The following is a 71,427-nucleotide window of genomic DNA, read 5'->3' as shown; positions in this document are numbered from 1 at the left end:
AACGCAAAAAACGACCATGTATAGTAAGGCTTTTTTAACGCAAAAAACGACCATGTATAGTAAGGCTTTTTTAGCGCAAAAAACGACCATGTATAGTAAGGTGTTTTTTATGAAAAAAAACGACCATGTAAAGTAAGGCTTTTTTAACGCAAAAAACGACCATGTATAGTAAGGCTTTTTAACGCAAAAAACGACAATGTATAGTAAGGCTTTTTTAGCGCAAAAAACGACCATGTATAGTAAGGGTTTTTTAACGCAAAAAACGACCATGTATAGTAAGGTGTTTTTAACGCAAAAAACGACCATGTATAGTAAGGCTTTTTAACGCAAAAAACGACAATGTATAGTAAGGCTTTTTAGCGCAAAAAACGACCATGTTTAGTAAGGCGTTTTTAGCGCAAAAAACGACCATGTATTGTAAGGCTTTTTTAGGGCAAAAAACGACCATGTATAGTAAGGCTTTTTAACGCAAAAAACGACCATGTATAGTAAGGCTTTTTAGCGCAAAAAACGACCATGTATAGTAACGCTTTTTTAACGCTAAAAACGACCATGTATAGTAAGGCTTTTTTAGCGCAAAAAACGACCATGTTTAGTAAGGCGTTTTTAGCGCAAAAAACGACCATGTTTAGTAAGGCGTTTTTAGCGCAAAAAACGACCATGTATAGTAAGGTGTTTTTAGCGCAAAAAACGACCATGTATAGTAAGGCTTTTTTAACGCAAAAAACGACCATGTATAGTAAGGCTTTTTAACGCAAAAAACGACAATGTATAGTAAGGCTTTTTTAGCGCAAAAAAACGACCATGTATAGTAAGGGTTTTTTAACGCAAAAAACGACCATGTATAGTAAGGTGTTTTTAACGCAAAAAACGACCATGTATAGTAAGGCTTTTTAACGCAAAAAACGACCATGTATAGTAAGGCTTTTTTATCGCAAAAAACGACCATGTATAGTAAGGCTTTTTAACGCAAAAAACGACCATGTATAGTAAGGCTTTTTTAGCGCAAAAAACGACCATGTATAGTAAGGCTTTTTTAACGCAAAAAACGACCATGTATAGTAAGGTGTTTTTAACGCAAAAAACGACCATGTATAGTAAGGCTTTTTAACGCAAAAAACGACCATGTATAGTAAGGCTTTTTTAGTGCAAAAAACGACCATGTATAGTAAGGTGTTTTTGGCGCAAAAAACGACCATGTATTGTAAGGCTTTTTTAGCGCAAAAAACGACCATGTATAGTAAGGTGTTTTTAGCGCAAAAAAACGACCATATATAGTAAGGCTTTTTAACGCAAAAAACGACCATGTATAGTAAGGCTTTTTAGCGCAAAAAACGACCATGTATAGTAAGGCTTTTTTAACGCAAAAAACGACCATGTATAGTAAGGCTTTTTAACGCAAAAAACGACCATGTATAGTAAGGCTTTTTTAGCGCAAAAAACGACCATGTTTAGTAAGGCGTTTTTAGCGCAAAAAACGACCATGTTTAGTAAGGCTTTTTTAACGCAAAAAACGACCATGTATAGTAAGGCTTTTTAACGCAAAAAACGACCATGTATAGTAAGGCTTTTTTAGCGCAAAAAACGACCATGTATAGTAAGGGTTTTTTAACGCAAAAAACGACCATGTATAGTAAGGTGTTTTTAACGCAAAAAACGACCATGTATAGTAAGGCTTTTTAACGCAAAAAAACGACCATGTATAGTAAGGCTTTTTTAGCGCAAAAAACGACCATGTATAGTAAGGGTTTTTTAACGCAAAAAACGACCATGTATAGTAAGGTGTTTTTAACGCAAAAAACGACCATGTATAGTAAGGCTTTTTAACGCAAAAAAACGACCATGTATAGTAAGGCTTTTTTAGTGCAAAAAACGACCATGTATAGTAAGGTGTTTTTGGCGCAAAAAACGACCATGTATAGTAAGGCTTTTTAACGCAAAAAACGACAATGTATAGTAAGGCTTTTTTAGCGCAAAAAACGACCATGTATAGTAAGGCTTTTTAGTGCAAAAAACGACCATGTATAGTAAGGTGTTTTTAACGCAAAAAACGACCATGTATAGTAAGGCTTTTTTAGCGCAAAAAACGACCATGTATAGTAAGGTGTTTTTGGCGCAAAAAACGACCATGTATAGTAAGGCTTTTTTATCGCAAAAAACGACCATGTATAGTAAGGCTTTTTTAACGCAAAAAACGACCATGTATAGTAAGGCTTTTTTAGCGCAAAAAACGACCATGTATAGTAAGGTGTTTTTTATGAAAAAAACGACCATGTAAAGTAAGGCTTTTTTAACGCAAAAAACGACCATGTATAGTAAGGTGTTTTTAACGCAAAAAACGACCATGTATAGTGAGGTGTTTTTAACGCAAAAAAACGACCATGTATAGTAAGGCTTTTTTAGCGCAAAAAACGACCATGTATAGTGAGGTGTTTTTAGCGCAAAAAACGACCATGTATAGTAAGGTGTTTTTAGCGCAAAAAACGACCATGTATAGTAAGGTGTTCTTAGCGCAAAAAACGACCATGTATAGTAAGGCTTTTTAACGCAAAAAACGACCATGTATAGTAAGACTTTTTTTAGCGCAAAAAACGACCATGTTTAGTAAGGTGTTTTTAACGCAAAAAACGACCATGTATAGTAAGGCTTTTTTAGCGCAAAAAACGACCATGTATAGTAAGGTGTTTTTAGCACAAAAAAACGACCATGTATAGGAAGGCGTTTTTAGTGCAAAAAACGACCATGTATTGTGAGGCATTTTTAGCGCAAAAAACGACCATTTATAGTAAGGCTTTTTTAGCGCAAAAAACGACCATGTTTAGTAAGGCGTTTTTAGCGCAAAAAACGACCATGTATAGTAAGGTGTTTTTAGCGCAAAAAACGACCATGTATAGTAAGGCTTTTTTAGCGCAAAAAACGACCATGTATAGTAAGGTGTTTTTAACGCAAAAAACGACCATGTATAGTCAGGCTTTTTAACGCAAAAAACGACCATGTATAGTAAGGCTTTTTTAGCGCAAAAAACGACCATGTATAGTAAGGCTTTTTAACGCAAAAAACGACCATGTATAGTAAGGCTTTTTTAGCGCAAAAAACGACCATGTATAGTAAGGGTTTTTTAACGCAAAAAACGACCATGTATAGTAAGGCTTTTTTAGCGCAAAAAACGACCATGTATAGTAAGGTGTTTTTTATGAAAAAAAAACGACCATGTATAGTAAGGCTTTTTTAACGCAAAAAACGACCATGTATAGTAAGGCTTTTTTAGCGCAAAAAACGACCATGTATAGTAAGGCTTTTTTAACGCAAAAAACGACCATGTATAGTAAGGCTTTTTTGGCGCAAAAAACGACCATGTATAGTAAGGCTTTTTTATCGCAAAAAACGACCATGTATAGTAAGGCTTTTTTAACGCAAAAAACGACCATGTATAGTAAGGCTTTTTTAGCGCAAAAAACGACCATGTATAGTAAGGTGTTTTTGGCGCAAAAAACGACCATGTATAGTAAGGCTTTTTTATCGCAAAAAACGACCATGTATAGTAAGGCTTTTTTAACGCAAAAAACGACCATGTATAGTAAGGCTTTTTAGCGCAAAAAACGACCATGTATAGTAAGGCTTTTTTAACGCAAAAAACGACCATGTATAGTAAGGTGTTTTTAACGCAAAAAACGACCATGTATAGTAAGGCTTTTTAAGGCAAAAAACGACCATGTATAGTAAGGCTTTTTTAGCGCAAAAAACGACCATGTATAGTAAGGGTTTTTTAACGCAAAAAACGACCATGTATAGTAAGGGTTTTTTAACGCAAAAAACGACCATGTATAGTAAGGTGTTTTTAACGCAAAAAAACGACCATGTATAGTAAGGCTTTTTAACGCAAAAAACGACAATGTATAGTAAGGCTTTTTTAGCGCAAAAAAACGACCATGTATAGTAAGGCTTTTTTAACGCAAAAAACGACCATGTATAGTAAGGTGTTTTTTATGAAAAAAACGACCATGTATAGTAAGGCTTTTTTAACGCAAAAAACGACCATGTATAGTAAGGCTTTTTAGCGCAAAAAACGACCATGTATAGTAAGGCTTTTTTAACGCAAAAAACGACCATGTATAGTAAGGCTTTTTAACGCAAAAAACGACCATGTATAGTAAGGCTTTTTTAGCGCAAAAAACGACCATGTATAGTAAGGCTTTTTAACGCAAAAAACGACCATGTATAGTAAGGCTTTTTTAGCGCAAAAAACGACCATGTATAGTAAGGGTTTTTTAACGCAAAAAACGACCATGTATAGTAAGGTGTTTTTAACGCAAAAAAACGACCATGTATAGTAAGGCTTTTTAACGCAAAAAACGACCATGTATAGTAAGGCTTTTTTAGCGCAAAAAACGACCATGTATAGTAAGGCTTTTTTAACGCAAAAAACGACCATGTATAGTAAGGTGTTTTTTATGAAAAAAACGACCATGTATAGTAAGGCTTTTTTAACGCAAAAAACGACCATGTATAGTAAGGCTTTTTAGCGCAAAAAACGACCATGTATAGTAAGGTGTTTTTAACGCAAAAAACGACCATGTATAGTAAGGCTTTTTAACGCAAAAAAACGACCATGTATAGTAAGGCTTTTTTAGTGCAAAAAACGACCATGTATAGTAAGGCTTTTTTAGCGCAAAAAACGACCATGTATAGTAAGGCTTTTTTAACGCAAAAAACGACCATGTATAGTAAGGTGTTTTTTATGAAAAAAACGACCATGTATAGTAAGGCTTTTTTAACGCAAAAAACGACCATGTATAGTAAGGCTTTTTAGCGCAAAAAACGACCATGTATAGTAAGGTGTTTTTAACGCAAAAAACGACCATGTATAGTAAGGCTTTTTAACGCAAAAAAACGACCATGTATAGTAAGGCTTTTTAACGCAAAAAAACGACCATGTATAGTAAGGCTTTTTTAGTGCAAAAAACGACCATGTATAGTAAGGCTTTTTAGTGCAAAAAACGACCATGTATAGTAAGGTGTTTTTAACGCAAAAAACGACCATGTATAGTAAGGCTTTTTTAACGCAAAAAACGACCATGTATAGTAAGGCTTTTTTAGCGCAAAAAACGACCATGTATAGTAAGGTGTTTTTTATGAAAAAAACGACCATGTAAAGTAAGGCTTTTTTAACGCAAAAAACGACCATGTATAGTAAGGCTTTTTAACGCAAAAAACGACAATGTATAGTAAGGCTTTTTTAGCGCAAAAAACGACCATGTATAGTAAGCTTTTTTAGCGCAAAAAACGACCATGTATAGTAAGGGTTTTTTGTATGTAAGGCTTTTTTTAGCGCAAAAAACGACCATGTATAGTAAGGTTTTAACGCAAAAAACGACCATGTATAGTAAGGAACGCAAAAAACGACAATGTATAGTAAGGCTTTTTTAGCGCAAAAAAACGACCATGTATAGTAAGGGTTTTTTAACGCAAAAAACGACCATGTATAGTAAGGTGTTTTTAACGCAAAAAACGACCATGTATAGTAAGGCTTTTTAACGCAAAAAACGACAATGTATAGTAAGGCTTTTTAGCGCAAAAAACGACCATGTTTAGTACGGCGTTTTTAGCGCAAAAAACGACCATGTATTGTAAGGCTTTTTTAGCGCAAAAAACGACCATGTATAGTAAGGCTTTTTAACGCAAAAAACGACCATGTATAGTAAGGCTTTTTAGCGCAAAAAACGACCATGTATAGTAACGCTTTTTTAACGCTAAAAACGACCATGTATAGTAAGGCTTTTTTAGCGCAAAAAACGACCATGTTTAGTAAGGCGTTTTTAGCGCAAAAAACGACCATGTTTAGTAAGGCGTTTTTAGCGCAAAAAACGACCATGTATAGTAAGGTGTTTTTAGCGCAAAAAACGACCATGTATAGTAAGGCTTTTTTAACGCAAAAAACGACCATGTATAGTAAGGCTTTTTAACGCAAAAAACGACAATGTATAGTAAGGCTTTTTTAGCGCAAAAAAACGACCATGTATAGTAAGGGTTTTTTAACGCAAAAAACGACCATGTATAGTAAGGTGTTTTTAACGCAAAAAACCACCATGTATAGTAAGGCTTTTTAACGCAAAAAACGACCATGTATAGTAAGGCTTTTTTATCGCAAAAAACGACCATGTATAGTAAGGCTTTTTAACGCAAAAAACGACCATGTATAGTAAGGCTTTTTTAGCGCAAAAAACGACCATGTATAGTAAGGCTTTTTTAACGCAAAAAACGACCATGTATAGTAAGGTGTTTTTAACGCAAAAAACGACCATGTATAGTAAGGCTTTTTAACGCAAAAAACGACCATGTATAGTAAGGCTTTTTTAGTGCAAAAAACGACCATGTATAGTAAGGTGTTTTTGGCGCAAAAAACGACCATGTATTGTAAGGCTTTTTTAGCGCAAAAAACGACCATGTATAGTAAGGTGTTTTTAGCGCAAAAAAACGACCATATATAGTAAGGCTTTTTAACGCAAAAAACGACCATGTATAGTAAGGCTTTTTAGCGCAAAAAACGACCATGTATAGTAAGGCTTTTTTAACGCAAAAAACGACCATGTATAGTAAGGCTTTTTAACGCAAAAAACGACCATGTATAGTAAGGCTTTTTTAGCGCAAAAAACGACCATGTTTAGTAAGGCGTTTTTAGCGCAAAAAACGACCATGTTTAGTAAGGCTTTTTTAACGCAAAAAACGACCATGTATAGTAAGGCTTTTTAACGCAAAAAACGACCATGTATAGTAAGGCTTTTTTACTAGCGCAAAAAACGACCATGTATAGTAAGGGTTTTTTAACGCAAAAAACGACCATGTATAGTAAGGTGTTTTTAACGCAAAAAACGACCATGTATAGTAAGGCTTTTTAACGCAAAAAAACGACCATGTATAGTAAGGCTTTTTTAGCGCAAAAAACGACCATGTATAGTAAGGGTTTTTTAACGCAAAAAACGACCATGTATAGTAAGGTGTTTTTAACGCAAAAAACGACCATGTATAGTAAGGCTTTTTAACGCAAAAAAACGACCATGTATAGTAAGGCTTTTTTAGTGCAAAAAACGACCATGTATAGTAAGGTGTTTTTGGCGCAAAAAACGACCATGTATAGTAAGGCTTTTTAACGCAAAAAACGACAATGTATAGTAAGGCTTTTTTAGCGCAAAAAAACGACCATGTATAGTAAGGCTTTTTAGTGCAAAAAACGACCATGTATAGTAAGGTGTTTTTAACGCAAAAAACGACCATGTATAGTAAGGCTTTTTTAGCGCAAAAAACGACCATGTATAGTAAGGTGTTTTTGGCGCAAAAAACGACCATGTATAGTAAGGCTTTTTTATCGCAAAAAACGACCATGTATAGTAAGGCTTTTTTAACGCAAAAAACGACCATGTATAGTAAGGCTTTTTTAGCGCAAAAAACGACCATGTATAGTAAGGTGTTTTTTATGAAAAAAACGACCATGTAAAGTAAGGCTTTTTTAACGCAAAAAACGACCATGTATAGTAAGGCTTTTTAGCGCAAAAAACGACCATGTATAGTAAGGCTTTTTTAACGCAAAAAACGACCATGTATAGTAAGGCTTTTTAACGCAAAAAACGACAATGTATAGTAAGGCTTTTTTAGCGCAAAAAACGACCATGTTTAGTAAGGCGTTTTTAGCGCAAAAAACGACCATGTATTGTAAGGCTTTTTTAGCGCAAAAAACGACCATGTATAGTAAGGTGTTTTTAGCGCAAAAAAACGACCATGTATAGTAAGGCTTTTTAACGCAAAAAAACGACCATGTATAGTAAGGCTTTTTAGCGCAAAAAACGACCATGTATAGTAAGGCTTTTTTAACGCAAAAAACGACCATGTATAGTAAGGCTTTTTTAGCGCAAAAAACGACCATGTTTAGTAAGGCTTTTTTAACGCAAAAAACGACCATGTATAGTAAGGCTTTTTTAGCGCAAAAAACGACCATGTATAGTAAGGCTTTTTTAACGCAAAAAACGACCATGTATAGTAAGGCTTTTTTAGCGCAAAAAACGACCATGTATAGTAAGGTGTTTTTAACGCAAAAAAACGACCATGTATAGTAAGGCTTTTTAACGCAAAAAAAAGACCATGTATAGTAAGGCTTTTTTAGCGCAAAAAACGACCATGTATAGTAAGGTGTTTTTAACGCAAAAAACGACCATGTATAGTAAGGCTTTTTAACGCAAAAAACGACCATGTATAGTAAGGCTTTTTAACGCAAAAAACGACCATGTATAGTAAGGCTTTTTTAGCGCAAAAAACGACCATGTATAGTAAGGTGTTTTTAACGCAAAAAAACGACCATGTATAGTAAGGCTTTTTTAGCGCAAAAAACGACCATGTATAGTAAGGCTTTTTAACGCAAAAAACGACAATGTATAGTAAGGCTTTTTTAGCGCAAAAAACGACCATGTATAGTAAGGGTTTTTTAACGCAAAAAACGACCATGTATAGTAAGGTGTTTTTAACGCAAAAAACGACCATGTATAGTAAGGCTTTTTAACGCAAAAAACGACCATGTATAGTAAGGCTTTTTTAGCGCAAAAAACGACCATGTATAGTAAGGTGTTTTTAACGCAAAAAACGACCATGTATAGTAAGGCTTTTTTAACGCAAAAAACGACCATGTATAATAAGGCTTTTTTAACGCAAAAAACGACCATGTATAGTAAGGCTTTTTTAACGCAAAAAACGACCATGTATAGTAAGGCTTTTTTAGCGCAAAAAACGACCATGTATAGTAAGGTGTTTTTAACGCAAAAAACGACCATGTATAGTAAGGCTTTTTTAGCGCAAAAAACGACCATGTATAGTAAGGTGTTTTTAACGCAAAAAACGACCATGTATAGTAAGGCTTTTTAACGCAAAAAAACGACCATGTATAGTAAGGTTTTTAGCGCAAAAAACGACCATGTATAGTAAGGGGTTTTTAGCGCAAAAAGCGACCATGTATAGTAAGGCTTTTTAACGCAAAAAACGACAATGTATAGTAAGGCTTTTTTAGCGCAAAAAACGACCATGTATAGTAAGGGTTTTTTAACGCAAAAAACGACCATGTATAGTAAGGTGTTTTTAACGCAAAAAAACGACCATGTATAGTAAGGCTTTTTAACGCAAAAAACGACCATGTATAGTAAGGCTTTTTTAGCGCAAAAAAACGACCATGTATAGTAAGGTGTTTTTAACGCAAAAAACGACCATGTATAGTAAGGCTTTTTTAACGCAAAAAACGACCATGTATAATAAGGCTTTTTTAACGCAAAAAACGACCATGTATAGTGAGGCTTTTTTAACGCAAAAAACGACCATGTATAGTAAGGCTTTTTTAGCGCAAAAAAACGACCATGTATAGTAAGGCTTTTTTAGCGCAAAAAACGACCATGTATAGTAAGGCTTTTTTAACGCAAAAAACGACCATGTATAGTAAGGCTTTTTTAGCGCAAAAAACGACCATGTATAGTAAGGTGTTTTTAACGCAAAAAACGACCATGTATAGTAAGGCTTTTTTAGCGCAAAAAACGACCATGTATAGTAAGGTGTTTTTAACGCAAAAAACGACCATGTATAGTAAGGCTTTTTAACGCAAAAAAACGACCATGTATAGTAAGGTTTTTAGCGCAAAAAACGACCATGTATAGTAAGGGGTTTTTAGCGCAAAAAGCGACCATGTATAGTAAGGCTTTTTAACGCAAAAAACGACAATGTATAGTAAGGCTTTTTTAGCGCAAAAAACGACCATGTATAGTAAGGGTTTTTTAACGCAAAAAACGACCATGTATAGTAAGGTGTTTTTAACGCAAAAAACGACCATGTATAGTAAGGCTTTTTAACGCAAAAAACGACCATGTATAGTAAGGCTTTTTTAGCGCAAAAAACGACCATGTATAGTAAGGTGTTTTTAACGCAAAAAACGACCATGTATAGTAAGGCTTTTTTAACGCAAAAAACGACCATGTATAATAAGGCTTTTTTAACGCAAAAAACGACCATGTATAGTAAGGCTTTTTTAACGCAAAAAACGACCATGTATAGTAAGGCTTTTTTAGCGCAAAAAACGACCATGTATAGTAAGGCTTTTTTAGCGCAAAAAACGACCATGTATAGTAAGGCTTTTTTAACGCAAAAAACGACCATGTATAGTAAGGTGTTTTTAACGCAAAAAAACGACCATGTATAGTAAGGCTTTTTAACGCAAAAAACGACCATGTATAGTAAGGCTTTTTTAGCGCAAAAAAACGACCATGTATAGTAAGGTGTTTTTAACGCAAAAAACGACCATGTATAGTAAGGCTTTTTTAACGCAAAAAACGACCATGTATAATAAGGCTTTTTTAACGCAAAAAACGACCATGTATAGTAAGGCTTTTTTAACGCAAAAAACGACCATGTATAGTAAGGCTTTTTTAGCGCAAAAAACGACCATGTATAGTAAGGCTTTTTTAGCGCAAAAAACGACCATGTATAGTAAGGCTTTTTTAACGCAAAAAACGACCATGTATAGTAAGGCTTTTTTAGCGCAAAAAACGACCATGTATAGTAAGGTGTTTTTAACGCAAAAAACGACCATGTATAGTAAGGCTTTTTTAGCGCAAAAAACGACCATGTATAGTAAGGTGTTTTTAACGCAAAAAACGACCATGTATAGTAAGGCTTTTTAACGCAAAAAAACGACCATGTATAGTAAGGTTTTTAGCGCAAAAAACGACCATGTATAGTAAGGGGTTTTTAGCGCAAAAAGCGACCATGTATAGTAAGGCTTTTTTAGCGCAAAAAACGGCCATGTATAGTAAGGATTTTTTAGCGCAAAAAAACCACCATGTATAGTAAGGATTTTTAGCGCAAAAAACGACCATGTATAGTAACGCTTTTTTAACGCAAAAAACGACCATGTATAGTAAAGCTTTTTCAGCGCAAAAAACGACCATGTATAGATAGTAAGGTGTTTTTAGTGCAAAAAACGACCATGTATAGTAAGGCTTTTTTAACGCAAAAAACGACCATGTATAGTAAGGCATTTTTAGCGCAAAAAACGACCATGTATAGTAAGGCTTTTTTAACGCAAAAAACGACCATGTATAGTAAGGCGTTTTTAGCGCAAAAAACGACCATGTATAGTAAGTCTTTTTTAGCGCAAAACACGACCATGTATAGTAAGGCTTTTTTAGCGCAAAAACGCCCATGTATAGTAAGGTGTTTTTAGCGCAAAAGACGACCATGTATAGTAAGGCGTTTTTAGCGCAAAAAACGACCATGTATAGTAAGGCTTTTTTAGCGCAAAACACGACCATGTATAGTAAGGCTTTTTTAGCGCAAAAACGCCCATGTATAGTAAGGTGTTTTTAGCGCAAAAGACGACCATGTATAGTAAGGCGTTTTTAGCGCAAAAAACGACCATGTATAGTAAGGCTTTTTTAGCGCAAAAAAACGACCATGTATAGTAGGGCTTTTTAACGCAAAAAACGACCATGTATAGTAAGGCTTTTTTAACGCAAAAAAAACGACCATGTATAGTAAGGCTTTTTTAACGCAAAAAACAACCATGTATAGTAAGGCTTTTTAACGCAAAAAACGACCATGTATAGTAAGGCTTTTTAACGCAAAAAACGACCATGTATAGTAAGGCTTTTTAACGCAAAAAACGACCATGTATAGTAAGGCTTTTTTAACGCAAAAACGACCATGTATAGTAAGGCTTTTTTAACGCAAAAAAACGACCATGTATAGTAAGGCTTTTTTAGCGCAAAAAAGCGACCATGTATAGTAAGGCTTTTTTAGCGCAAAAAACGACCATGTATAGTAACGCTTTTTTAGCGCAAAAAACGACCATGTATAGTAACGCTTTTTTAGTGCTAAAACGACCATGTATAGTAAGGCTTTTTTAACGCAAAAAACGACCATGTATCGTAAGGTGTTTTTAGCGCACAAAACGACCTTGTATAGTAAGGTGTTTTTAGCGCAAAAAACGACCATGTATAGTAAGGCTTTTTTAGCGCAGAAAACGACCATGTATAGTAAGGCGTTTTTAGCGCAAAAAACGACCATGTATAGTAAAGCTTTTTCAGCGCAAAAAAACGACCATGTATAGTAAGGTGTTTTTAGCGCACAAAACGACCATGTATAGTAAGGTGTTTTAGCACAAAAAAAACCACCATGTATTGTAAGGTGTTTTTAGCGCAAAAAACGACCATGTATAGTAAGGCTTTTTAGAGCAAAAAACGACCATGTATAGTAAGGCTTTTTTAGCGCAAAAAACGACCATGTATAGTAAGGTGTTTTTAGCGCAAAAAACGACCATGTATTGTAAGGCTTTTTTAGCGCAAAAAAAACACCATGTATAGTAAGGCTTTTTAGCGCAAAAAACGACCATGTATAGTAAGGTGTTTTTAGCGCAAAAAACGACCATGTATAGTAAGGCTTTTTTAACGCAAAAAACAACCATGTATAGTAAGGCTTTTTAACGCAAAAAACGACCATGTATAGTAAGGTGTTTTTAACGCAAAAAACGACAATGTATAGTAAGGCTTTTTTAGCGCAAAAAACGACCATGTATAGTAAGGGTTTTTTAACGCAAAAAACGACCATGTATAGTAAGGTGTTTTTAACGCAAAAAACGACCATGTATAGTAAGGCTTTTTAACGCAAAAAACGACCATGTATAGTAAGGCTTTTTTAGCGCAAAAAACGACCATGTATAGTAAGGTGTTTTTAACGCAAAAAACGACCATGTATAGTAAGGCTTTTTTAACGCAAAAAACGACCATGTATAATAAGGCTTTTTTAACGCAAAAAACGACCATGTATAGTAAGGCTTTTTTAACGCAAAAAACGACCATGTATAGTAAGGCTTTTTTAGCGCAAAAAACGACCATGTATAGTAAGGCTTTTTTAGCGCAAAAAACGACCATGTATAGTAAGGCTTTTTTAACGCAAAAAACGACCATGTATAGTAAGGTGTTTTTAACGCAAAAAAACGACCATGTATAGTAAGGCTTTTTAACGCAAAAAACGACCATGTATAGTAAGGCTTTTTTAGCGCAAAAAAACGACCATGTATAGTAAGGTGTTTTTAACGCAAAAAACGACCATGTATAGTAAGGCTTTTTTAACGCAAAAAACGACCATGTATAATAAGGCTTTTTTAACGCAAAAAACGACCATGTATAGTAAGGCTTTTTTAACGCAAAAAACGACCATGTATAGTAAGGCTTTTTTAGCGCAAAAAACGACCATGTATAGTAAGGCTTTTTTAGCGCAAAAAACGACCATGTATAGTAAGGCTTTTTTAACGCAAAAAACGACCATGTATAGTAAGGCTTTTTTAGCGCAAAAAACGACCATGTATAGTAAGGTGTTTTTAACGCAAAAAACGACCATGTATAGTAAGGCTTTTTTAGCGCAAAAAACGACCATGTATAGTAAGGTGTTTTTAACGCAAAAAACGACCATGTATAGTAAGGCTTTTTAACGCAAAAAAACGACCATGTATAGTAAGGTTTTTAGCGCAAAAAACGACCATGTATAGTAAGGGGTTTTTAGCGCAAAAAGCGACCATGTATAGTAAGGCTTTTTTAGCGCAAAAAACGGCCATGTATAGTAAGGATTTTTTAGCGCAAAAAAACCACCATGTATAGTAAGGATTTTTAGCGCAAAAAACGACCATGTATAGTAACGCTTTTTTAACGCAAAAAAACGACCATGTATAGTAAAGCTTTTTCAGCGCAAAAAACGACCATGTATAGATAGTAAGGTGTTTTTAGTGCAAAAAACGACCATGTATAGTAAGGCTTTTTTAACGCAAAAAACGACCATGTATAGTAAGGCATTTTTAGCGCAAAAAACGACCATGTATAGTAAGGCTTTTTTAACGCAAAAAACGACCATGTATAGTAAGGCGTTTTTAGCGCAAAAAACGACCATGTATAGTAAGTCTTTTTTAGCGCAAAACACGACCATGTATAGTAAGGCTTTTTTAGCGCAAAAACGCCCATGTATAGTAAGGTGTTTTTAGCGCAAAAGACGACCATGTATAGTAAGGCGTTTTTAGCGCAAAAAACGACCATGTATAGTAAGGCTTTTTTAGCGCAAAACACGACCATGTATAGTAAGGCTTTTTTAGCGCAAAAACGCCCATGTATAGTAAGGTGTTTTTAGCGCAAAAGACGACCATGTATAGTAAGGCGTTTTTAGCGCAAAAAACGACCATGTATAGTAAGGCTTTTTTAGCGCAAAAAAAACGACCATGTATAGTAGGGCTTTTTAACGCAAAAAACGACCATGTATAGTAAGGCTTTTTTAACGCAAAAAAACGACCATGTATAGTAAGGCTTTTTTAACGCAAAAAACAACCATGTATAGTAAGGCTTTTTAACGCAAAAAACGACCATGTATAGTAAGGCTTTTTAACGCAAAAAACGACCATGTATAGTAAGGCTTTTTAACGCAAAAAAACGACCATGTATAGTAAGGCTTTTTTAACGCAAAAACGACCATGTATAGTAAGGCTTTTTTAACGCAAAAAAACGACCATGTATAGTAAGGCTTTTTTAGCGCAAAAAAGCGACCATGTATAGTAAGGCTTTTTTAGCGCAAAAAACGACCATGTATAGTAACGCTTTTTTAGCGCAAAAAACGACCATGTATAGTAACGCTTTTTTAGTGCTAAAACGACCATGTATAGTAAGGCTTTTTTAACGCAAAAAACGACCATGTATCGTAAGGTGTTTTTAGCGCACAAAACGACCTTGTATAGTAAGGTGTTTTTAGCGCAAAAAACGACCATGTATAGTAAGGCTTTTTTAGCGCAGAAAACGACCATGTATAGTAAGGCGTTTTTAGCGCAAAAAACGACCATGTATAGTAAAGCTTTTTCAGCGCAAAAAAACGACCATGTATAGTAAGGTGTTTTTAGCGCACAAAACGACCATGTATAGTAAGGTGTTTTAGCACAAAAAAACCACCATGTATTGTAAGGTGTTTTTAGCGCAAAAAACGACCATGTATAGTAAGGCTTTTTTAGCGCAAAAAACGACCATGTATAGTAAGGCTTTTTTAGCGCAAAAAACGACCATGTATAGTAAGGTGTTTTTAGCGCAAAAAACGACCATGTATTGTAAGGCTTTTTTAGCGCAAAAAAAACACCATGTATAGTAAGGCTTTTTAGCGCAAAAAACGACCATGTATAGTAAGGTGTTTTTAGCGCAAAAAACGACCATGTATAGTAAGGCTTTTTTAACGCAAAAAACAACCATGTATAGTAAGGCTTTTTAACGCAAAAAACGACCATGTATAGTAAGGCTTTTTAACGCAAAAAACGACCATGTATAGTAAGGCTTTTTAACGCAAAAAACGACCATGTATAGTAAGGCTTTTTTAGCGCAAAAAAGCGACCATGTATAGTAAGGCTTTTTTAGCGCAAAAAACGACCATGTATAGTAACGCTTTTTTAGCGCAAAAAACGACCATGTATAGTAACGCTTTTTTAGTGCTAAAACGACCATGTATAGTAAGGCTTTTTTAACGCAAAAAACGACCATGTATCGTAAGGTGTTTTTAGCGCACAAAACGACCTTGTATAGTAAGGTGTTTTTAGCGCAAAAAACGACCATGTATAGTAAGGCTTTTTTAGCGCAGAAAACGACCATGTATAGTAAGGCGTTTTTAGCGCAAAAAACGACCATGTATAGTAAAGCTTTTTCAGCGCAAAAAAAACGACCATGTATAGTAAGGTGTTTTTAGCGCACAAAACGACCATGTATAGTAAGGTGTTTTAGCGCAAAAAAACCACCATGTATTGTAAGGTGTTTTTAGCGCAAAAAACGACCATGTATAGTAAGGCTTTTTAGAGCAAAAAACGACCATGTATAGTAAGGCTTTTTTAGCGCAAAAAAACGACCATGTATAGTAAGGTGTTTTTAGCGCAAAAAACGACCATGTATTGTAAGGCTTTTTTAGCGCAAAAAAAACACCATGTATAGTAAGGCTTTTTAGCGCAAAAAACGACCATGTATAGTAAGGTGTTTTTAGCGCAAAAAACGACCATGTATAGTAAGACTTTTTAACGCAAAAAACGACCATGTATAGTCAGGCGTTTTTAGCCGGAAAAAAACCACCTTGTATAGTAAGGCTTTTTAGCGGAAAAAAAAGACCATATATAGTAAGGTGTTGTTATTAGCCTAAAAAAAAGACCACGTATCGTAAGGCATTTTTGACCCGAAAAAAACAACCATGTATAGTAAAGCATTTTTAGCTGTTTCAACATGACAGCCACTATCATCCAATCAAAATGGCGCTTTCGGCCCTTCTAGGTCAGTGTTATCCAATCAAAATTGCGCTTTCCGCCAACTGCAGCCCCAACGGGAAATGAACGGCGAAAAAAACTACAATATGTATTTAGTTTTATCGGCGAGCCATATGCAATCATCAAAAGAGCCGTATATGGCTCGCGAGCCATAGGTTCCCGACCCCTGACATACAGTAACACGTTTTTAGCCCAAAAAAACGACCATGTATCGTAAGCTGTTTTTAACCGGAAAAAAAACCACCATGCACTTAGGCGTTTTTACATAGCCAATCTAAAATACTAAAAGCAAGAATGGTTTTAATGATATCCCGGGGTACCGAAAGTTCACAAAATGCTGACTATCTTTTAAATACAACCAGGATGTTGATGACCTCATTTTAATGCAAATGAGGTTTCTTACTCGCCGACCAAAAGTATTGAGACAAAATCAAGTACCACTTCAGTCTTCCTCAAGTGGGCGGGGGTCCGTTCGTGTAGTGTAACATGGGATGAAAAGAGCGGGCAAAGTTGTTGGCAATGATACAACTCGAGTCTCTTTCCGAATGGGGGAAGAAACACGGCAGGAGCAGCAGAAACAGCAGGAGGAGGTAAAAGGGGACAGCAGCCCGCAGGACACGACAGAAAAAGGAACGCGGTGGCGATGAGTCTTTCCTCCCTCTGCGTGACATAAACACACACAAAAGATACCCAAACATGATTTTTTTTCAATTCAAAAAAGCAGATCTGCATTTATGTTTTTGGGGTGAAGTTCTGAGACCACGAGTCGAGGTACCTTTGAGTAGCAGGCAACTTGTGGATTTGGCTTATGTGCTGAGATGAATCAAACGAGACATTTTGACCTCCATCAGTATTGCACTCCTGAAAAGATCAATAAAAATTGTGGATTACGGAAATAACCATTCCAAAAAAAAAACAAAAACAATAAAATGGCGGCATTTACTAGACGTTGTTGCAGGATGTTGAGGTCCTCGCTCACGTCCTTCAGGAGTAATTTCAATTTGGTGGCCGTCACGTGGAGCTTCTCCTGGACCTCGTCGTCACCCTCCGGCTGAAGTTGAGACCAAAGGGTGTGCACTGAAGCCTGCTGCCTGCGCCTCTCCAGGAGCTCCTCCAGCAGGACCTGAAGATATGCAAGCGTCCAACCACAGCGGAGCAAAATTGAGGACACCTGACACCTGACGCTGCTATACATGGTGGTTTTTTTCCGGCTAAAAGTGTCTTTTTTAGGGGCTAAAAACGCCTTACTATTCATGGTCGTTTTTTTTCAGCTAAAAACGCCTTACCATTCATGGTCGTTTTTTTTTTTTTTGCTAAAAATGCCTGACTAGACATGGTCATTTTGTTGGGCTAAAACGCCTTACTATACATGGTGGTTTTTTTTCGGCTAAAAACGCCTTACTATACATGGTTGTTTTTTTCGGGTCAAAAATGCCTTACGATACGTGGTCTTTTTTTAGGCTAATAACAACACCTTACTATATATGGTCTTTTTTTTCGGCTAAAAAGCCTTACTATACAAGGTGGTTTTTTTCCGGCTAAAAACGCCTTACTATACGTGGTGTTTTTTTTCCGGCTAAAAATGTCTTTTTGGGGGGCTAAAAACGCCTTATACATGGTCGGTTTTTTTCGGCAAAAAACATCTTTTTTTTGGCTTAAAAACGCCTTACTATACATGGTCATTTTGGGGGGGGGGGGATAAAAACGCCTTACTATACATGGTCATTTGGGGGGGGGGGGGTAAAAATGCCTTACTATACATGGTCAGTTTTTTTTTGACTAAAAACGCCGTACTATACACGGTCGTTTTTTGCGCTAAAAACGCCGTATTATACATGGTCGTTTTTTGCGCTAAAAAAGCCTTACTATACATGGTCTGTTTTTTCAGCCTTACTAAACATAAAATGATTTGAAAATTCGGCAATGACTTGTCATATATACTCGTGCTTACAATAAGGCAGTGATGCTGCTCTTTCAGAATTTCAAGAGGCGTATCCGGATCCCTGATGTCCACCGCGTGACGTTTCTTCTCGGCGTGCGCGAGCCACAGCACCAGGCAATGGAGGCTCTCATCCAACTCCTAACCGACAGATGGCTTGAAGTTAGCCTTTCCAATGAGGGTATGTTGCATTTCTATCTGCTCTGTTAGATTTTTTTCTCACCTGGCATTGCATCAGAGTCCTTCTCAAATTGCTTTCCCACCGGTGAAGAAGTGTCGAAGCTCGGCTCCAGGCTTGGTTCAGATCAACCAGCTTCTCCTGCTGCTTCGGGTCTTGCACAACGTGCAGGTTGACGGACAGCATGACGGGCTTGTAGCGTGTAAAAATATCCTTCATCTCCTGAAAAGCGGTCCCATTTTTCATCATGCTGATTATTTTCTTGAGGGCATCTACGTTACCTTCATCTCTTTGGCTCTGGTTGCCATGTCAACAATCCTGTTGCCTGGATGTGACTGCTGCAGGGGGTTGAACCAGGAAATGACCTCATCATGGTCAGATGTGACGTTCGACGGCGGATCTTGGGGGTCGGCGTCTCGCTCGTTCCTGGACTGAGCCTGGAGCAGTTCCCAGCGTTCAATCACCCCTGGTAGAGGAAACGTATCAGCCGAGGAGGACCTCTGCTAACATCTTGATTTTTGTAGGCGCTGCTCACCTGCTTGGTTGCCGTCCGAGTTTGTCAACCCAATCTCTGGTTGCTCAGCATCTCCGTCGTCGTCGTCGTCATCCAGGATCAGATGAGCTCTTTTCATGTCACCAATGTTGTCACTGCACTGGGAGATTTGATGCGACTGGAAATAAAATGAGTGAAATTGGGGGTTGACGGTGGTCCTGAGATCTCCATCCAGGACCTCATCCTTCAGTGTTCAACCATTCGCTTCCGTTAACTCATTAGTTTTAATCTTCTGGGACGGTATTTGTGCAACGTACATGGACTTGCTTGACTGGTGTGCTGGTGAGAGCGGGTTGAGCTTCAACGTTGTGGTCGCCAACGTCAGGTTCTTCATTTGTTTGTGAGGACCAGATTGGAGACTCGTAGGCGGCCATTAAGCCATCTGACACTGAATCACGATCACTCATAAGTCATCACCCACACACAAAATCCTAAACTTAAAAATCCAGACCGTGCTTTCTACCTGACAGCGCACTGAAGTCAATTCCCTCTTCTTCGTGTCTTTGGTCCTCCTCTTCATCCTCGTGGGATGACGAACCGCCAAAATCGCCGGTGTGGTCCCACTCTAACGGCAATGAGTCGACGCTCACCGGCGTCTCCCGTCCAGACTGCTCCAGAGGAAATGCCAGCAAATGGGAGGGTGTGGCCGGTAGGCTTCCTTGACTCCGCCCCAACCAGGGCCGTCCAATGAGCTCCAAGCTTGACTCCAAAGGAAAGCTGACGGCGGGGAAATTCCGCTCTTCTGCGATCACCTGCTGTACAAAATCAATTTTGATATTTCCATTGATTAAGCTCCTTTTGTCATTTTTCCAATTATAACATATTACATCAATGATTTAAAAAAATGGAGCTCACCGGGGGCTGACTGAGGCGTTGGTGGAAGCGAACCAGTCGGCTGAAAACCTCCTGACAGTAGGAATGAAGCTCCTCCAGTTCTTCTTCGATCAACGCCGCATCTTGCGGTGAACTTTTCTGGATGAGACTTTCTCCGAACACGATCAGCCCGTCGATTCGTTCCGTGTTGAGGATAATCTCCTTCTGGAAACTCTGCCCAAACAAAGACGAGTCAAAAACGATTCTTTTGGATTTCTTTACTCCCAAAATGGAATTCGGCAAGCTGGTCCAACTCACACTGAGCCGTTGTATCTTTTGATGAACGTCGCTCTCGGAAAAGTGCTCTACGTTGGTCAGCTGAAGATCCAGTTCCGTCAGCCACGCCAACATGCTTTCCCGAGTGCCTTCAAATTCTTCTCGCTGGCTAGTAAAATGCTACAAGAGCAAAAGAAGCAGAATCGCGTCCAGAATCACTTCCCGTCACACTCTCGCCATCGGCTCCGGTCCGGTCCAGATGGTACCTTCAATCTGCGGAGAACGGCAGCCACTCGGCGGTGCAGAAGGTACCAGCGGCGGTTACCCTCGTGGACCAGGGTCTTCTGCTGGCCCGCATGGTCTGTACGGTTCTCGCGGGCCAGGCGGCGGTACTGGTTGTTGACCACTTCTAACTGGGTCAGCTTCTCGTGCAACTGCCTTTGGAACCTCTGAAAAGGGGGACACTAGGGATCTTCATATGTTCAGACGGACTGATTGTTGTTTGGTTGCACGACATTTTATCCAGAACATCCGTCTTCTCCTCGACTTGCCTCAAACTTCTTCAGTTCCTCTTTGGCAACAGCGTAAGGAACATCTCCCGAGTTGGGATTGGCTGCAGTCTTCTCCGCCGTCTTTAGCCAATCCTCAAACTCCGAATAGTCCTCGAGGAACTTACACCAGAGCCTCCAGGTTTCCTCGATCCTACACGGGTGGAGGAAGCGATCAATGCTCAATATCAATAGTAGCTCCGTTTACTTCTGAATTACATTTTTTGTTGTTGTTTTCTGCACTCCTGATTCAGATGTGCAATTCCCACCTGAGTCGCCTGTCGAGAGACATGGCGCAGATGTTCCTCCAACGCTGGTCCAGGCTACGACTGGTTTCTAGCAAGGAGTCACTTTCCCCCTCAGCGGTGGCGGCGGCGTCTTCGTCCTTCAGCAAAAGGTCGCACAGGTTCAAGACCGAGGTGACGCTTTCCGTATGCTCTCCTATGTCCCGTTGCAGCTCCTGAATAAAGCACAGGAATGAATAACTTTTGAAGTAAAAAAAACAACAACAAAGTAATAATAATAATAATAATAATACATTTCATTTATAAGTGCCTTTCAAAACTCTCAAGGTCACTTTACAGTCACAGGATACGTTTTTCTGTGGGTGAGCAGTGGCAGCCACATGGGCCAGCGTTCACTCAACCCGGAAGTAACTCAAATAGAATACTAAGACAAATAGATCGAAAGCTAGCTAGCAAGCTAATACATAGCTAATAGCTAGCCAGCTAGATAGCTATTTATTTTATTTTATTGTACGGTATTACAGAAAAGTCAAAGAGAATAGACTTATAATAATAATAATAATACATTGAATTTCTAAGCGCATTTCAAAACTCTCAAGGACACTTTACAGTCACTGGATTTTTTTTTTTGTGCGGGTGAGCAGCGGCAGCCATTCGCGCCAGCGTTCACTGTACCCGGAAGTAACACAGCTCTTACTAATATCTACATAAACAAGTCAAAATAACAAAAAAAAACAATAATGACAGCACATTCATTCTTCAGCACTTGCTGTACCCTCTTTGTGACATGAAGCAGATCTAGATGAAAAAGGAGAGGATCAAAGCGTCCTTCTTTACATGGGACAATTTGAAATTTCGGTTCGGATTTCATCAAGCATCATGGCACTTAACATGCCGGATTTGCTTTCGCGGACCGAATAAAATTACGTGGGGGCCGGATTTGGCCCCTGGGTCTTGACTTTGACACCAGTGAGCTAAAACATGGGCAAAGAAGATGATAGGTGCGTGTGCGCTACCTCCTGCTCAGCCAGCCTTCTTTGTATCTCCTGGTGATGACAGGCACTATAGGTAACTGGCCTAGACAGTTCGGCTTCCACGCGTGAAAGCCACGATCGCAGGTTGCTCATGTTCTTGTCCAGTTGCTGCACTCTTAACAGTGTCTCCTTCAACTTTGTCACCCTAAACACACACACACACACACACACACACACACGCACGCACACACACAAACACACACAGGCAAGCGCAATGACATATTAAACTTTAGGGTTCCAGCTGTGTTGAAATCAAAATGAAATAGGTTTGATTTAACAATGGGAAAAATTAATTGGAATACAGAAAACTGGATTATAGGCAAAAATGGATTTAACCTGGAATTTCAATGATATTTTAATGAGTGTCTTTTAATTTTCTTTAGTTAAATTTTACATTTAAAGCTATCCATAACCTTACCCCCCCCCCATACCTATCTGAACTTCTTCAAATTTCTATTCCCTCTCGTTCCCTAAAATCCTCTTGCTCCCTCCACCTCTGTGTGCCCCCCTGACCGTATCAGCACGATGGGGGACAGAGCTTTCAGCTGCTCTTCCCCCAAACTCTGGAACTCACTTCCTCCCAACATTCGTAACATCGATTCTCTTCACACCTTCAAGTCCCATCTCAAAACCCACCTTTTTAAAATTGCGTTTTCTGTGTAGCTCTATCTTGTTTCTATTTATAATTGTATTTTATTTATTGTATTCTAGGTATAATTGTATTTTATTTATTATTGTATCTATGCTTGTCTGTGACTGTAAAGTGTCTTTAAGAGCTTTGAAAGGCGCTTGAAATAAAATGTATTATTATTATTATTAGTAGTAGTAGTAAGTAGTAGTAGTAGTAGTAGTACTGTAGTAGTATATTTATTTATTTAGCTGGCTGGAAACATTCCTTACATGAGGACAAAAAATGGGCAAAAATACATTTTAGCAATTTTATTTATATGTATGTTGGTCTGATGAATTGATTGTCTCATATTAGCCAGGATTCATTTTAACCATTCAATGGATGGGGGGCCTCTAAGCTTTTTTTCCACAATCCATGAAAAAAAGCAAATAATTTAACCAAGGAGGAAAAAAAAACAACATTGAAAAGGTCTTTCAAGTTAATTCTCAGGTGTTTATCATGAGATCGCCCCTCCGGTCCCCATGGTAACGGACCCCCTGACTGGCGTCATGGTAACATTTGGGACAATACAAGCTCTCCCGTTGCGACTTTAAAAGCCCAAAGTGTGTCCCATTGGGGAGTTGCAGTTAATTCCACCCTCAAATTTGATCCTCTCCCTCCTGCTGAGGAAACAGAGGCCACTCAGTGTGGAGATGGGGATGCTCCCAGCCCCAAATAATGAGAAGGAGAGGGGAAAAAAAAACAAGCCTGAATGGTTTTGGCTTCAAGGGGGAAACCCTAAACAAACTGCAAATTGGCTTCACTCATAGATCGCTATTAGATAGGTGAGTTTTAAGTTTCAAACATGCACACAGACACACCCCGGATTGACATAATATGCCATTTAAACTCATCTGAGGGTCACTTAAACAAAGATTGGAGATATATAATACATATTTTTTGTTGTCAGCGCTTAAAAATGGGTAAAATAATGACATTTTTGAAAGTTACTTTGTATGCATTCATAGTAACAATGATGACTAAAACACTGCACATTGCACAGCAATGAATGTGACATTTTAGGCTTAAAGGACAACCGACGCCTCCGGACAAGTTGTGTCCATAATTTGTAAAATCACATAAAAATGACTTCTACTGAGTGTATTTTACAAAGATTCCACCGCGTATAGCTATATTTTACGTTTTAAGACTCGCGCTGAATATTCCGGAAGTCTTGTTTTTGAGTTAGTGACGAGTCCTCACGTTACGTCACTGAAGGAACGCCCCTGACCGAGAAAGCGACACACAATGCATTTTGGGTACTTTATTTGGTCTGAAAACTTCGTGTTGATCCGTGTTGATGGCGAAATTAGAAGGAAAAAACATCAAGAACGCGATGGTGAATCGTTGTGTGTTGCACCAAGACTACTATTTGATACTAGTTGACACAAATTCCCAGCAGACAAATCAGCCCATTTCCAATGGAGCTTGGGCGCCATCTTGTGCATTTTCTGGGACGCTACATTGGAGTCCTGATGGCTCGAATTGATACGCAAGTACTTTTTTAAGCGATTGCAAACATTTATGCTTTCCTCTTCAGAAGTATTTGAATCATATTCATAACTGGATGAGTACCAAGAAAGCATCTTCTGTGAATCTGAAGCCATTGTTTTGATTCTCGAGCAAGGCGAAGACGTCTTGGCGTGACATCATGAACAAGGGGGCGGGACCTTCTGAAACTGGCCATTTCCCAGTTCAATTTGAAATAGTTTTTGGACACTTTAAGTCATTTTTATTGGCGTTTTGCATTTGACTAAAAATATCAGCCTGCGTGTTTTGGGTATTTTACATGCTATGAAACGTTTTTTCTGATGTCAGTTCGGACACAAAAAAAATGGTGTCGGTTGTCCTTTAATGTCATTGATAGGACAACGGTATAGTGGGTGTAAATTCCCCTTCCGAAGTCCACTAAATTGTTTCTTGCGCTCACTCGCCCTATGTAACTTGAGACAGGGCAACAAAAGCCACAAGCTTAATGCGGAGACTGAACAAAAGACACAAAACCCCCGTGGGTCAGGACTCCGTCGGAGAAGGACAAGAGGAGAATATGTGGGGGGGAGGGGGGGTGCAGGCTCAAGTGTGGATATTTGGGCGTTGGACAAAAGTTGAACAGGAGAGCTTGAGTTTTGGGCTACTTGTTAAAAACAACATTGTGTTAATGTACGCACACTTGATAGCTCGATAGCTAAACGGGTAACAGCTCTTATATATATATCAGTATAAATTTTGCATACAGTCCTTGTCACTGAGCGCCTGCTTATACGTCGGCCTCACGAGACAATACCGAGGAATGTTTTGGTCTACTTTCAGTTCTAAACAATGCGTCGTTGTTGACGTCCATATTTGCGCAATTGCCCCCCCCCCCCCTCTCCCTTTAGAATGCTCTCGTGCAATCGGGATCAACTGATATAATTGATGCTGACAGACCACTCCCATTCTCCTAGCGCACCCTCCCCCCGATAGAGGATGAATGGGGGTGGGGGGTAGTCGACATAAGGACATATGGCTATGTCTGAGATTTGAGCAAAGTTTTTTTTTGGTTCTTGTTGGACGAGTGCGTAGATTGGAGCACCTGCTCCTGCACAACAATGTCTTACGGGGGTCTGCTTTATGATTAGGAGGGGTTAGGTGGGCGTGGCTTAACCTGCTTTGTGAACATTACATGTCATGGATTGCTGACAGCTGGAAAGCAGAGCCAGAAACAGCAGGCAGATTGGCTCAATTTAGAGCAAATGTGCATATTAGGTAGTTTTTTTTTAACTCATTCACTGCCAGACGTGCAAAAAAATGTGTCCATTCCAGTGCCAGGGTTTTTGTCATTGTCACTCCGATATTTAGGACCCACAGAATATGGAGTTTTAGGACTACATAAAGATTCAATGCAGCGTAAGAAACGTTACTCTCTTCTTTCGAAAAAAAAAATGAGTTAATTCCTAAGTTATGTGGGTCTGGAGTTATCTGAGCTTGAAATGGGGGCGGCTGTCCAAAATACAATGCTATACATACACATTGGTTTAAATAGCGCTTTAACAACAGCTGAAGCTGTAACAAAGCACTAACGTGGAAAAAAAGGCAAATGCTGCCCCCTTATAGAAGGGAAAAACATTGCCAAAGGTCTAGCCGGCACTTTATCAGCACCCCGCAAGAAAAAACAAAACCCAAACAAATTCCGGAATGGCGCTTTACGTTATATTGCCAATTCCCAAATTTTTTAGTTATTTTTTTTCCATCAGAAAAAGAGTTAATTCCTAAATGATATGGGTCTGGAGTTATATGAGCTTGAAATGGGGGCGGCTGTCCAAAATACAATGCAATACATGCGTATTGGTTTAGGTAGCGTTTTAACAACAGTTATGGCTGTAACGAAGCGCTAGTGTGGAAAAAAGGGAAATTCTGCCCCCTTGTGGAAAGGAAAAAACATGGCTAGAGGTCTGGCCAGCGCTTTATCAGCACCCAAACAAACCCGAAGTGATTTGGGAATGGGGCTCTAAGTCATATTTTCAATTCATGAATTCAATGAATGGTAGTGAATGAGTTAAAAATGATTTATTTGTATTTTTTTTTAAATAGCATCGGTGAAATGGAGTCACGCCATGTCGACTGCGGCGATTCAGTTCGTGTACTCACCTGGCCTCGATGTGGCTGAAGAGGTCGTTCCATCTCTGGTTTACCTCTTGCAGGGAAGCGCATACTTGGGTCTGTTTGGCTTCGTCGCTTGCTAATAACAGCTGCTCTCCGAGGTGCTTCAAGTGGCTTTTATTCTCACTGAACAAATTCATTTCCTCCATGCAATCCTAAAATAATCATAAATATTGCACTTCTGAACAATATTTAGTCATAAATGAATTATTTTGATGCACCGTGCAGGTATTCCAATCATGTGATCAAAACACGCTAGTTTGCTTCAATGACATTGAAGCGATTTAACCCCCAAATGACCTTTTTCAACTTTTCCACCATTTCTTCAATGCTGAGATCGTCGCCGGGAGACGCCATTTTGCTCTCCATCCGGGTGAGCCAATCGCAGAACTCTCTGTTTTTGTCATTGAAGATCGTCCAAGCGTTGAGGCGATCGGCAATTTCCCGCTTTCGCGAGGCAACCTGCGGAAAAACCAAACGTCAGGCTCAACGTCAAGCGCGGGCAGGAGGAGGTGATGTCACCCCAACCGAAATGTCAAACGCTGATGGCGTGACAACAATCGCAACATCCTACAAAAACGATGGCGACTTTGAGTCGGGATGACATCATGGTAAAGCAATTTTTTGTCTTTTTTTTTTAATATTTATGTAATTATTTTGTGCGGCGATGCCATGACATCATCGCTGCATCATTGCTTTTGTGTCTCTGATCTTTGATCTGCTTTTTGCATACGGTAATTTGGAATGAGTATTTGGTCCCGCCCACCCGCAGAATCATAATAATAATAATAATAATAATAATAATACATTTCATTTAGAAGCGCCTTGCAAAACTCTCAAGGTCACTTTACAGTCACAGGATAAGTTTTTCCGTGGGTGAGCAGCGGCAGCCACATGCGCCAGTGTTCACTCAACCCGGAATAACTCAAAAAGATAGAAAGCTAGCTAGCTAATAGATAGCCATGTGAAAAGTATCCGATTATTTTGATCTTTGATGGTAATGACATCTGTTGATCAAAATCAGGATCTATCAGTTTGATTAAAATGATCATTCGGCCATGGAAATGTGACATTGCAAAGGGGAGGTGAAAAAGCAGGTTTTTGTGGGTGTTTTTAAAGGAAGAAAAGGTTTATTCAGATGTCATCTGTACTTCTTTGGATGTTTCGCTCCTCATCCGAAAAGCTTCGTCAGCGAACTAAAGCTGTGCTGGGAACCCTGGCCCTATATCCCTAATAGATAGGGGTGGCTGTGCCAGACCTCTGCTCTGCGCTTACAACACGATACCACGTAGGCTTAGTCATGCTAATGGGGTGAAAACCAGATAGAACAATAGATAGACTATGGCATCAGGGACTGCTCCACTGTTCCCCAAACCTTAGAACAGGGACCTATCAGATCAGGGATGCGGCACAGGGACCTATCAGAGCAGAGGTCCGGTAGGGTTACCAGCACAACTTTAGTTCGCTGACGAAGCGCTTCGGATGAGGAGCGAAACGTCCGACACCTTCCTAGAAGTACAGATGACGGCTGAAGAAACCTTTTGCTCGATGGACGAAACATAAGGTGGCGTTTATTTCGTTCAAACAAGCCCCGGTTGTGTTTTAACACACAATTTGTGTCTCTTGAGTCCTAAAGAGGCCTTCAGGGGAGTCGATTCTTTGCAATGACAACAATGGACGTCAACCCCCTGAATCACTTGAGCCCAGCCAGGCCATCTGGTCATCTGAGCCATTCCAGTAGATTCCCCCTGACATGCAACCTACAAACTCAACTTTAATCTTTGGAAGGAAGATCAACAAGTGTTGCCTTCATGAGCACCAATCGGGGTAAACAAAACCCCAATAATTCACCCACAGAAGCGCCACGTGATTTGTTAGCGAGCAGGTTGTTAAACGCTCAAAAGTTTGGCTTGGACTACAAAAATAATCAGCGTTTTATTGTTGAAAATTTCCCAGCAGCTCTTTTAGGAGTAAAAAAAAAAAAACATGTTAACTTTTATGCTAACCAGGGAATACATTAAATTGCCAGGCAGCTTTTTAAAAACGAACCACAAAAAAAGTGTGTAATTTAATACCAAACGGTGCCAAGGCAAAATAAAAAGATAGTAGAGGCTTTTATTTTGACACTCAGTCAACTAACTGATTAGGCGGAAAATGTCAAAGTCATCAAAAACTTTTCATCTGAAAACTATTTACCAACTTGTTTTCAAAAGATGTACAATGGACTCTTTTTTTTTAATTGCTATTTTAGACGTCATCAAAATGGACCTCACCTTGACGCAAAGTTCATCCCACTGGGTGTGAAGTTCCTCCAGCTGCTGTTCCAGAAGAGCGGAATCGGCCGCCGCTACAAACCGACACAGGTCAGTCTTCGTTGAAGCCGATTCTTTCAATCCACTGGCGAGACGGTGCAAAGAAAGATCCGTCGTCTGCATTTGCATCAAAGGTGACATGTAAATAATGATAATAATAATAATAAATACATAAAAAACGGTCAATCGGTGATAAACGTGCTGCCTGCTTGCTTGTTTGCTTGCACGCACTTTCTGCCCCGTTTGTTTCTGAGCGTTGAGATTAAAAGGGCCGTGGATGGGACACGGGTGAGGTGGGAGGAGGATAAAGGGAGTTGAGGGTGAAAAGGGGGAGGGAAGCAAAGCCATCAGGGCATTTAGTCAGCAAAAAAAAAGGGGGGGAGACTTGGAGGGTGGTTGAGCTCTGGGGGTGGGGGGGGGGACATTGCAGCTGGATACCAACACTCAGCACTTTTAAACATTAATTTTAAGCAGAATTCAAGTTTAGAAAATGTATTCGTGAATTGAAAATTTGACATGGAACATTTTCATGCTTGGGTGCCGATAAAGCGCTAGTAAGACCTGTTTTTTTTTAATTTATTTTTTTATCTTAACTCATTCACTGCAATTCCCGAATGTATTCATGACGTGGAGTGCCATTCCCAAATTTGTTCTGGGTTTTGATTTTTCATGCTTGGGTGCTAATAAAGCACTGGCCAGACCTCTGGCAGTGTTTTTTCTCCATCTACAAGGGGGCAGCATTTCCTATTTTCCATGTTAGCGCTTTGCTCCCGCTTCAGCTGTTGTTAAAACGTTATATAAATCAATATGTATGTATTGTATTGTATTGTATTTTGGACAGCCGCCCTCATTTCAAGCTTATATAACTCCAAACCCATATGATTTAGGAATAATAATAAATTTCATTTATAAGGCCTTTCAAAAGTCTCAAAAGGTCAGGTTACAGTCACAGGATACGTTTTTTTCTGTGGTTGAGCAGCGGCAGCCACACGCACCACTGTACACTCAACTCAAATAGATAGAAAGCTAGCTAGACAGCTAATAGCTACCTAGGTAGTTACCTAGCTATATAGCTAATAGATAGCTAGCTAGATTAACTCTTTTTTTCTGATAAAAGAAGAGAATCTAAGGTTTCGCTGCATTGAATGTCTCTGTAGTCCTAAAACTGAATTTGGAATTTGTCTTGGAATTTGAGTGAAAATGACAAAAACCCTGGCACTGGAGTGGACACATCGTCTGGCAGTGAATGACTTAAAAAAAACAAAAGCATTTTCCAGGCGAGTTTGGTTGAGTTTAGATTTTATTCGCTTTGCAATTGTTATTTATTTATTTGGTAACATTGCATTATTGTATGTGGTTTTTTTTCTATGCTTGTCTGTGACCGTAAAGTGTCATTGAGAGCTTTAAAAGGTGCTTGAAAATAAAATATTATTATTATGATTATTATATTGGATTTTCCTTTTTTAGATTCGCAGTGCAGAAATTTACATTACATTATTATTATTATTATTATTATTGTTGTTGTTGTAAAGTGTCCTTGATAGTTTTGAAAGGCGCTTATAAATGAAATGTATTATTATTATTATTATTATTATTATTATATTGGATTTGCCTTTTTTAGATTCGCAGTGCAGAAATTTACATTATTATTATTATTATTATTATTATTATTATTATTATTATTATTATTGTTGTAAAGTGTCCTTGATAGTTTTGAAAGGCGCTTATAAATGAAATGTATTATTATTATTATTATTATTATTATTATTATTATATTGGATTTGCCTTTTTTAGATTCGCAGTGCAGAAATTTACATTATTATTATTATTATTATTATTATTATTATTATTATTGTTGTAAAGTGTCCTTGATAGTTTTGAAAGGCGCTTATAAATGAAATGTATTATTATTATTATTATTATTATTATTATTGTTGTTGTAAAGTGTCCTTGATAGTTTTGAAAGGCGCTCATAAATTAAATGTATTATTATTATTATTATTATATTGGATTTGCCTTTTTTAGATTCGCAGTGCAGAAATTTACATTACATTATTATTATTATTATTATTATTATTATTATTATTATTAAATAAAGTGTCCTTGAGTTTTGAAAGGCATTTATAAATGAAATGTATTATTATCATTATTATTATTAAGAGAAAAATTCAATAGATGTCGATATTTAAACGAGCGTGGATAATCACCCGTACGAGCTCTTCTTCAGACGCATCCATCATGGCGGGCGGCGGCTTGTTCAGCTGGGCTTCCAGCTCATCCACTTCACACAACTTGCAGTTTATCTCATCCTGATTCTGCGACCAGTTCTGGGACATTGGAAGGGATGTAGGGAGTGAAGTGAAAGCAACGTTTAGAAGAGTCTGTCGAAAAATTCTGACTATTTTCATGATAAATGGCATTTTTCAGGAGTTGTTGGGCAGCCAATTGGTACCCCCCGGCTGTCTCTGAATGTGGATCAGCGATAGATTTGAGCTGTACTTTGATCCCTGTTGGCAGGAGCTTTGCGCTAGGAATCACGCCATGCGAGTGTGAGTGTGAGTGTGAGCGTGCTCGTGCGTTGATGCTGAGATCAGGGTCGGCATATGGGTCAGGAAAAGCTGACCCCCGCCTCCACCCTGACAACAATAAACACTGTAATGCTCCCTTGTTGCAGGATGCGGACTCTGTCAATCTCAAGCTATGCGTCTATTTGGGAGGTAGAACTCACATGGAAAGGAACTTCTAAAATGTATTATTTATTTATTTATTTATGTTTTAATTAATTAATTTATTTAACATTTTATGTGTATTTTTCATGTATTTTTTATGTATTTTTATGTATTTTTGAAGTATTTTTACTTATGTATTTAATTATTATTATTATTAATATTATTAATATTATTATTATTTAGATATCACAATGAACGGGTGGTTAGCAGACCCCAGGTTTACAGGGGGCTGAAAAAAATACAATAAAATTAAATTAAAAAATATAAAAATAACAAATAAACCGTAAAAACTAAAAAAGAAGAAAAAGTAAAAATAAAACAGTAGAAATTAAAAAGTACAAAATGAATAAAAACTTAAAAATGACAAATTCCCGAATATATTCAGTTTTTTTCCCTTCCACGAGGGGGCAGAATTTCCCTTTTTTCCATGTTAGTGCTTTGTTACAGCTTCAGCTGTTGTTAACACGCTATATAAATCATTATGTACAGTATGCATTGTATGCTATTTTGTACAGTTGCCCTGATTTCAACCACATATAACTCCATACCCATGTCATTTAGGAATTAACTTTTTTTTCTGATAATAGAAGAGAGTCTAAGGTTTCTTACGCTGCATTGATTGTTTATGTAGTCCTAAAACTTAATATTCCGTGGGTCCAGGAATTCGAGTGAAAATGACTGAAACCCTGGCACTGGAGTGGACACATGTTTGCATATGTCTGGCAGTGAATGAGTTAATAAAAATAATAATTATTATTATTATGTTTTTTTTTTAAATACATATTAAAGGCATTTCAAAATGTTGATGCCCATGGACATACGATATTACTCAGCATGCTGATGGATTCATTTGCATGCCAGACAACAGCTGAAGTTGAACTATTTGACAGGAATTTTCCTTCCGGGACCTGATCAGATATAGATTATAGATCTTAGACGTATCTATACGGCAAACGATTGATTATTTCCATTGCATGATGGGTTCCCTTTCAAACAAAAGCAATTGGGATTGCTCACCGTCGCAAAGTTGCCATCGGTAATCGACTCTTGATGCTCCTCTTCAAGTCTTTGTAGGCTTTCTACTTTCTGTGAGATATGGATGTGAAGCTGACGCCACCGTTGTTGTTCTGCGTCCACTTCGCCGGACTGTTGGGTCAATCTTGAATGAAGATTGATTGATGTTGATTTAAATATTGATTGTATTTTTTCAATGCTTTTAAAATGTCCAAGGAGATTTTTTTGAACATGACGGACATTGAGGAAGACTTGCAGTCGTCGTGTTGATCTTTTTCCTCCTTGCAATCGCCGATGACGGGACCACTTAGCTCCTTTCATTCCCGGCATAAAATTGGAAAAAAAATGAACTTGCAGATCAGACCAGTAACAACTAAAAACCTTTCAGTGGCTTACTTGACATGGATGCGTTGTCATGGACTTCCCTGAAGCTTCCTGATCGGAAACGATATTGGCGGTGGGGTCAAAATTTGCAAGTGCAGAAAGGTCATCTGTGATGCATCCTTCATCGGCAGAAACGCTGGACGACATCAGAGATTGGGGTGCCACAATTTTAACCCCAACTTCTTCTTCACCAGCATCTTCGGTGTTCCGTCGCGTTGGTGATTTTATTAATCCACTTGGAGTATCTTCTTGATGAAACGATTTGGAATCCGGGTCGGATGATTTGGAACTAGTTGATGGGTCCACTTCAAAAACTGGTTCACAAAATTGGGTAGAAGATACAGCGGTTGAAGCCTGGTGAGTAAAAAAATAATACATTAATTTCTTAATACAGTAAAGTCTCGTTATATCGATATTCAAGGGAGTCCGAAAAAATATCGATATAACCGGGACTATCGATATATCCGACCCTGTTTGCATGTAATTTTCTCCGTGCGTGCATAGAAATAGTATCGATATAACCGGGACTATCGATATATCCGATATCGATATAACGAGACTTTACTGTAGTTCAGTTAAAGATTTGTCAATTTGACAGAGCACATTTTCACCATCAAACAAAACCAGCCCATATCTGCTCATATATATATATATTTTTTTTGTGCAATCATATACAGGTAACATCCGACTTACGACCGGGTTCCGTTCCGACCAAACGGTCGTATGTCAAATGGTCGTAAGTTGAAAATTGTCATACACGTTGCCGGGCTGCTAGCACGTTGCGGTGCCAGGCATAGAATAAAAAAAAAAAAAAAACGTCTGACGGGGGCGGTCGTAAGTCGCGCCGGTCGTAAGTCAGATGTTACTTGTATTCCAATGAAGGGATTGTTTACCTTGGCGTCAGACCTTGCCTCCGGATCGATGATGTCATCACTTTGCACCCCTGAAGCACGCGACGTGTCTTCTGGGTCCTAAAACACAAACATGGAATAGCTCTGTGTGCATAGCCAGGCTCATTTAGTTCGTGTGTGTGTGTGTGTGTGTGTGTGTGTGTGTGTGTGTGTGTGTGTGTGTGTGTGTGTGTTTACTAGGAAGTGAGCCATTGAAAGCAGCTGCTTGTGACAATGCCCTCCCACACTCGCCTGATGAGATCAACAATAGTTTCCAAAGCATCCGTTCAAAGGTCTACCTCGGGAATACTGCACGTTAGCGTGTCCGAAGACGATGAGTGACAGCTGTCGTCGTCATCTGGGTCATCTTCCGAATTGGACTCTTCCTGGTTTAAGTGAAAAGGGCAAAACAAACATTGAATATGTGTTGAGAGAACACATATTACATAAAAAAAAAAAAAAAAAAAACAGAATCCTGCCATTTATTCTCACGGGTAAATTATCGGTGCTTTTACCTCGACGAGAACGGTTCGTTCCTGGGCGAGATGTTCCAAGTCGGTCAGCACCTGCACGAGCGCTTTGATTCCAGAGAAAACCACCAGAGCCTGCTTTGTTTCCTGGGGGAGGTGTAAATCGCCTCCGCAGCTCTCCATGTCCTCTAATGTCTTCTGCATTGAGTGGACATTGTCCAGGATCACCTTCACGGTCCAAGTGAAAAGGCGACGTGGAAGGTCAGGGTGAAGGAGGAGGGAAAAAAAATGCCATTATTGTCATCATCATCATTATTATGACTATTATTATGATTATTATTCTTATTATTATTATGACTATTATTATGATTATTATTATATTTTCCTTTCGGCTTTCGGAATCAGATGTATCTTTATTCGTCTCGCAGTGGAGATATTTACATTTCACAGCAGCAAAGTTATGAAAGGAAAGAAAGAAGGAGAAAAAAAATACAGGAGCTGCTGGAAAGGCAATCAGTTCTTTATATTATTATTTTATTATTTCTTTATTTATATATTCGTATTAACATTATTATTATTATTATTATTATTGTATTATTTCCTCAATTTATTATTTCTTTATATTATTATCGTTATAGTATTGTATTACTTCATTATATCAATTTATTATTTCTTTATTTATGTTATTATTATTGTATTACTTCTTCATTTTATCAGTTTATTATTTCTTTATATTATTATTGTTAATATTATTATTATTATCATTATATTATTATTTTATTATTTCTTCATTTTATTATGTTATTTATATTATCATGACAATAATTATTATTATCATCGGCATTTGTATTATTATTACCATTATCTTATTGTATTATTTCTTTAATATTATTATTATTATTGTATTATTTATTATTATTGTATTATTTCTTCATGTTATTGTATCATTTTTGTATTATTTTAATTAAATTATTATTATTTCTTTATATCATGATTATTTTCATTGTCATTATCATTATTATTGTTATTATTATCATATTATTTGTTTTCATTTTATTATGTATTTCTTTATATTATTATTACCTGTTGGTTGTGACGATGTTCTTTCAGCGTGATGTTAGAATTGTCGAAAGAGGCCAAAATGGTCGTGATTTTGGGGACATTTGCCTCTAAGGTTTTTAACTCCTCTTCCAGGGCCTCCACCACCTGAGAAAAGGTGACGGAAAAAAAATCAAGATCATATTTTTCTTTTTGTCTTATGTACAATTCTGTAGTCGGGTAAGGACAAAAGAAAAGCATGTGGTACCTCAACAGCCTGCATGTGCTTCTCCAACGGCTCCAGGATGCTCATTTGCATCTCTTGAACCCGTCGCTCGGTTAAGTCCATCCTCTCCTGTTGCGTGCCGAGTTCGCACACGACGGAAATCTCAGCGAGCACTGGACGGAAATTCGTCAAAGTATCCCTGATTCTGGCCGAGTCATCCAGGACCAGCTGCCAGAATAAAATAAAAAAAATTGGGGAAAAAATGCGTCGATTTTGTTGCAAAAGGTGTCAAAGTCACGGCACGGGGGCCAAATCTGGCCCATCACAACATTTTATTCGGCCCATCAAAGCAAATCAAACTTGTGAAATGTCATGCGTATCTACTGAGCTAGCTAGCAACCAAGCTAGATAGCAACCAAGCTTTCTATTTAGCTAGCCGGCTAATCCCTGACATCACAGTTGTCAAAGTCAAGGCCCGGGGGCCAAATCTGGCCCATCACAACCTTTTATTCGGCCAATCAAAGCAAATCAAACTTGTGAAATGTCATGCTTATCTACTGAGCTAGCTAGCAACCAAGATAGCTAGCAAACAAGCTTTCTATTTAGCTATCCGGCTAATCCCTGACATCACAGGTGTCAAAGTCACGACCCGCGGGCCAAAACTGGCCCATCACAACATTTTATTCGGCCAATCAAAGCAAATCAAACTTGTGAAATGTCATGTGTATCTACTGAGCTAGCTAGCAAACAAGCTTTCTATTTAGCTATCCGGCTAATCCCTGACATCACAGGTGTCAAAGTCACGGCCCGGGGGCCAAATCTGGCCCATCACAACATTTTATTCGGCCCATCAAAGCAAATCAAACTTGTGAAATGTCATGTGTATCTACTGAGCTAGCTAACAAACAAGCTTTCTATTTAGCTATCCGGCTAATCCCTGACATCACAGGTGTCAAAGTCAAGGCCCGGGGGCCAACTCTGGCCCACCACATCATTATATTCGGCCCGCGAAAGCAAATCAAGCATGTCAATTTCCATGATGCTTGCTAAAGTCCAAACCATAATTTCAAATTGTCGTATGTAAACATTATTTTTGACTTCAAATTTTAAAAAAAACTAGTTATTCATCAATTGTTGTAAACCTAGCATATGATAACATTTGCGAAATAAATGCTAATCACTAACCTGGAGGGACTTTGTATGATTCTGAAGGCCTTTGGATGGCGGCAAAGAGCAAGTAGTGCTCAGCCATGCCTGGGCTTCATCGAACCAACAGGTGGCGCCGCACAGGAGGTCCTCAAATTCTTGAAGAGAGGCCGGGATCTAGAAGATGGATGGCGCAAAATTATTTGAGTCATTCTAGTCATATCACAGATGGCGCCTGCCCAACCTTGCTGAGGAAAGCTGTGCGATGCTCGGCCGTCTGCACCGCGTCTTGGTAAAGCTGCATCGGCCGCGTCAGCTGATCCATCAACAGGTGAGCTCCTTCCGATTGTTCCTCGGCGAGATCCTGCACTTCGCTTTCCAGGAGCATCAAACGACTGTGACACGAGTCCAATTCGTCCCACCCGCGCTTGGAAAAACAATAACGGGGGTATTTTTGAATGACAAGTCGGGTTTGTGAGAGGACGGCGGAAAACCCTCCGCACCCTGCCCACCACCTTTTCCAGTGGTTAGCCTTATTTCATGTCGTCCATCGCTCACCTTGAGAGCATGTTGCGCCTCAGTGACGGTGGAGTACTTTTCTCCCAGAGATGATTTCACACGGTCCAGGTCAAAGATCAACCCGGTCACTTGGTTAGTCAGTTTTTTGACGGACGCACTTTGCTCCGCCTACAGAAAGTCCAGATAGAAATAGAGACAGACAGATTTCGGTTCGGAAATCATTAATGATGATTGACGATGTTGTTTATCGTGAAAACGTGACCTTTTTTTCAGCTGATTCCTGAAGAGTTTGGCCGACATCGGTTGGAATTTTAGTATCTCGCTCTAGGGCGCCGTCCAGGATGCCCTTTAAGTTAACTTTCTGATCGGACAGATCGTTCGTGAGCTCCTTTTGGGGTTGAAGATAAAAATGAAAAATGGGGGCAAGGAGAGAGGATAATTAATAAATAAAAATGGAAAAAAAGTACTTCAGGAAACATACATTTATTGTTTTTTTTTTATCTTAACTCATTCACTGGCATTCCTGATTTTTTTTTTGGGTTTTTGTTTTTCTTGCCGGGGTGGCGATAAAGCGCTGGTCAGACCTCTGGCAATGTTTTTTACCTTCCACAAGTTGGCAGCACATCCCTTTTTACCATGTTAGCGCTTTGCTATAGCTTCAGCTGTTGTTAAAGGGTTATATAAACCAATATGTATGTATTGTATGTTATTTTGTACAATTGCCCTGATTTCAAGCTTATATAACTCCAGAACTATATAACTTAGCAATTAACTTTATTTCTGTTGAAAGAAGATAATCTAAGGTTTCTAACACTGCATTGAATGTTTATACAGTCCTAAAATTCAATATTCTGTGGGTACTGCAATTTGAGTGAAAATGACAAAAACACTGGCATTGGCCTGACACACATCTAGGACTGCTTCATGTCACAAAGAGGGTACAGAAAGTGCTGAAGAATGAATGACTCTCTGTGTCTTTGTGCTGTCATATTATTTGTTATTTCGTTTTTTTTTTAACTTCAAGATGGCGCCGTGACAGTGGCTGCCTTTCCAGCAGCTCCTGTATTTTGTTTTTCTACTTCTTTCTTTCCTTTCCTCTTCATTTCATAACTTTGCTGCTGTGTTACTTCTGGGTAGAGTGAACGCTGGTGCGAATGGCTACTGCTGCTCACCCTCACAAAAAAAAGTTATTATCCAGTGACTGTAAAGTGTCCTTGAGAGTTTTGAAAGGCGCTTCGAAGTTAAATTTATTATTTTTGCACAAGTCTGGCAGTGAATGTTATTTAATGCAAATAAACAATGTAATATTTTCTTTTCTCATGTGATAAAATTAAATACTTTTAAGGACGCAGTTCTGTCAACCAAAATAATAATAATAATAAACTAACCTGGTGCTTTGCTGAACCCATTTCGTTACCCAGCCAGGGAGGAATCGTGCGCATGCTCTTCTCCACCTTTCCTATCTTGCTCCTCAAACTGCTTTTGCTCCGTCGCCTCAATCTGGGCAGCAGCGATCACACCAAAATTCCTTTCCGACAAATTGTACAGAACATTTTTTTTACACCCCCGGATGAGGTCGAACTTTCTGCAACACTGACTCCAGTGTTGAATTTCCCGTTTCGGATCGTCTCCTTCAAATGCTTGCTAGCAGACATGACGGCTCTGTTCTTAAAGGACAACCGACACCATTTTTTTGTTGTTTCCTAACTGACATCAGAAAAACGTTTTATAGCATCTAAAATACCCAAAATACGCAGGCTGATATTATTAGTCAAATGCAAAACACCAATAAAAATGAGTTAAAGTGTCCCAAAACTACTTCAAAATGACCCCGGAAATGGCGAGTTTCAGAAGGTCCCGCCCCCTTATTCGCGATGTCACGCCAGGACGTCTTCGCCATGCTCTAGAATCAAAACAATAGCTTCAAATTCGGAGAAGATGCTTTCTTGTTACTCATCCAGTTATGAATATGATTCAAATAGTTCTGAAGAGGAAAGCATACATGTTTGCAATCGATTAAAGAAGTCCTCCCATATCAAATTGAGCCGTCAATGACAGCAATGTAGCTTGCCAGAAAATGCACAAGATGGCGCCCAAGCTCCGTTGGAAATGGGCTGATTTGTCTGTTGGGAATCTGTGTCAACTAGTATCAAATAGTAGTCATGGTGCAACACACAACGATTCACCATTGCGTTATTTGTGTTTTCCTTCTAATTTTGCCATCAACACAAAGTTTTAAGACCAAACAAAGTACCGCAAAATGCATCGTGTGTCGCTTTCTCGGTTAGGGGCGTTCCTGGCGTGACATCACATCAGGAATCGTCACCAACTCGAAAACAAGACTTCCTGAATATTCAGCGGCAGTCTTAAAAGGTAAAATATAGCTATATGCGGTGGAATCGTTGTAAAATAAGCGGAGTAGACGTCATTTGAAGTGATTTTACAAATTATGGACACAACTTGTCGGGAGGCGTCGGTTGTCCTTTAAAGTTGTCATTTTCCCTTTGAATCTAGCTGCGAGAAATGATTACACAAACAAATCAGGCACTTTTGAACCGTGTGAGGTTAATAAAACATACCTGCATAGGAGATCGGGCATATCCACAATGATTATAAGCAACAAACAGACACTCCTTAGTGAGCAAGTGGAAATAAATAAGGGAAAAATAGAAACTACAGATCCGTGGGAACACACCCATATATGACACAATAAAGCGCTGCCCCATTCACTTTCTTGACACTGCTTCATGTGTCTCTTCAAAGCTTTCACTTATGTTGCTTTGGCTTTTTGTTGTTTTTTTGGGGGGACTTGGGATGTCTCTGATAATAATAATAATAAAATACTACTACTACGACTACTACTACTAATACTACTACTACTACTACTACTACTAATAATAATAATAATAATAATACATTTCATTTAGAAGCGCCTTGCAAAACTCCCAAGGTCACTTTACAGTTTTCAAGTTTTTCTGTGGGTGAGCAGTGGTAGCCACACGCGCCAGCGTTCACTCAACCCGGAATAACTCAAATGAATAAAAAACAGCTAAAATATAGCCAGCGAGCCAGCTAAAAGATAGCTAGCTAGCTGGATAGATAGCCAACAGATAGCCAGGCAGCAACCTAGATAGCTAACAGATAGCCAATAGATAGCCAGCTAGATAATAGATAGCCAGATAACTAGCTAGCTAATAGATAGGTAGCTGAATGGATAGATAGCCAGCTATCTAGATAGCTCAAAGATAGCCAGCCATTAGCTTGCCAGCCGGATAGAAGGCTAATAGATAGCCAGCCATTAGCTTGCCAATCGGATAGAGAGCTAATAGATAGCCAGCTAGATAGTTAACAGATAGCCATACAGCTAATAGATAGCCAGCTAACTAGCCAGCTAATAGATAGCTAACCAGCTGGATAGATAGCCAATAGATAGCCAGATGGCCAGCTTCCTTGAGAGTTTTGAAAGGCGCTTAGAAATTCAATGTATTATTATTATTATTATTATTATTATTATTATTATTGTTCTATATTTTAGCTGTCGTGCAATTCGAGTACAAAGCGCACAAATACTTTATAGTCTATTTAGGGCGTACTGTACTGTGTACCTGCTATACTGGTAAAAAAAAAAAAACAAATTAAAATACCATCGCTGGTGTATTTCCAAATTTCTCGTTCCCATTCTTAGCAGCAATGCAAACATGACACCAAATGCTAAAACACTTTCTGGAGTCTCCAATAACACACATGCAGGCGTGAACATGTTGAAATAAAGACTTTGGGCGTTCACATGCACACGCTTTTTGTGGCCGGGGAGAAACACAAGTTCAAGAAACAAGTTAAACCTGCCACGCTACACATCTTTTCCGACCAACCGTTCATTAGTGTTTGTGAGAACGTGACTAGTTCAGAGTTTCTTGAATGGAGTTGAAATTCACTATTTTAAGACATCCATTTTGGTTATTCCTTATCCTTTACATATACAATTACCATTGTGATACAATAAACTTGTTGCGGTCTTTGCGTTTGGTAGTGTGCCATTAAATTTAAATTTGTTCAAATGTCAAAATGCCTTTATTGGATTAATAACCCCGACAATAAAAGTTATACATGGATTGCTTGTACATCCGTTAGGTTGTCAAAGCATAATTGCAATCTCATCGAAACATTTTAAAGAACTTTAAACCCCATATTATGATTGTCATATACAACTAAGTTGGGCGAATGCAGGTGAAGCCGTTTTGCTCGTGAATGAGTCATTGTCTGTCTATGTGAATGATCGCTCTTTTCAAACACAAACATACTATTAATAGCAAATAATTTAGAGGAAAACAATAACAGAATGTGTCTATCTACTCGTTGTGGAATTTCTTGTTATCACAGAAAATACACAGATTTAGGCATTACTGTGTAAATCGGGTTCGGTGTTATTCGGTAAATTGTCCGCCAGATGGCGGACGGCAAACAAAGTCAAGAGGTAAACTACGTTATTCGTAGTAGAAGAAGCTTTACCAACACGACTTTGACGTCAGACCACTGCTGCTAGCTTGACCTTGCTTCTGCTCCGTGACAAACACAAAGGTGTCATTTTAATATTGTTACTCTTTTAGTCGTGGATTGCGTTGGTGCTTAACGTTTATTTTGAAGCAAAATCATCGTAATCGAAGTCGTTTTGTATTTATTAGCGCGATCGGTTAGCTCGTCTTGTTAGCCTACAGCTAGTATCGCTAGTATCCGCTATGCTGCAAAAACAGATGTAAAGTCTAAATTGATTTGCATGCCTACATCATTCTCACGTGGTAATTTATATTGCTTAAATTCAAATAGCATTGTGTGATAAAGTGCTCTATTTTGATACATACATAAGTTTATAAAGGTAACAACGTTTCTGTTGTTGCTTCCTCTTGCAGATGGCTGGACGCATGTTTGCAAATTGGTGGGCTAAAATGAGCCCTTACTACACTAAGGCCTATCAAGAATTGTGGGTCGGTGTTGGCATCATGACGTACCTCTACTACAAAGTCTCTTATGGAGGTGGGTCAAGATTTTATTGTTGAGGGGAAACGTGCATGCCAAACTAAGCGCTGGATTTTTTTTTTTGCAGGCTGTGTAAGTCATGTGTTGGGAGGAGGACGTACATAGAAATACAATTGTACATACTTACATAATATTGTAGATGCGAACCCCTTGAAATGTAATAAAATCTACTGAAAGAAGCTTTGCATTAATCTTAAGAGATTTAGGGTCTCAAACTGTGATCTTTGACGGCTACTTTCCTGCATGTTTTCCATCTCTTCCTGGTGTAACGCACCTGACTGAAATGATCAGGGTCATTATCACACCTGATAAGATGATGCCTTCAAATACATTCTGTGAATTAGTGATTAACTTCATTTTCTTTCATTTCAGGCAAGAAAGCAGTGAAAAGTAGTAAGTATAATTTCGTCTAATTTCACTTTAGCAAAATGTGATTTTTGTGGTCTATTTTGGTGAGTGCACTTTTATAAACTGACATTTTGGTTGTTTTTTTTTTCTCAAGTAGTGTGCAGTTACATGAATTGTCCTCTTGATGTCAGTGTCATAAAAATGAATCCAACGACGTATTTTGGTGCAATTTTTAAAAGTATTTTTCATGCATTAATTCAATTTCTCCCTCAATATTTCTTTTTGCAGAACCAGCACATTAGGGTTTATACACTTGTGACCAACCCCTCCTGCTGTAAAGTTGCCCCACCCCTATTCACGTCAGACATCTTGTTAATATGTAACTAATAAAGTTGTCAGTGAACATTTTTTTTGTCTGTTTTCATGAATGACGTTTTTCGTTTTTGGATCAATAAAGAAAAGTGTCTGGACAATTTGATAAACCTTGTATATACAAAGCACAACAAAAAAAGGTCGCGGAAGTCAGATAAACACTACATAAATTACTCCAAAAACTGTAATAACTATCGATGAGTATGCATAACAATAACAGAGATGCAAGCTATTCTGCCAATTATGGTGTTAGTTCAAATATTTTTTTGGACCAAGAATTATTTAAATTAGGCTTTGATACTCACAGCACTGCGTTACTGAAGCGTGTGAGTTGGGGGAGGTGGAAAAGGGTCTCTGCCCCCCCCCCCCTTCAGCTGGCGCACACAATCCGCAGCTCTTTTTTTCCCCCCCACATTCAAACATGGCGAAACTCTTGACGACCAGCCCGTCACCCTCACTTCCATCCTCCTCACCTTCATTCAAACATCCGAGATCTGAAGCCTCCTCCTCATCTCCGGCACAGTGATGACCCGGAAGGATGGAGAAGTTGTCGGCGAGCCTGTCGGAGATCTCCTGGAGCCCGCTCGCGCTGCCGTTGGACGCGGTGGTCAGCAAGTTCCGTCTGCCCACTTTGGTCCGCTTGGCCCACGGTAAGAGAATTTGATAGGCACGCAGGTGGTACTTCGTTCAGGAAACATCACTTGGAGGTTGCGGGTACTTCCACAATTTCCTGTCGTTAAAGTAAGAAAAACAAGCATAATTTAAATTAGGCAAGGAGAAAGACGAAATATGACATACTTAAAGAATGCCAAGTGTACATATGATGTTTACTTTGGTGAAATTACGCAGAAAACGTGCGAAGTTTAACTCTCTGGGTTTTTAATTACGGCAAGTTTGCGTAAATATTTTCCGTTTCCGGTAGAGACACCAACATAAATCGCCGTTCAAACGATTTTATTTTAGACAGATTCTATTTTATAAATGTTCCTTGTTTGTGTCATACTTAACGCACGAACAATTAACCAATGTATGCCAAATATAGCTAAATTAATTAAAAAACAATCAAAAGAGAGTCTAAAATGGGGTATGCAATTAAATATAATATAATTCCATATAATGGACAATAATTAATGTGGCAAGAACCAACATTAATGCATTTAAAATGAATTAATCTGTGTTCATATGAACACGCTTGTCGTCAATGGGAAAATGATTCAAATAGGCGTCATAAGAGACATTTATTTTGAAAAATGAAACGCATTTCCGTTTTATGTCATTCATTTCTTTTTTGTTGGACGTAGTGACAGTCTGCGTTCTTTGCTTCTACAGAGTTAATCCTAAACCAGGCATTTGTAAAGGAGATGAATAAAAGTCGTCTATACGTTTCTTGCAACATACTTTGCTTGTTTCCGAAGTGAATGTGTTTGCCTTACACTTCGGGTGGCTTGACTTTGGGAACGAGCGCGGTGTGGATGCTCTGTCCAAGTTGTTCTGGTCCAGAGCTTCTCCGGGAAAGCCACAAAGTGTCTGTTTGTGCTGCTGAAGTGCCGTTCAATTCTTTTCATATGTAAATGATGTAACGTGTCGGCGGTTGCGCTGAATACTAAAGATGCGCAAAGCTTTGCGTAGATGAGAAACTTCCTCCATTTAAACTGCCTGCGATTCCGTAAGCTTGACAATTTAAATGCTATTAAATCATATTCAGATGAACAGCCGCTATTTCCATTTCATATTTATCATCATGCCGATGGGGTATTTGACAAATTAACATCTATCTTATTATAATAATAATAATACATTTCATTTATAAGCGGCTTTCAAAATTCTCAAGGTCACTTTACAGTCACAGGATAAGTTTTTTTCTGTGGGTGAGCAGCGGCAGCCACATGCGCCAGCGATAACTCCAATACTGTAGTTAGAAAGTTAGCTAGCTGGCTAATGGATAACTAATAGACAGCTAGCTAGATAGCATATATATAGCACATAGATAGCTATTTAGGTAGCCAGCTAGATAGCTAGTTAGCAAATATTTATTAAATAGATATGTAGCAAGGTAGCCAGCTAGATAGCGAGATGAGCTAGCCTATAAATACCTAATAGAGATCGAGCTAGCCAGCTAGCTAATAGATAGCCAGTTAGACTGCAAATCGTGAGTCAGGCATTTTACGGTTTCCCACCTGCAACCCTGAACAGTGAACAATCCTGAAAGAGGAGAGGATCAAAGCGTCCTTTTCAGCAGTGGATCAGGCACATCATGGTGGAATGTGCACGTCTGCTACAAGCTAAACGTTGAAAGCAAACACGCAGCTTTAGCATCCATTGACGAAAAGAGATCTCCAGTCTCACGTAAATTCGCGTCAATTCCAAGCCGCGACAGTGCCACATATGCATATGCATTTTGGTTAAAAAAAATATCATATTTATGCTGTTGGATGTGTGTTTTTTGTGTGTGTGTGTGTGTGTGTGTGTGTGTGTGTGTGTGTGTGTGTGTGTGTGTGTGTGTTTTTTTTTCAGGCGAATGCGTTGATGGTCTGTCAGAGGATGACGTGGTTCTACTCCACTCCTGCCGTCAATGGACCACAGTGACCGCTCATAGTTTAGAAGAAGGCCATTACGTCATCGGGCCCAAGATTGACATCCCTCTACAATATCAAGGTGAGAAGGAGAGGGGGAATCTGTACGTAAGCACACACACATACACATTGACTGCAAATGGTGGACGTGGGTTGTGATTCTGCTCAGTTCTGACGTCACCGAAGCTCAACCCCGCAATCCCGTCGTCTCATATCGCTGCGTAACTCGAGCTTTATGCCTACTTTTCATTGCTTCCTCGACTGATGGAGGCGCGCTGATGTCACCCTCATAACCACGTCCGCCTTCTTGGCTTCCTTTTTTTTAATGAAAAAGGAGGCCAAGTAAAGGAAGGTGATGAATCACAAGCCACTGGCACAACAGATGAGCTCATGCTTGTGTGATGACTTCATCCAGGAAGTCCAAATATGCTTTGGAGGAGAGTAATATAGGTACTCACCCCACAAGGGGATACACAACAGGATGCTCCTCTCGCCTCCTCCTAAAGCGATGACCGATTTGGAGAAGACAGAAAATCTGAATGAGCCGATTGATAGCCAGTCCGAATGCTTTTACGGTTAAAAATATGAATTGCATTGCTAAGCAAAAACCATAACAGGCCCCCATAATGAACCAAACAGAAAAATATGAGCGTGTTTCCATTCCAAACAGAGGACTCCGGTTCTTTGTACTGATGGTTAATTCTTGAATGTGCTTTTACACCACCTTCACAGAACTACAAACAAGTATAAAAATATAGTTATTATTTACACAAACATGTGGCACTGGAGTGGACATATTTTTGCATATGTCTGGCAGTGAATGAGTTAATAATGATAGATAGATAGATAGATAGATAGATAGATAGATAGATAGATAGATAGATAGATAGATAGATAGATAGATAGATAGATAGATAGATAGATAGATAGATAGATAGATAGATAGATAGATAGATAGATAGATATAGATAGATTTCCATTTGACAGGAATTTTCCTTCCGGGACCTGAACAGAAATAGATTATAGAGTTAATAAAATGCACACAGAAGCAAAAATAAAGAGCCAGTATTCCATATTTCCAACCTGTTGAATTTGTGGAATTCCCAATTGTCACATTGAACCCTCGTCGGCGAGCGAGGGGGTGTCGGGATTGAAATTTGGCTCGAGATTGTCGGGTTGGGGGGTGGGGGATTCGGGGAAGAATGAAGGAGGGGCTTACTGGCAAACAAGAAGCTGGAGTTTGGTATTCTGCGCTGGCTTTCCAACCAAAAAAAAAAAAAAATGGCATCACTGTCTCACTTTGAAGGTTGTCGGGATTCAAAACAACACCCACCCAGAATTCAGATTTACCCGTACTTGAAGGAGTTATCACACCTTAAACTCTTCTTTGGGGTCGATGGGGTCACTCGGGGTCAAGAGAATTGCACTAAAAAAAGTAACAGTCAACAAACGTAAACAAACTAGAGTTACTAGCTTTCTTCGCATCACCGAGTGGGAAAGATTTACGGGTTAGTGGGGGGGGGGGTCGAGGAAGTGAAAGAAAGGCAGCAGGGGTTGTGTGTGTGTGTGTAGGTGTCTCCATGGTGATGTGTCTCTGCTCAGCGTGAGAATAGAGGTCCTTTACCGGTTGCCGTGGCGACCCCGTCCACTCTCCATTCGGCTGGTGAACCGGTGCCAGGTCAGAGGTCACCGAAGTGTCTTTATTCTCCCGTCATTTTCAACTCTGTGCGCGACAGATGTGTTTTTGTTAAGACCAAGAAGAATGCTGTCAATCAAATGAAACAAAAAAAAAAAACAATTCTCACCTTCGATTCCAATTGATTTGATCTCCTTTTTTTTTTTTTTTTTAACTCTTTACGTCGCTGTCGTGTCCCCGCAGGAAAGTTCAAATTGTTGGACGAAGACAGAGACATCAGGGATCCCGTCCAATATTTCTCTAGCGTGGAGGAAGTGGCGGGAGTGTTCCCCGACCGAGTCTTTGTCATGGAAACAATCGCTTTCAGCATCAAGGTTCATGCCTCGTCGCTTCTTTGGAAGAATGTGCAGATTTTAGACATTCTTGACACTAGGTGACCAAAATATTTTCGAAGCACGAGATGCTGGAAAGAAAAGGAAGAAGTAGACAAATAAAATACAGGAGCTGCTGTAAAGGCAGCCACTCTGGCGGGCGCCATCTTGGAATAAAAAAAAAACCAACAAGATAATATGACAACACACATGATTTACAGTGCATAACAGCAAAGTGATGAAAGTTAAGAGGAAAGAAAAGGAAGAAGTAGAAAAACAAAATACAGGAGCTGCTGTAAAGGCAGACACTCTGGTAGCGCCATCTTGAAGTAAAAAAATAAACAAAACAAAACAACAAGATAATATTGAGACACAAAGACACACAGTCATTCATTCTTCAGCACTTGCTGTACCCTCTTTGTGACATGAAGCAGTTCGAGATGAAAGAGGAGAGGATCAAAGCGTCCTTTTCACCAGTGGATGAGAGACATCATGGTGAAATGTGCACGTCTGTTGAAAGCAAACATGAAGCTGTAGCATCCATTGACGAAACGAGATTGTCTCACATCTCACAGAAATCCGCTTCATTTCCAAGCCGCGAAACCTCCACATACGCTTCGATTCTTTTGATGGCCTTTAATGTCACGCACGCAGGTGGTTTCGGGGGAGTTCAGCGAGGACAGCGAGCCCTACAGCTTTACTCTGCAGGCTGGAGATGAGCTGTCGCTCATGGGGAAGGCGGAGCTTCTTTGCGCTACGCCGAACAAGGAAAAAACAGGATTGAGCGCGCTTTTAAGACGCCTGGGAAAGACTCCTCGAAGTAAGATTATTAGTAGTAGTAGTAGTCGTAGTAGTATCTAGCTAGCCATCTATTAGCTAACTAGCTAGCTAGCTATTAGCTATCTATTTGCTAGCTGGCTAGCTAGTTTTCTATCTATTTGAGTTACTTCCGGGTTGAGTGAACGCTGGCGCGTGTGGCTGCCGCTGCTCACCCGCAGGAAAACGTACCCTGTGACTGTAAAGTGACCTTGACAGTTTTGAAAGCTTATAAATGACATGTATTATTATTATTAAGATTATACATTGTATTGTATTGTTTTTAGTGGACGTGTCCAAAATGGCGTTTGTCTTGTTTTCTTTGGCGACAGGTAAAACGCCCTGCCTGGTTTGCATGAACCATCGCACCAACCAAAGCGTCAGCTTGCCGTTTGCCTGCCGCGGACGCTTTTGCACGCGTTCGCCATTGGAGCAAAGCATGCTGGGAGGCGAGCACACGGTGCGCAGCATCATCGAACGGGTGCGCCTTCCCGTCAACGTGTCGGTGCCGTCGCGCCCGCCGCAAAACCCCTACGACCGCCACGCCGTCCGAGAAGGCCACCGCTTCAAACTACTCAACATCGTCAGCAAGACGGTGGTGCTCTGCATGGTCCTTCGCCGACAGGAAGTGGCGCCCTCCCACTTCCTGTTGCTACGCTGCATGCCCCGTTTCGACGTGGCCGAGGCGTCCGCGCCCGCGGCGGCCGCCCAGGGTTTGTTTTTCCGCCACGCCTTCGATCCCGACGCCTACTCCCGAGCCGTGAGGGAAACCCGTCCCGAGTTGGAGTGCGTGGCGGAGGAGTGCGCTAGCCCGCGACGCTCGTGCGTTTCGGCGCGGGACTCCTCGGCGCCGGCCCTGCGGCGGCTATCGATGTGCAACTACGGGGGCGGGGTCTGCGGGGACTCTCTCGGGGTCCAGCTCGGGGAAGGACCGGGCGAGGAGAGGGAATATGTGACCCCGGAGTGGACAGAGACGGAAACGAGGAGCGGCGAGGAGATACCTTACGAGGAACTTTGGAGCAGTCCGAATGCGGACGGCCTCGGAAAGGAAGCCAACTTGATTTCCTTCCATTCCTCGTCCTCGATGGACGGGACCGTGGTGACAACAGTGAGCGCTCCGCCGCCCGTCCCGCCAAAATCCGACGCCGTGAGTTCCTCCCGCAACATGTTCTTCTGGGTAAACAGAGTCAGGGATGAGGCTTAGGAATTATTTGTCATTTTTTTCAAAACACTGTTTTAATGTATGTGCACCGGAGTATAAGGCGCAGATATACAAACGACTACAAATGGTAAAACGGTGTGCGTTATGCATAGAGAGAATGGTCAAAATGATAATACAATAAAGTCTCATTATATCGATATCGGATATATCGATAGTCCCGGTTATATCGATATTTTTTCGGACTCCCTTGAATATCGATATAACGAGACTTTACTGTAGTAATAATAAACTACCGTATTTTCCGGTGTATAAGGCGCACCGGAGTACAAGCCGCAGATTTACAAATGACTACAAATGGAAAAACTGGTGTGCGTTATGCAAAGACAGAATGTTAAAAATGATAATTATAATAATAAACTACCGTATTTTCTGTGTATAAGGCGCACCGGAGTATAAGGCGCAGATATACAAACGACTACAAATGGTAAAACGGTATGCGTTATGCAAAGAGAGAATGTTAAATAATAATAATAATAATAATAATAATAAACTACCGTATTTTCCGGTGTATAAGGCGCACCGGAGTACAAGCCGCAGATTTACAAACGACTACAAACGGAAAAACGGTGTGCGTTATCCAAAGACAGAATGTTAAAAAGAAAAAAAATAACGATAAACTACCGTATTTTCCGGTGTATAAGGTACACTGGTGTATAAGGCGCAGATTTACAAGCGAATACAAATGGTAAAACGGTGTACGTTATCCAAAGAGAGAATGTTTTAAAAACAATAATACAGTATTTTCCGGAGTATAAGGCGCACCGGAGTATAAGGCGCAGATTTACAAACAACTACAAACAGTAAAATGGTGTACCTTATCCAAAGAGATAATTTTAATAATAATAACAATAATTAACTACCGTATTTTCCGGTGTATAAGGCGCACCACAGTATAAGTCGCATATTCACAAACGACTACAAATGGACAAACGGTGTGCGTTATCCAAAGAAAGAATGTTAAGAAAATAAAGTACTGTATTTTCCAGTGTATAAGGCGCACCGGATTATAAGGCGCAGATTTACAAACGACTACAAAGGGTAAAACGGTGTGCGTTATACAAAGAGCGAATGTAAAAAAAAAAATACAGTATTTTCCAATGTATAAGGCGCACCAGAATATAAGGCGCACCCCCAATGAATGGTGTATTTTCAAACTTTTTCCATATATAAGGTGCACCGGACTATAAGGCGCACCTTTCTATAAAGGAAAAAAAAGTATCTAAATATAATATATAAATATATAAAAGTTTCCAAATATAAGGAACACCGTATTATAAGGCGTTACAGTAGAGACTGCGGTTACGCAAGACTTCTTCTACAGGGAGAGATGGAATATTACTTCACATATAAGGCGCACTGGCGTATAAAGCACAGGATCATCTTTTGAAGAAAATCAAGGCTTTTGGGTGCACCTTATACACCGCAAAATACGGTAATCATTGCCTGGCTTAAGCTTGGTTACCATTTTTTTGGTCAAAAGGATAAAGGTGACTCAAGTTTGCTCTTTACCAACCAGCTGCGGTTCTCATTTCTCATGTTTATGTATTTTTGTAGGTGAGAGAGGAATGTCGCTACTTGATTGCTCCTCCAGTTCCTCCTCGCGGCTCTAAAATGGCCTCCATCGCCATCGCCATCTCCACGTCGGCTCACAGTCCTCCAGTCCCTCCTCGGTTCACCGAGTCGTCCACTTGCCCCAGATCTCATCTTTCTTTCTACTCCTCAGGACTGCAGGATAGGTAGAGTTAGTTGCCTTTTTTTAGGGGCTGTTATGAATTTAGGGAAGCCATTAGAACGTTTCATCAACTCCACATATTATTTATAGCGCGTACAACAAATTAATGAATAACTAGTTTTCAATTTTAAAGTAAAAAAATGGTTTACATACGACAATTTTCAATTTTTGGTTCGGACTTTAGCAAGAATCAAGTTTGTTTTGTCTTAGCGGGCCGAAAAAAATAAGGTGGCGGACCAGATTTGGCCCCCGAGCTTTGATTTTGACACCGGTGCTGTAGAGGGAGTCAATCGGTGGTAACAAGTCATTGAAAAATTTCATGTGACTTCCTCTTTAAAAAAAAGTGGATAAATTAACTCATTCACTGCCAGATGATGCGCAGATATGTGTCCACTCCAGTGCCAGGGTTTTTGTCATTGCCACTCAAATTCCAGGACCCACAAAATATTCACAAAATATTGAGTTTTTAGGACTACATAAACCTCCAATGCAGCGTAAAGAAACATTAGACCCTCTTCTTTCAGAAAAACAGACTTAATTATGCAGTTATTTCCTTTATTTTGTTTTTCTACTTCTTCCTTTCCTTTCCCTTTCATAACTTTGCTGCTGTGAAATGTAAATTTCTCCCCCGCAAGACAACTAAAGGTACATCCAAGTTATATGGATCTGGAGTTATCTGAGCTTGAAATGGGGGCGGATGTCCAAAATACAATGCAATACATACATCTCAGTTTACTTTACAGTTTTTCTGTGGGTGAGCAGCGGCAGCCACACGCGGCAGCGTTCACTCAACCCGGAAGTAACTCAAAAAGATAGAAAGCGAGCTAGCTAGCTAATAGATAGCTATCCGCCTAGATAGCTATATAGCTAATAGATAACTAGCGAGACAGCCAGATAGCCAATACATAGCAAGTAGATAGCCAGCCAGCCACGTAGCTAATAGAGAGCTAGCGAGCGCTTTAACACCGGCTGATGCTGTAACAAAGCGCTAACATGGACAAAAGGGAAATGCTGCCCCCTCGTGGAAGGAGAAAAACATTGGCAGAGGTCTGACCAGCGCTTTATCGGCACCTCAGCAAGAAAACAACAAATTCGGGAATGGCGTTCTATGTCATATTCCCGAATACATTCGGGAATGGCAGTGAAAATACAGCCTTCAATTTTCTTATTATCTCCTGGGGGGTTCCGCTTCTTACTAAAGTATCTCACAGGAAATAACCTCCAAAATAAAAGTATTTATGGACATTTTTGATTCGTGCTGACTGAAATGCGTTTCCTCTTGTGGTTTTTCAGCTGCTCGCCCTCTCCAGATACTTCCCCGTACTGTTACCCGTGTTCCTGGACCGAGTGTCCCGCCCCCAATCCCGAGCCAGCCTCGACCGTCGCCGCCGACAACGCGGCCAACCCTCCGACGGGAGCAAAGGTCACCTGGGTCGAGCCGTGGGCGGACTGCTTCGGCGCGGGGCCTCGACTGAGACCCCCGCCGCCGCCGCAAAATCGCTTTGCGCCTTTCGGCGCTTTGAACCCTTTCAACCGCCAATCACCCTGCCCGTCACCTGAGTTGACGGACAGTCCGGAATCTTCCAGAGGCGCCGAAGGAGGCGGGACATGTACGGGCGGGGGCGAAGGCTCAACCGCACCCGCCGACTTGACCTGGCGACCCCCTGCTGACTTATCCGCGCTGTCATTGGAGGAAGTGTCGGCCTGTTTGCGCTTCATCGGCTTGTCGGAGGCCGCGGTGGCCATTTTCCAGAGGGAGCGAATCGACGGTAGCCTCTTGGTTCAACTGAGCGAGGACATCCTGTCACATGACTTTCACCTGAGCCGCCTCCACGTCACAAAGATCAGCCAATTCATCCAAGGGTGGAGGCCCAAGATCTGAACATCCAACAATCCAAAACCGCTGCAACAAATGTGACATCATATGAATCAATTCGGTTTAAATAGCCTTTCACAATAAAAGCATCGGAATCGCATAGCAACCTGAACCAAACGATACGAGTCCAAGCCGGGTGATAATTTTCCTTTGTCGCCATCGACAACATGCCTTCTACTTTGACCACATTCAACCGCCCTCATTTCAAGCTCATATAACTCCAGACATTCTTTCTTTTTGGATAACGCACACCGTATTTCCGTTTGTAGTCGTTTATATAAATATTTCCACTGCCTGAAAAATATACTTTCTAAAACGTACCTCGGATCATTTCCAAATCTTTTATGTAGTCATGCAAAAAAATAAAATAAAATAATTAAATCACGTTTGTTGGAAATGAATGTCCACATTTTCAACATGTTATTTTATGATTGTAGTACAGTGATACCTTGGCTTATGAACACTTTGGCTAAAAACATTTGTAATATTTCAAACTTTTTTGTGGGGAATCGTCAAATCAAAGCACATACAATTGCTTTGTAAAAGAGTTTGCAAAAACAGTTTTAGCCACTACAGCACCTCCATGTGTAATCTCTAATTATTGTTGCAGTGATCTAGGTTCACATTAGATCGCGCAATAAAAAAAATCACGTATGATCAGCATTTTAAGTAGTCGAATAGTATGTGTGCATGTGTCAAATACCTTGCAAAAGGAAGAACTTTCTGGAAGGAAATCTAGAGAATGAGCTGACAAAATGAGTTGCAGCCATGTCTTCTTATGGAAACTGAAAAGAGACATTTGAACTGAAGAGGGCGTAAGAGATTTAGGAAAGTCAAGTGACAGAAAGACGATGAGAAGCACAATAAATCGCCATGTTTTAATTATGATTTCGTCAAAACAACACTGAGTAATTTTAGGGTTACTAATGTTGATTTATATAAAAATGTTTATTTGTGAAGTATAAATTCCAAAAAATATACATATAAGATCCATATTATTATTTCGAAACATTTCCTTTTTCAGGCATATTTTTGGGCAGCTACATTAACTTGGGTCCTATAAACGGAAAGGGGGTTTGTAGTTATCTGTGCTGTGCACGGCTAAGGCTGACAGGGAAGCATTCAAGCACTACATACTTGAAGTACTTAACAGGTAAAAACTTTGCGTTATTTTAGTTAAAGTAACTGTATTTACAGAGTATTTCGAACGTGATGTGATCATCCAAAAATCTTTTGAAAGAAAACCTGGCGATGGAACAATGCAGTGCTACAAAGAAGCTAACAATCCCATGCATAAAATAGTGCTGTGACACTGAACAAAATCGAAACGATTGCGTGTTTCCACATAATCGCTTTTGATCACGGGAGACGCATAATCAAACTTGAAATCACTTTTGAGCCCGATTTGTTCTTGACGATCGCAAATCTAGGTGAAGGGTCATCGAAGGGGTGATGAGGGTTGGGCTGCCTGAGTGACCGTCAATCAAATGTCATGCGACATCAGGATTTATTTGCTTTTTGCACCTGCATTCAAGTAAATAGAAGTGTAACTGCAGTTATAACGGGCTAACAAATAATTTGAAAAACAGCTCACCGACGTTAGCTTCTCATAACCAGCCAATACAGTATATGGAAATATCAAGTGGTATGTCTGACCTTTGTTTTGCAGCACATTATGGCTTCCATGCTCTTGAAGTCGATGCGGAGCTCCCCCGTCAGCTCCTCCTGGGCTGTGCAATATGGTAGGCCAATCAACAACTGGTGTACAAAACTATACATCACACAGGGCAACCTACCAAATGGAGGATCTATTTCAAGCACTGCTCTTGCCTATTTTCATTCAAACTGTTTAAACCATAAGTGCTGATTTTGCGGCATGTCTTTGTGTTTCAGCCGCACGATCACTCAGCATGACGACTCAGCTACAGGCTCAAGGTGCAGACACCCCCCACTGTTTGCGTGAACATAAGCATGATGCTAACGACTATCATCAGTGTGCTAATCTGCGGTTGTTTATGTTTCAGCTCAGACAAAAAGCAAGAAAACACTGGCCCGCCCTGGCGTAAAGAACATCGTATTGGTCGAAGGAGTACGAACCCCGTTCCTAATGTCTGGAACTACGTACGTATTTGTTGAGTGTCCCCGTCACCTGTACAAGGAAGCATATCCATTTTAACAATTTATCTTTATAGTTTTAATGAGTAAGCGGACTTCAGTAGCTTAATGTTGATTTTGCTTTGTTTATAGCTATGCTGACCTGATGCCCCATGACTTGGCTAGAGCAGCTTTACAGTAAGTTTGTGTCCAATTTCAGCTCCTATTTTGTACAATATAAAATCATATACAATATAAAGGTTCAGGAGAGTCAAACTGAGGAGGCTTTTTTTAGGAAGTAATTTTTCAAAAACCCAATATGTTGAAAATTGATCATCTTGCTCACTATATAGTTCTATCACTAATCCTTTTATTCACATATATGTTTTTCCTGTCTTTTTTCATGTAGAGGTCTCCTGCACAAAACAGGCCTGCCCAAAGATGCTGTGGACTACATCATTTATGGAACCGTCATTCAGGAGGTGAAGACAAGCAATGTGGCAAGAGAGGTATTTGAAAGCGCTCGTTTTACCTTTCAATATGCTCCAGGATTGATGATGAGCGTCATGCCTCCTCGTGTTCTCAGGCGGCGTTGGGTGCAGGCTTCTCCGACAAGATCCCTGCTCACACAGTCACCATGGCTTGCATCTCCTCCAACCAGGCCATGACCTCAGGTATCGCTGAGCGTCTATGACCTATAGTGTCATCGGCAGGATGTTAAATCTGAACACTTCTGTCCTTTTAATAGCTGTAGGCCTAATTGCTGCCGGCCAGTGTGACGCCGTCGTGGCAGGCGGAGTCGAGTTCATGTCCGACGTTCCCATCCGTCACAGTCGCAAGATGAGAAAGACGATGCTATCGCTCAACAAGGCAAAGACCCTCGGCCAGAGGCTCAGTTTAATCGGCAGCATCCGCCTGGCGCATCTCTCGCCCGAAGTATGTCCTCACGGTATCACTAGTTGCGATGTACCGAAATGTGTACATTGCGGATAACTTGACTAATTAATTCTTTACCTTAATGCGCCGAAAGCTGCCCGCCGTCGCAGAGTTCTCCACAGCCGAAACGATGGGCCACAGCGCTGACCGCTTGGCTGCGGCGTTTGGCGTTTCCAGAGTGGAGCAAGATGAGTTTGCGCTGCGATCACACAAGTTTGCCAAAAAAGCTCAGGATGCGGGCTTGCTCGAGGATGTCATCGCCTTTAAAGTGCCAGGTCATTCTTTGCCCCCTTTTTGGAACTTAACCTGTTTGTAAAAATAAACAGATAAATAGATAGATGGATGGATGGATAGAGACATACATACATAAATAAATAGATACATTAATACACAGAATAAATGCAAAAATAAATACATAGATAATTAAATACATACATAATAAATAAATAGGTGAATGAATAAATGGATAAATTAATAAACAATAAATCCAAAAATAAATAGATAAATCAATATATAAATCATACATACATAATTAAATACATACATAAATACATACATAAATAAATTGGTGAATAAATAAATAGCTAAATGAATAAACAGAATAAATGCAAAAATAAATAGATGGATATATAAATACATAGATAATTAAATACATACATAAGTGAATAAATAAAGATATATTAATAAATGCAAAAATAAATACATACATAAATGGATTAATAAATAAATACATTAATAAACAGAATAAATGCAAACATAAATACATAGATTAATAGGTAGATAAATAAATACATAGATGATTAAATACATACATAAATAAATATATACATACATAAATAAATTGGTGAATAGATACAGGAAAAATAGATGGATAAATACATACATAAATGAAGGAATACACTGATAAATAGGTGAATAAATAAATAGATGAATTAATAAACAGAATAAATGAAAAAATAAATGGATAGATAAATAGATCATCGATAAATAAATAAACACATACATAAATAGATACATTAAAATATCTCAAATAAATAGATAAATCCATAGATAAATAAATACATTCATACATAAATATATAGGTGAATAAAGAAATAGATAAATAAATAGATGAATAAATACATACGTAAATAGGTGAATAAATCAATTAATAAACAGATACATAAATAGATACATAATCGCATAAATAAATAGGTGAATAAATAAATACATTAATAAATAGATAAATGAATAAATATATAAATATGTCAAGAAATGAATAATTATATTTTTTTTTCAGGCCGTGATATCGTTTCCAAGGACAACGGCATCCGTCCATCCTCCAAGGAGCAAATGGCCAAACTGAAACCCGCCTTTGTCAAGCCTCACGGCACCGTCACCGCCGCCAATTCCTCCTTTTTGGTAAAGCCTTTTAAAAAGCTCTCGTGATTTTATTGATTTTTAATTTTCCTTTACCTGGGTTGCGCTTGTTCATGCTTTCAGACCGACGGTGCCTCTGCTGTGCTCATCATGTCCGAAGAGAAAGCTTTGGCAATGGGCTTTAAGCCCAAAGCCTACCTGAGGTAACTACTACAGCCGACATTTCTCCCCAAATAACACTTGATTGATGATTCTTTCTATTTCTCATTGATAGAGATTTCGTCTTTGTGTCTCAGGACCCTAAAGATCAGCTACTCTTGGGGTGAATATCCTCCTTACCCTGATTTTTATTTTTATTTTATTTTTAAAGGACAACCGGCACCATTTTTTTGTTTCCAAACTGACATCATAAAAACGTTTTATAGCATCTAAAATACCCAAAATACACAGGCTGATATTTCTTATTCAAATGCAAAACACCAATAAAAATGAGTTAAAGTGTCCCAAAACTACTTCAAAATGACCCCGGAAATGGCGAGTTTCAGAAGGTCCCGCCCCCTTGTTCGTGATGTCACGCCAGGACGTCTTGCCTTGCTCTAGAATCAAAACAATGGCTTCAGATTCGGAGAAGATGCTTTCTTGTTACTCATCCGGTTCTGAATATGATTCAAATAGTTCTGAAGAGGAAAACATAAATGTTTGCAATTGATCAAAGAAGTCCTTCCGTATCAATTCGAGCCGTCAGGACTCCAATGTAGCGTCCCAGAAAATGCACAAGATGGCGCCCGAGCTCCGTTGGAAATGGGCTGATTTGTGTGCTGGGAATTTGTGTCAACTAGTATCAAATAGTAGTCTTGGTGCAACACAAGACGATTCACCATCGCGTTATTTATGTGTTTTCCTTCTAATTTTGCCATTAACACGGATCAACACAAAGTTTTCAGACCAAACAAAGTACCCAAAATGCATTGTGTGTCGCTCTCAGTCAGGGGCGTTCCTTTAGTGACGTCACATACGGACTCGTCACAACTCAAAAACAAGACTTCCTGAATATTCAGTCTTAATCTTTGTAAAATATGCTCAGTAGAAGTCATTTGAAGTGATGTTACAAATTATGGACACAACTTGTCCGGCGGCGTCGGTTGTCCTTTAAATATATTCCTGTTTCATAGTATTTCCTTCCTTAAACCGGATTCGATGGTCCGACTCTTTCAGGCCTACTTACGCGACACCCAAAGCCTTAGAACGTGCTGGTTTGACCATGAATGACATTGATGTGTTTGAGTTCCACGAGGCGTTTGCGGTAAGTTATCGCAAGCCGTTTGGGGAAAAGGTTAACAACTGAACGCATCTGATGATTAGCCTCTCTCCTTGCTTTCCAGGGTCAGATTATGGCAAATCTTAAAGCTATGGATTCCAATTGGTTCGCCCAGACGTACATGGGAAGGAAATCAAAAGTAAAGTACTTAAGTAACTCATTCACTGCCATTCACACATTTATTCGGGAATTGAGAATATGACGTAGAGCGCCATTCCCGAATTTGTTCGGGTTTTGTTTTTTCTTGCGGGGGTGCCGATAAAGCACTGGTCAGACCACTGGCATGTTTTTTCCTCTTCCACGAGGGGGCAGAAATTGCCTTTTGTCCATGTTAGCGCTTTGTTTCAGCTTCAGCTGTTGTTAAAGCCCTATATAAACCAATATGTATGTATTGCATTGTATTTTCTAGAGTCGCCCTCATTTCGAGCTCATATAACTCCAGACCCATATCATTTAGGAATTCTCTTTTTTTCTGAGGAAAGAAGAGTGTCTAAGGCAGTGGCGTCAAACTCATATTAGTCGCGGGCCACATTGTAGTTTCGGTTTTCCCTTTGAGGGCCGTTATGAATTTTGGGAAACCATATAAATGTTTCATCATCTCCACATATTATGTACATAGTACACAACGAAATAACTAGTTTTCAAATTTGAAGTAAAAAATAATGTCTGTTTTTGTCGTTTACATGGGACAATTTTAAATTTCGGTTCGGACTTTTATAAGCATCATGGAATGTCACAAGTTAGATTTGCTTTCGCGGGCCGAAAAAAATGATGTGGCGGACCAGATTTGGCCCTCGGGCCTTGACTTTGACATCTGTGGTCGAAGGTTTCTCGCGCTGTATTGAATATTTCTGTCCTAAAACTTAACATTCTGTGGGTCTATTCTGCGGGTCCTGCAATTTGAGTGAAAATGACAAAAACCCTGGCACTGGAGTGGACACATTTTTGCACATTGTCTGGCAGTGAATGAGTTAAATGTAAAAAATCCGAACCTGTCGGCGTCCATTTTCTGACTGCAATCTCCACAACATTCCTTCAAGGTGGGAACTCCCCCGATGGAGAAGTTCAATAACTGGGGAGGCTCCCTCTCATTGGGTCATCCCTTCGGCGCCACCGGATGCAGACTGGTCACCATGGTTGCACATCGGCTGCAGAAAGAAGGAGGACAGTATGGACTGGTGGCCGCATGTGCCGCCGGAGGACAGGTTAGTCATTTCCATCAACTTGATATATATATATACAGTGATACCTTGGCTTACGAACTTAATTGATTCACAGAAAGTGTGTGTGTGTAAGGCTAAAAGTGTGTATTCCAAACATTAATTTCCCATAGGAAACCATTAAAACAAGAATAATCCGTTCCCAGGTCCCCATAAAACATTATTTTCTACTAAATACGCCTTAAACTACACAAAATACTGTATCAGGGTTAATGTACCTCTATTATATATTCCATCCATCCAAAAAATATACTGTATATTCTTGTCAAAATTGTTTTGTCCTAAAAAACATTCCTGTTTCAATAACAGTGACATCATTGTATTGCTAGTGAGCAAATAGAGTGAACGCTGGCTGCTCACCCGCACAAAAAAATAATCCCGTGACTGTAAAGTGTCCTTGAGAGTTTTGAAAGGCACTTCAAAATGAAATGCATTATTATTATATATATATATTTTTTTATTGTATGTTTCAACTTACACGTGCTTGTTTTTTAGGGTCACGCCATGGTGATTGAAGCGTACCCCCAGTAAAAAAACCAACAGCATCAATTTCAAGTGGATGTTATTATGTAAAATGCATAATAGTCAAATATCGAGGAATGTTGCCTTTTTTTTAGGGGTCGGGAGATGCATCATGTTAGCATTTTTGAACCTAATGTATCATAAGGCCTTTGGGAAAAAAAAACTAAAATAATGCCTTTGTACATGTTAGAATGTTTTTTTTTTCTTACAAACTGTTGAAAATAAAGGATGTGAGGACATAATGGTCATTTTTTTTTATTTACAAGTTGAACATTATCAGACCAAACAAATAACATGAATTTAGAATTGCCATTTTGAGTGTTTGGGAAGGGGTGAGGGGGGGGGGGGGGTTGCACGCAGATGTCAAAATGTGTCAACGCCGCGATATTAATTGATAGCGAATATCGCTGTCTGCCTCTTGACTGCATGACTGATGTTAATGAGGTGGGGGGGAATGGAGCCTCCTTTCTGGCGATGTTTAAACGGCGCCGATATGGAAATGCAAAAGGCGTGAATAGCAGTTGACTTGATAGAGAAGATATTTGGGGAGGGAGGGGGGGGTTGACTTGATAGAAGATATTTAGGGAGGAGGGGGGGAGTGAGCATCACCCCGTTCAACTGTTTGTCTAATTCACTTCGCTGCATTTATATCAACATTTCCTTACCTTTTTTTTTTTTTTAACCTCACCCGCCAGGGAGTCACTCGACGCACAAGACAGCTCGTATTGGAAGGGGGGGGGGGGGCTTGTTAACATAACTTCAGTCAGACAACTTGCGTATCAAATGTATTTAAAGATTTAATTCTCGCCGTTGAAGCCACCGCTTGACTCGAGAGTCGATTATGCAGTCGCGCCTGTCACCGGGGCTGCGGGCGCCGGGAATAAAACCAATGTTTTAGCGGCGTGGCAAAACGCTGCTTAAATGTAAATAGCGGGCAGAGAGAGAGAGAGAGACAGGTGAGGTTTTGTGTGTGTGTGTGTTTTTTTTTTTTTTTTTAAAAAGCTTCAAGTGCATCAACCCTGCGAGACGCGCAGACGCACGTCGACATGGCGGGCCGCCTCCCTGCCTCGACGGGGCTTTGATCACGCGCCACCTTTTATGGAGGATGACTGGCGGAGGCATCCGCTGCTGTCATGACAAATCTGCGCGTCTGCCTCGGCGGGCGCGAGAGGGAGGATGCCGATTTGGTGCTGTTTTCCACCTGCTGAAATGTGGAAGGGGGCGCACCTGCTTGATATGACGTGCGGGGTACAGTGGTACAGGGGGGTAGAATCGTTGGGGGGGCTATGACAAATATGCACATTGATGCATTTGCACAAGTAGCGTATTTTCCAGTGTCTGAAATAACAACTGCCCGGACACCCGGGGCATGCAACTTTTACGTTGAATGTCTCCAACTTTTTCCCCAAAATAAAAAAAAACGATTTTTTTTTTTCAAATCAAACGTTTGCTTTCTTCCGATTTTGAAATCTTCGTTCGGTTTGGAAATTTTGGAATTTCGGTTCGTTTGGCAATTTGTATAATAATATTTGTATATATACAGTAAAGTCTCGTTATATCGATATTCAAGGGAGTCCGAAAAAATATCGATATAACCGGGACTATCGATGTTTGCATGTAATTTTCTCCGTGCGTGCATAGAAATAGTATTGATATAACCGGGATTATCGATATATCCGATATTGATATAACGAGACTTTACTGTCCGTAATATTGACTCCCTATTTTCAAGGCTCACCTCAAAACCCACTTGTTTAAAATAGCTTTCAATGTATAGTTCTATCTGCTATTTTATTATGTATCATTTTACTTATGGTTTTATTGTTATGTGCTTTGTTTTATTGTTTTTATTGTAAAGTGTCCTTGGGTGTTTTGAAAGGCGCTTGAAATAAAATATATTATTATTATTATTATTATTATTATTATATATATTTGCAACAATGGTTTTTTTTTTTTGCGATTAGTCGTCTTATTGTGTTTCAAGTTTTAGGGGCAGGCAACTTTATGGCTGGGCAGACAACTTTTCAGAGTTGTCTGCCCTGGGTTTCAGACACTGGTATAAGGCACACCAGAAAGCCTTGATATTTTTTTTTTTTTTTCAAAAGATGACCCTGCGCTTTATATGCCACAACTACTGTCAGTAGCCAAGAGGGAGTGGGTAACCGCAGCCTTATAATGTGATGGGCCTTCTGTTATTGTATAAAGAATTGCCTTATCACCTTATATTTGGAAAATATTTATATATTTAGTCTATTTGGACAACTTGTTTTCATTCAGTGAGGGTGCGCCTTGTACTCTGGTGTGCCTTATACATAAAAAAATACTGTAATTAGAGTCAAGTTTGGAAAACGTCATTTGTTTTTGAAGCACTGTATGTTAGAATCATGAAAAACTGACCTGAAACGAGGCAAACAACATGGAATTCTTTGTTGTTCTAGGTACCTTTTTTTTCCCTCCCTTCAAAATGCGTCGTCACACTCATTTTAGTTGGTCGATGAATCCTGGGAATGCAAAAAAAAAAAAAAGTCAACAAACAAAATGTAAAATGGAAATGCGTCACATACTGTATTTTCCAGTGTACAAGTCGCATCCAAAATCCATAATTTTTTTCACACAATGACCCTGCGCCTTATATACAAGTGCGGTTTATATGTGACATCATATTGAGCCGGAAGTACTGTCAGCAGCAATCGACCCCATTTTCCCATGAAGAAGTAATGCATAACTGTGGCGCCTTATAATGGGGGTGTGCCTTATATTTGGAAAACGTATATATTTATTATATTTGGACAACTTTTTTCATTCATTGAAGGTGCGCCTTATACTCCGGTGTGCCTTATATATGGAAAAAGTTTGAAAATACACCAATCATTGGGGGTGCGCCTTATACACCAGAAAATACGGTCATTAGAGTCATTTTTGGGTAACGCAGTTTTTTTAAAATCAGTGTATGTTTGAGTCGTGAAACACTGACCTGAAATTAGGCCAACAACGTGGAGTTCTTTGTTGTTCTAGGTACCTTTTCTTTTCTTTTCTTTGCTCCCTCCAGCATGCGCCGTCACACTCATTGATTCATTTCACTTGGTCGACGATTCCTGGGAATGCCAAAAAAAAAAAAAATGTCAACAAACAAATTGTAAAATGGAAAATAATAATAATACAGTAAAGTCTCGTTATATCGATATCGGATATATCGATAGTCCCGGTTATATCGATACTATTTCTATGCACGCACGAAGAAAATTACATGCAAACAGGGTCGGATATATCGATAGTCCCGGTTATATCGATATTTTTTCGGACTCCCTTGAATATCGATATAACGAGACTTTACTGTAATAATAATAATAATAATAATAAATAAATTTCATTTATAAGCGCCTTTCAAAACTCTCAAGGATGCGTCACATACTGTATTTTCCGGTGTATAAGGCGCACCGGAGTCTAAGCCGCACCCCCAATGAATGGTGTATTTTCAAACGTTTTCCATATATAAGGCGTACCGGGCCAAATATAATATGCAGTATAAATAGTTAAAAGTTTTCCAACTATAAGGCACACCGCCTTATAAGGCGCTATAGAATGTTGTTTTATTGTTTTACCTTCGTACGCCGCGTGTCGTCGGAGCTGGCCGCTCACAACGGGGTGCGAGCATTAAGGCGTATGTATGTTTGTATGTACCACGCGTGTTTGCGTGGCGTGTACGGCAAGTGTCAGAGTCTGTCAGCCTGTTTCGTCTCGTGTCAGAGGCGAGAGGCGAGACATTAACGACTTGTGTCATTCTGCTGACAAAATGGTGGCAGAAGATTTCCCAGGGTGCCCTGATGACTGCTGGCGTTTGTCAACAAGCCCTGTCACCGCTGTGGTGGGGGTTGGGGGGAGGTGGGAATGGGGGGTTATTTGGGGGGGGGGGGAAGGTTGGTGACAGGTCCCGGACTTGTTCCCATGAGCACTGTGGGTGTGTGTGTGTATATATTTGAAGGTGTGCATGTGTGTCGGTGTGGGTTATAAGTGGAGGGGAATGCGAGTGGGGGGAGTCGGGGTTATGGGGTAAGGGACAGGTTGTTTTTCTGCAGCTTTCATACCGAGACTGCAAGGAAACCAAAATGAGCTGTCACTGCAATTCCCAGGATGCTTTGCTGTTTAGCATAGAAGCAACAGCAGCTAGGAAACTTACGTGTGCGTGTGCTGGTAAATTGATAAGCTAGTGCTGTCTATTTCTCTCTCTTTCAAACACACACACACACACACACACACACACACACACACACACACACACACACACACACACACACACACACACACACACACACACACACACACACACACACACACGTTCCTGTTTAAATTTTTTGGTGAGATCCGGTTAACTCCAGCTAAGGAGTAAGGACCACCCTTTCTGATCAGTTTAGAGACTAACTAGTGTTTTATTTGTACACTCCCTAACTGCGGTTCCCACTCCAACTTCTTTATAGACCCTCGAGAAGCCTTTACAATGGAAAAACTAGTGAGCACTGGCCAAAAGGGCCTCACTTTTCAAAAATGTCCTCACTACATAGTTTATAAAAGCATAGTGGTCCTCACAAGAATAGCCATACAAATACACACACACCTTCCTGTTTGAATAATTTTGTGAGGTCCGGGTAACTCCAGATACGCAATGAGGACAACCTTTCTGATAAGTTTAGAGAATAACTAGTGTTACATTTGTACTCTAGATGTCCCCCTTCAACTTCTTTATAGAACCTCTAAAAGCCTTTAGAATGAAAAACTGGTGAGGACTGGCCAAAAGGGCCTTACTTGTCAAAAATGTCCTCACTACATATGGTATAAAAGCATATTGGTCCTCACAATAACCATACAAACTCACACATACAAACACACCTTCCTGTTTGAACATTTTTGTGAGGTCCGGGTAACTCGTGAGGACCACCCTTTCTGATAAGTCTAGAGACTAACTAGCGTTTTATTTGGAACACTGCGTTTCCCACTCCAACTTCATTATCGACCCTCTAGAAGCCTTTAGAATGAAAAAACTAGTGAGCACTGGCCAAAAGGGCCTCATTTGTCAAAATGTCCTCACTAGATAGTATATAAAAGCATAGTGGTCCTCACAAGAATAACCATACAAACACACACATATATATACACACACACCAAACACACACACACACACACACACTCAGATAATTAAGCAGAGCAGAAGCTCCCCCTGACGCGAAGCAGTCCTCATCTGCATTTTGGCCTCCGGCGTGCGGTTAGGAGCAATGGCTGATTGAGTGAGCGATGGAGAGAGAGAGAAGGGGTAAGGAGCCAATTAGCCAGTTGGATGCATGAGTGACTGACAGCGCTCTTGACAGCGTGCACTGACATCCTGGTACTTTGCTACGGTTCGCACCGCTAGACGGCTAAGTCCTGCTTCTTCTCACCTGCTAAGATTACCTCATGTCACGGGGGTCAAAATGTCACGTGGCATTGTCCTATGAGGTCATACACTGCTGTACTTGCAGTGGCTCATGGACGACAATTTTGCATAATCAGATCCACCATCAACAACAGACGTTTGCCGCCTTCATCAAGTGTCCTTGTTGTAGTTTTTACTCTTACATAATTTATTTTCCTAAAATAATCAACATCTGCTGAACTTTCAGACAATCCAAAGCTACAAAAGATCTCGTTTTGCATACAAAAACGCTTCCTGAATCACAACAAGCATATTTTCCCGTATATAAGGCGCACTCCCAATGAATGGTGAATTTTCAAACTTTTCCCATAAAGTGTATAAGGCGCACCGGAGCACAAGGAACCCCTACCGTGACGTTACGGTATAACTCAAAAAGATAGAAAGCTAGCTAGCTAATAGAATGCTAGATAGCTAATAGATAGCTAGCGAACTAGATAGCTAATATGTTCCCTGACTCAAATACCTAGCTAGCTATATTGCCAATAGCTAGCTCTCTAGCAAACTAGATAGCTTGCTAGCTAGATAGCTAATGGTTCCTGACTTGACTTGAAGATTGCATCGGTAAATTAACTGTATCAATTGACCTATATTGTATATACAGTAAAGTCTCGTTATATCGATATCGGATATATCGATAGTCCCGGTTATATCGATACTATTTCTATGCACGCACGGAGAAAATTACATGCAAACAGGGTCGAATATATCGATAGTCCCGGTTATATCGATATTTTTTCGGACTCCCTTGAATATCGATATAACGAGACTTTACTGTAATTATAACATTATTAATAATAATAATAATACATTTAATTTATAAGTGCCTTTCAAAACTCTCAAGGTCACTTTATAGTCACAGGATTAGTTTTTCTGTGGGTGAGCAGCGGCAGCCACACGCGCCAACGTTCACTCAACCCGGAAGTAAATAGATAGAAACTTAGCTAGCCAGCTCTATACAGGTAACATCCGACTTACGACCAGCTCGACTTACAACCACCCATACTTACGACCGTGACCTACAGACCCTATTTAAAAAAAATAATAATTCTACGCTTGGCACTGCAACACGCTAGCAGGCCGACTATACGATGACAACAACAACTACTACTACTACTACTACTACTACTACTACGAATACGACGAATAACAGTAAGAAGAATAAGAATAAGAATAGCAAAATAAATCTCCCATGTCGGGGGTCCCTTGAACCCAAAAGTTTGAAAATTCCTGGACTGGTTCAACCGACTTCACAAGTTGTGGTCAACATTGCTTAGTTGCACCTTTTGTTGCCCCTTAACGTCAACTTCAACTCTCGCTTTGTTGTCTAAATTCCAGTTGGAAGAACAAAATGAGTATTGACGGATAGGTGGTCCAAAAAGCAGCAAAACAAATGGGAGATGGAGGGCAAAGCAGGTGATGGTGGGCGAGAGATGGGGGGGGGGGGGGGCTGTGGACAAAGGGGCGCCTTTCCGACGCAGGGATGGAAAAAGTAAATCCTTTTCTTCATCATTACCTCCTCTCTGCCACTGCCCTCACCTTAATTAGTCTCAGAGCAGCTCGCCCGGCCACAAATCTGCCTCATCTCTCCATCCTCTTCAAAACCTCCCCCCCACATCCCTTTAACCGCCATCTCTTTCTTCCTCAGCTCTCTCTCATTTTTTTTTCTTCTTCTCTCCCTTCCTCTAGCGATTCACACTCTCTTCCTCTTCTGTCTCTTGCCTCGCGCTTCATCTTGGTCTCGGTGGAAATTGACTGAAATACCAAAACCCCCGTAACCCCACAATATCAACAGCTGTGCGGCTCTATACGAACACAGCCGCAAAAAAAAAAAAAAAAAGAAGAAGAATAAACAGTTGGCAAACACACACACATACACACACACCACACACACCATGGGAAAAATATGTGGCTGCTTCAGGCTCGGTAGCTATAAATACAAGTGGGGGGGGGGGTAGTGATGAGGAGAAAACTCTGTTAAAAAGTTAAGTGGGGGAAAAAGAAGCGCACTGTGAGATTGACACTCGGCTCTCTAGAGGCTAAATTAGGAGATCTAGGTGGCACACGGGGTGTACGCCGGTGTGTGTGTGTGTTACGTGGATCTCCATAGGCCTTTCTCTGCTCCTCCGCATCAGCCACCGGGAGCCCATCCAGTGTCGCTGTTTTCGCCTCAACAGCTGAATACTGATGGCCGCCGGGAGATGAATACGATTGGAGATACTGCAGCATTGCAGGCCAGAAAATTCCTATCACTATATATCGGACGGTGTTTATTGATTGACGAAACCCACAATTGCAATGTGGGTCTTTTTATTTTAAATAGGTATTGTATCTTGTTTTTATTCTCGACGCTAATTTTAGTTAACAGTTTCCTCTCGATAAATTTGAGGAAGCCATTAAAATGTTTAATCCCCTCCACATATTACGTATAAAGCACACAACAAATTGATCAATAACTAGTTTTCAAATTGAAGTCAAAAATAATGACTGTTATGGTGGTTTACAGAATAAGAAGTTATCATATTTAAAAGTTTCATGCTTAGCTGGCCAACCAAACAGTTATCTTCATCTAGGAGATCTGGCCTTATACAAAATTTAGGACTTGGGAAACTTATTTATCACCGAAGTAATTTACGACTTGAAACTCCTTCACAGGAAGAGCTCATTAGAAAGGTTACAAATGTATCAGTTCATAGAAAAGACAATGTTTTATTGCTTACAGCTGTTCGTGCTTAGAAACGTTCCAAGTTTGCATATACTCTCAATAAATAGCTTAGCAGAGGGTTGCATAATTCGGGCGTCTGTCATGAATGGCTGCGTCTCCTGCCGGCAGTAAAAGACAATCTTTCTGTGTTCGAGTCTTTGTCCACAGTGTCCGATCGAACATCTCTGACATTTACATACAACAATTTGACATTTTGGTTCGGATTTTATCAAGCATCGTGCAACTCGACATGCTAGATTTGCTTTCACGGGCCAAATAAAATCATATAGCGAGCCAGATTTGGCCCCTGGGTCTCTACTTTGACACTTTTGCTCTACGGCAAACCCTCTCATAAAATGACACAAAATGAGCATTCTTATATACAGTGATACCTTGACTTACAAACTTAATTGGTTCCCAGAAAGTGTGTGTAAGGTGAAAAGTGTGTATTCCAAACATTAATTTCCCATAGGAAACCATTAAAATGGAAATAATCCGTTCCCAGGTCCCCATAAAAGATAATTTGCTATTAAATAAGCCTTAAAACTACACAAAATATACAGTACCATATTTTCTGGTGCATAAGGCGCACCAGAGTATAAGGCGCACCCTCACTGGATGGTGTATTTTCAACCTTTTTCCATATATAAGTGTTGTCAATTTTATGCCAATGTAAACAATAACCGCAACGGTAACAGCACTAACCAAAACTGAGAATTATCTTTGCTTATTTGGCGTCGGTTTACTTTAAAACCGTGTTGGTCAATATTTCTTAAAGACAAAAAGCACAATTTGACATGAAATAACCCCTGCCTGTCTTTAACCCTGATTGTGAAATATTTCACGTAAGCTGCAATAGGTAGCAAATTCAACTTTAGGGGCCTTGACAGCCTCGGTTTTAGAGTCAATCAACCCAACTTGGTGCTGTTCTTCAAAATACAACAATAACAACAACTAAAAAAGACCCGTTTCCACTGAGACGGCAGAATCGAGATCCAAATCGTTAGTTCAAGATGAAACCTGCAGGGGATGCTGTGTACATAGAAGTCAAATGGCTCCCTGCTGTGACCTCCGGTCATGATGCCACAAAGCTGATGGAGGAAAACAAACATGGCCTCTCGTTTTAAGCCACTAGATGGCATTCAGACTCAACTCAAAGCAAAGGAAGTTTTCATCGTGGATTTGACCTTGACATTTATCCATCACAATTTGATATCGACCAATTTAAAGCAGGCGGTTATGTTTAAAAAACGTTTTTTTTTCTCTCATACTAACTGTCTTATGATTATTATGTGAGTGTACATCATACTTCGCCCTTGTCTAGGTAAAAAATGGGCAATTAAAAATATATGAATCTATTATATATAGTTATGGAAATGCAAATTGGAGAATGCAGCCTTTGGCTACTTGCACACTTATACATTTTCACACACACGCACACACACACACACAGACACACACACACACACACACACACACACACACACACACACACACACACACGCAGAAGTAAATGAAGAGTATGCAGCCCATTCTTGCGTAAATCAGTTGGCCTGAGGGCTCTCTTAACCCTTCCTCTTTGTGAGTGACTGAGTGTGTCTGTTAGATGTTGCTTCCGAAGCGCTAATGCTACTGGACGTTGCTCCTGATCGCCGTAATGCGGCGACTGCACATCATCCAGGCAATGTTTCTGCCATGTATCTTAACCCGCTTTCACAAAAAAAATCAAAATAAAAAACCTAAATAGTCCTTGAGCAATAAATTTGTGTATGGTTTGTTCATTAAGTTAGTTCATTTTGATTAGGAGGAATGTCAGAGCCATTTGACTATCATTGCTGGGCAGGTCCGGGGGCCATTTTTCTTTTTTTGAGCCAGTAATGGACAGCATTTCCATAGCCAAAGAAAGGAGCGTCAACGCACGGCGCCGATGTGTATGTGGAACTGCCGCGGCTTGGAAATGAAGCGGATTTACATGTGACAGGAGATTTGAGACAATCTCTTTTCGTTAATGGATGCTACAGCTTCGTGTTTGCGTTCAACATTTTAGCTTGTAGCAGACGTGCATATTTTTCCATGATTTCCCTGATTCACTGGTGAAAAGGAGGCTTTGATCATCTCCTTTTTCATCTAGAACCGATTCATGCCACAACGAGGGTGCAGAAAAGTGCTTAATGACAGGCTGTGTCTTTTCTGGTGTCATATTATTTTGTTATTTGGTTTTTTGTTGTTATTTTGACTTTGAAATGGCGCCATCAGCAGCTCCTGTATTTTGTTATTCTACTTTTTCCTTTCCTTTCCTCTGAGTTTCATCACTTTGCTGTTGTGAAATGTTAATTTCTGCACTGCGAGACTAATAAAGGCTAATTCAACTCCAACTCCTACTACGCATTCTCTTTGTAAAAACAAGCACAGGTAACATCTGACTTACGACTGAGTTCCGTTCCGACAAACGGTCGTAAGTCAAAACGGTCGTAAGTCAAAATCCATTCAAAATGTTGAATAGAGACTCAATGGCTAAATGACTGGCAAACTCCGCCCCCTCTGGTGCCATCACACAGTCGATTGCTGTGCGAGAGTGAGATGCTTGCTAGCCAAAATTGTCGTACACGTTGGCGGCCTGCTAGCGCATTGCGGTGCCAGGCGTAGAATTAAAATTGTAAAAATCGGGTCTGGAGGTCATGGTCACAAATATGGGTGGTCGTAAGTCAAGTTGGTCGTCAAATATGACTCAAAAAAGTGTTCTGAACACTCACTAGCTGTCCCAAGTACACTGTATTGTTTTTTTTTTAGTGGCAAAAGACTTGACATGATGAGCGCCAAAACTTTTTTGGCACTACATACGTTGCACACAGTGCGCCAACATAACAC

The 71,427-nt window shown here is 39.7% G+C and overlaps 4 protein-coding genes across 5 annotated transcripts; 3 read left to right on the top strand and 1 right to left on the bottom strand.

The window, feature by feature from the left end:
• Positions 1–16,300: 16,300 nt before the first annotated feature.
• LOC148883567 (nesprin-2-like) lies at positions 16,301–39,564 on the bottom strand. The gene is given in 33 exon segments (XM_089022734.1): positions 16,301–17,002; positions 17,118–17,203; positions 17,286–17,465; positions 18,294–18,422; positions 18,505–18,681; positions 18,741–19,130; positions 19,270–19,400; positions 19,476–19,764; positions 19,868–20,059; positions 20,144–20,281; positions 20,368–20,550; positions 20,653–20,803; positions 20,919–21,109; positions 21,911–22,073; positions 26,226–26,392; positions 26,538–26,699; positions 28,511–28,666; positions 30,757–30,876; positions 32,296–32,437; positions 32,533–32,606; positions 32,689–33,030; positions 33,570–33,647; positions 33,866–33,952; positions 34,082–34,264; positions 35,120–35,242; positions 35,343–35,528; positions 36,486–36,623; positions 36,691–36,873; positions 37,005–37,133; positions 37,228–37,353; positions 38,354–38,431; positions 38,433–38,493; positions 39,545–39,564. Coding segments are annotated over 33 exon segments (5,163 nt in total). The 3' UTR covers positions 16,301–16,794.
• A 1,823-nt stretch (positions 39,565–41,387) lies between these two features.
• Positions 41,388–42,755, top strand: atp5mj (ATP synthase membrane subunit j). Its single transcript, XM_089021568.1, has 4 exons — positions 41,388–41,543; positions 41,873–41,996; positions 42,372–42,392; positions 42,636–42,755. Exons 2-4 carry the CDS (start codon positions 41,873–41,875, stop codon positions 42,647–42,649), a joined length of 159 nt encoding a protein of 52 aa, XP_088877694.1. The 5' UTR covers positions 41,388–41,543; the 3' UTR covers positions 42,650–42,755.
• A 442-nt stretch (positions 42,756–43,197) lies between these two features.
• garem2 (GRB2 associated regulator of MAPK1 subtype 2) lies at positions 43,198–53,331 on the top strand. Of its 2 annotated transcripts, none has more exons than XM_089021563.1 (7): positions 43,198–43,369; positions 45,234–45,374; positions 47,172–47,302; positions 47,954–48,119; positions 48,448–49,262; positions 50,892–51,073; positions 52,363–53,331. In XM_089021563.1, exons 1-7 carry the CDS (start codon positions 43,258–43,260, stop codon positions 52,949–52,951), a joined length of 2,136 nt encoding a protein of 711 aa, XP_088877689.1. In that variant the 5' UTR covers positions 43,198–43,257; the 3' UTR covers positions 52,952–53,331. The 2 variants fall into 2 exon arrangements, with proteins under 2 accessions (XP_088877689.1, XP_088877690.1); XM_089021564.1 differs by lacking the exon at positions 43,198–43,369 and adding an exon at positions 44,010–44,385.
• A 663-nt stretch (positions 53,332–53,994) lies between these two features.
• On the top strand, positions 53,995–60,642 carry hadhb (hydroxyacyl-CoA dehydrogenase trifunctional multienzyme complex subunit beta). The gene is made up of 16 exons (XM_089021567.1): positions 53,995–54,098; positions 54,615–54,687; positions 54,839–54,880; positions 54,970–55,066; positions 55,193–55,237; positions 55,449–55,548; positions 55,626–55,713; positions 55,788–55,975; positions 56,070–56,250; positions 57,255–57,376; positions 57,458–57,537; positions 57,609–57,656; positions 58,550–58,637; positions 58,717–58,791; positions 59,693–59,857; positions 60,368–60,642. The coding sequence occupies exons 2-16, from the start codon at positions 54,621–54,623 to the stop codon at positions 60,401–60,403; spliced, it is 1,422 nt and encodes a 473-aa protein (XP_088877693.1). The 5' UTR covers positions 53,995–54,098; positions 54,615–54,620; the 3' UTR covers positions 60,404–60,642.
• Positions 60,643–71,427: the final 10,785 nt, after the last annotated feature.

The sequence above is a fragment of the Hippocampus bargibanti genome, linkage group LG19, assembly GCF_051943395.1.
Source record: "Hippocampus bargibanti isolate YZ-2025 linkage group LG19, ASM5194339v1, whole genome shotgun sequence".
Lineage (NCBI taxonomy): Eukaryota > Metazoa > Chordata > Actinopteri > Syngnathiformes > Syngnathidae > Hippocampus > Hippocampus bargibanti.
Note: the sequence above shows the minus strand (reverse complement) of the source record. Positions and strands in the feature narration are given on the sequence as shown.

Bases quoted from the DNA above. Each gene is read 5' to 3' on its own strand.
- atp5mj (XM_089021568.1), top strand. From the start codon at position 41,873: ATGGCTGGACGCATGTTTGCAAATTGGTGGGCTAAAATGAGCCCTTAC. The intron at 41,997-42,371 runs GTGGGTCAAGAT...CTTTCATTTCAG, and splicing joins CTACAAAGTCTCTTATGGAG to GCAAGAAAGCAGTGAAAAGT.
- garem2 (XM_089021563.1), top strand. From the start codon at position 43,258: ATGGAGAAGTTGTCGGCGAGCCTGTCGGAGATCTCCTGGAGCCCGCTC. The intron at 45,375-47,171 runs GTGAGAAGGAGA...GTGTCCCCGCAG, and splicing joins CATCCCTCTACAATATCAAG to GAAAGTTCAAATTGTTGGAC. The intron at 49,263-50,891 runs GTGAGTTCCTCC...GTATTTTTGTAG, and splicing joins TCCCGCCAAAATCCGACGCC to GTGAGAGAGGAATGTCGCTA.
- hadhb (XM_089021567.1), top strand. From the start codon at position 54,621: ATGGCTTCCATGCTCTTGAAGTCGATGCGGAGCTCCCCCGTCAGCTCC. The intron at 55,976-56,069 runs GTATGTCCTCAC...ATGCGCCGAAAG, and splicing joins TGGCGCATCTCTCGCCCGAA to CTGCCCGCCGTCGCAGAGTT. The intron at 57,538-57,608 runs GTAACTACTACA...TCTCATTGATAG, and splicing joins AAGCCCAAAGCCTACCTGAG to AGATTTCGTCTTTGTGTCTC.